The 72,089-nt window shown below is 40.3% G+C and overlaps 1 protein-coding gene across 1 annotated transcript; it reads left to right on the top strand.

Annotated features, from left to right (window-relative positions):
• Window positions 1-18,091: 18,091 nt before the first annotated feature.
• Window positions 18,092-63,076, top strand: NDNF (neuron derived neurotrophic factor). The gene is made up of 4 exons (XM_021008340.2): window positions 18,092-18,986; window positions 53,063-53,251; window positions 56,440-56,564; window positions 61,034-63,076. The coding sequence occupies exons 2-4, from the start codon at window positions 53,064-53,066 to the stop codon at window positions 62,428-62,430; spliced, it is 1,710 nt and encodes a 569-aa protein (XP_020863999.1). The 5' UTR covers window positions 18,092-18,986; window position 53,063; the 3' UTR covers window positions 62,431-63,076.
• Window positions 63,077-72,089: the final 9,013 nt, after the last annotated feature.

Genomic DNA, 72,089 nt, shown 5'->3' with positions numbered 1-72,089 from the left:
AGGAGGTGAGTTGAAATCCTACATCTAATACTTAGCTATGTGACCATGGGAAAGTCACTTGATCTCTAGGCTATCTCAGTACAACAGAGATAGCCTCTGAGATCCCTTCCAGCATTAAAGGGACTGAAATCTACATGAATGAGGTAACCCTCATCCCAGTGAGTGGTGAATCTATAAACCCTGAAAGACCCCATGGGTCTTTGAAGCATTGAAGTAAGATCCAGAATCCTAACTGTGGGCTTTTCTAAGCACAGAAGTGTGTATAACCATATAACCAACGTATACTCTGGTTTCCTCATCCATAAAATGGGAATGATGTGACAATCATTGCTACCTATCAAATTTACCCGAGTGTCTGGAAGATTAATGAAATATGTGAAAAATCCCAAGTTCTCCCAGGCCCTCAGATGAAAGGTCCACATTGGAGGCCAGGATATGGTTTTCATCAAAGGGAAATTTACTCATCCCACAACCCTTCCAGTGAGATTCTTAAACTCTGAAGTCCGCCAAAACACACATCCAAAAAGCTGCCATCTGGAAGGTGCTTTGTCCCTCCTTCCCAAACACCCCCATTTCAATTTTAATGGGCCCCAGCTAACTCTGTGAAATCCCTCAGTCAGCCTTATTCCTTGTTATTACTGCCATGAAGCTTCTTTATTGATTAGCCCGTTACCTTCATATAACTCTAAATTCCTTTTTGAATTCCTCTGAATGCCTTACAGTTCTGTTATGGTTTCTAAAGAAAATGATAGCACTTCCAAGATTCATGGAAAAATTTATCCCACTTCCCTGTTGCAACAAAAAGAATAAAGGGGGATGGCAGATCATGGATTTCAAGTTGGCAGGAACCTTAGAGATCATCTCATTGAACCCACTCATTTTACGGCTGGGGAAACTTCTCAGAGAGAAGAAAATTAGTTGCTTAAGGTCCATACCTCATAAGGAACAGAATCAATCTTCAAACCCAGGTCTTCAGATGACCAAATCCTGTTCTGTTCCTGATAGACAATGCTCTTTATTTAGATCAGCTTTGGGCTCCTCTTCGCTTTCTCCACCTCTGTAATCCCTGGCTCTAGGACATGTGAAAAAAGCTCCCTGGCTTTGGTGTCTGGAAGACTCAGGTTCAAATCCCATCTCAGATATTTATTTACTATCTGTGGGACCCTAAACAAGTCACCTAACCTATGTGACCTTTAATTTCCTCATCTGAAAAATGGGAATTATAACAGCTCCTCCCAGCTAGGGGTCACAGTGCTAGGCCTGGAATCAGAAAGTCCTCCATTCCCTGGGCAAGTCACTTAAACCTCTGTTTGCCTCAGTTTCCTCAACTGTCGAATAAGAATAGCACCTGCTTCTCAGGGTTACTATGAGAATCAAATATGGTATTTTTAAAGTGTTTAGCACAGTGCCTGGCAGCTAGTAGGCATTTGTTTTCCTCCTTCCCAGGGTTTTTGGAGCATCGAATGAGATCACGTGCTTCACAAATCTTAGAGCACAAAGCCAGCGTCAGTTATTCTAACTGTTATTATTGTCCGCATTTCCATTTATTGATCTTCAATAGCAGGCCAGGTGCCAGGGCACACCCCCAATGGGAACCCTGCTTGTGTTCTTTTGTTAATCTATGAGGACTGTCCCCAGTCCCTCTTTCTTGGGAAGTATTTTCTGTCAGAGCCACCTTCCAGACAAAACCTCTCTCCACCTCTGCTCTGAGGTGGCGGAAGTGCGTCTCTGCTTTAAATGAAACCTTTGTCACTGGAGACATTTTAATTAGTTGTTCTACCCATGGAGAGCCCTCAGATGGGGAAAAGTAACTTCCCCATTTGCTTCAGATGAACAGGAATTTAGGAGTTCTGAATCTTATTCCTTCAATTAATGCTGAAAAAAAAGAAAGCTAGTTTTTTTCCCTTCCTAATTCATGTGAGAAGAGCTATGCAAAAGATCAAGGTAGACTGAGAATGACACAATTTATTAATTCTTGGTCTGTGCTAAGCAGGAATCTGGAGCTTCAGAGCTCCCAGACAGAAATGAGATTGACAGAGAAGCAGCAGAGATGGGCCCCCTTCTAGCCTGACCTAATTCTTTGTTCGCTGTGAAGCCTCAGAAGAGTTTGCAAATACCAGCCCAGATGAAGGCAAGGGGGATGTCCCTGGGTTGTGCTGAGCCATTCAGATTAGTGTGAGAGAGAGAAGGGGACATCAAGAGAGTGGCTGGCACTGCTGTATCCAGGAAATGGTTGAGCGAGAAAGGAGTAACAGGGAGTTGAGACTATGCTCCTGTCTTTATTGGAAGCATGGGCTGAGGCAGGGCCATGGTTCTATAAAATGTCAACTCATCAAGAGCAGGAACCATTAGGTTTGTTTCTCTTAATAGCAGTCATTGGCACCTAGCAGAGTGCTTGGCACAGGGAAGAAAATAAATGCTTATTGAATTGATCCAAACATCTAGAGCCCTATCCACAAATGCTAAATTTCTCTTTGTCCATCTACCCCAAAATATCTTGGCACAGAAGAAAGAATTCTGGATTTGGAAACAGAGGACTTGGTTTTAAATCCTGTCTCTAGCACTCTGCCTAGATGTCCTGGGGCCAGTCATTGGACCTCTCTTTGTCTCAATTTCCCCATCCTAATCCTTTTCTAGGATGGGACCACCACCTATTTCTCCACTACCAGCTCTAATCACTAATTAACCACCACCAACGTAGGGTTAAGCCCCAAGGGATGGCAGTGTCCCCTGACTTGCTGGTCCCGTTTCCAGCCCAGCCCTCTGCAGCTATCCAGAGGTACTACCTAGCAACTGCTTCTGCAGGTTCTGAAGCCCCCTAAGCCTCAGCAACCATAGTTACTATAGACCCTAAAAAGAAACAGTTATGACTTGATGAGTGAAAATAACATTGAAGAAGACACACCCCCACCTATTTTGCCACTGCCCCCTTAGGACCATGGGACTCTCTCATATAATTTGTAGCTGAAATCTCCCATATGTGTTATTTACCCATGCTAGAGTATGTGTTTCTTGAGATCAGGAACTTTCTTGCTTTTCTATTTATATCCTGAGTGCTTAGTACAGTGCTTTGCACATGTTAAGCAGTTAACACATTTTTCACTCATTTATTTTTTGATTTATCCATCCATCCATTTATTCATTCATTCATTCATTCACTCATCTGTAAAATGAGGGGATTCGACTAGATAATGTCTAAGACCCATATATAGCTCTGAATGTAATATGATCTCATGATTCTTCCTAGCTTAAAAATTCTATAATTACATGAAAAATAGTTATCTTCCCCAAACTCAACATAAAATATTATTCCTTATTCAGGAACTACATGAGTGGTGACCAAGGGACTCTTCCATGAATGGGCAATCTATTTCTCTTCTTGACAGGCACGCTTTGATCAGGGGCTTTGATGAAGCCAAGTAAAACAGACTTAAATCTAGAGATTGGGTTCCAATCCAGGCTCTGCTCTTTACTGCTCTAACTCTGTGACCTTGGGCAAAACCCTTCCACTTTTCTGAACTTCATTTTCTGTGTCAATAAAATATAGATCCTAATATTCACACTCCCTACCTGTATGGGTGGTGGGCTATCAAATGTCCCTTCCGTTACACTGTCCTCACAGCTTAATTTTCAGTAATTCATTCACCAACTAAAGCAAAGGAGTACAGTCCAATCATAGTAAAAACAACTCACATTGATGTAGTAGTAGTTTGAGATTTACAGTGCAGCCAGAGAAGTAAGCTGCTCATTTGAAATGCCAGTGTTTTTAGACTCTTGGGAACAGAGGAGCATATGGGGCTAATTAGAATTAAGTCTGCCTCCCACCACTTGGGCTACTTTTTGGCATATCTCTCAGAAATGACACGTCAAGTCATTTCTCTATGCCTGTGGTCACTGGATCATCCAGTACTGGAGGCAGACAGGACCAGAGAGGCCAGCCATTGTAGCTTGTACCTGATGGGAATCCCTTTGGGACTCCACCCAGCAAGAGGTCATGCAGGTCTCCCTGAAGAGAGAGCCAGCTTCCTGAAGTCACCCAACCTCCTTGTTTAGAATTCTAGTTGTTGAGAAGCATTTCCTTGTACCCAGCCAAGGCTTGATTCTCTACTTTTTATCCATTGCCTCCTCATTCCAAGATCAATGTCTGGGTTCAACTATGCTCTTCCACTGATGATACACTATAAAGGAGTTCAGAGCTAACCTAACCCAATTCTCATCTTATAGAGGTGCAGATGACAATTCTTTCTATTGCTTCAGTGACTTCATTCTTTAATGAATGAACACATAATGCAGAAGATACTGTACCCACAGCCAGAAGGACTGGCCCAGTGGAAAGGACCCTAGACTTGGAGTCAGGAAGGCCTGAATTCACATTCTGTCTCAGACACTATTAGCTGTTTGGTCTTCAGCAAATTACTTAAATTCCCTGAGCCTCAGTTTTCCTATCTGTAAAATGAGGGATTTGGACTTGATGGCTTCTAAGATTGTTTCCATCACTAGATCTATGAGCCTATGAAATCCTTCACTTGGTAACTCCAAGAAGATCCTGCTCTTCTCTGTGCCTTCATTTCCTCACCTGTATAAGGCTCCCACCAAACTGCCTTGAACTCCATCTTTTCTCTTGCATCCCATAACTGTTATTTCTAATACTCTGAAGCACATCTATTCCAAGTTCCTTTAGTTTGCTGTAAATTCACTTCACTTTCCTTCACCAAGTGATACTTTCTGACTTTATAATCCTCCCTGCCTCAGCTTGCCAAATACTAATCTTGATATGAAAATAGCTCTTGAAACTGTTCCAAACTAATTGGAAGAGAGCTGACAAGTATTCCTGCTACCTGTAATACATATTCCTGACTAAATCTAACTATTGGTCTACATCCAGTTCATTGGTTTGCAAACTCTTTGAAGGCAAGGATTGCGTTATTTTTTGTGTCTGTACCTCAGTGCCTAGCATGGCATCCTGAACATAGTAGGGGTTTAATAAACATGTATGGAATTTACTTGAATGACCCCCTTTGCTTACATATAATATAAATACCTGTCCTATGCAGAGTGGCTTAGTAGATAGAGAGCAGCCTCAGGGCCAAGAAGACTTGGATTTGAGTTATATGTACTGGCTGTCAAGATATACACCGGTTGTGTGACCCTGGATGAGTCACTTAATCTCTAGGCAAGTCTTGATGATACTAAGTTGAAAGAAAAGTGCCAGCCCATACTGGTAGATGGAGTTTCTTTATTTGGGAGTTCCTTATGTCAATGAAATCAAAAGTTCAGTCTCTATCCCCCTTCATATATATGAGAGGCAGGATGGCTTTCTGGAGACAAAGGTGGCTAAAAAAAAAATCTGGGTTCAAGTCCCGTCTCTGACACATACTGGTTGTGAGACCTTGGGCTGCTCTAGTCGATGCTCTCTGTAAGAATCTAAGTCATAGAGAAGGCTCTGATTTGCATTGTTAGGGGAAGTTTCTCACCATAAGCTCACATGCCAATTAAATCACAATTGGTTTGAAAAATTATACATATGTATGTATGTCTTCTCCATACACATACTAGTAGGAAAGGTAAATCAGTTCAAGTCAACAACCAAATATTAAGCTCCTACCACATAGTGCTCAGCAGTGGGTACTCAAGGACAAAAGAGAGCACTGCCCTTGGTCCCCAGGTGCCCACAGTTTTCTGTTTTGTCTATCTGTTCTCCTTCCTTTTCTGTTCTTTATCTCCCCCCTCCCATCTCTACTCTCCTTGACAAGTAAATTCTCTGAAAGTTGGTCCCAAGTCACCTGTGAGTCACCTACTGCTTCTCTACTACCTCTTGTTCACTCTATCTTTCCTTCCTTTTCCTACTCTTTCATTTCTTTTTTTCTGCCTTGTCCTGGTCCACAGTTCCGGTCATTGGCCATCCCAATTTGACCTTCTCTCATCACTTTTTCTCTCTACATCCTGGACTATCTATCCTTGATTTGAATATGCCCTTCTATTCCTCCTCATTGCCTCCTTTCCCCCTGCTTCCTACTTTTTCTATCCTTTACCTCAGAACCTAGTTCTCTTTTCAAACTCCTCCAACATTCTCTCTTTCTCTTTCTCCTTAATACTCCCTAATTTCTCTCTTGTGGACTAAGCGGATCTCTTTTTGGTGATGACCTGTGTGGCTGTCTTTTCACAGTGACAAAAGTGGTGGGGGTGGTGAATGCTAAGCATTCATGTTGTGGTGAATTCAACCACTCCTGTTTCCATTCTCTGCTTTTTGCTAATAGAGACTATCTGATTGATAAGTACTTAATCAACCGCAGAGGACATAATATATATATTTGGTCACTAGATGGCACTCTGGCTACCTTTAAGCAACTTCTCACTACTTTTGCTCCCTTTCGAGCTTGCTCATGACTAAATTGCCTGAGGTTCCAGGGAGTTCTAGTGGCATGAATGAATGAATGAATGAATGAATGAATGAATGAATCAATGAAGCATTTGATAATCACTTATTTTGCACAAAGCATGATAACACCACTTCTTTAATGTTATTTAAACAAATAAAATCATGTCAGTTTCTGATGTTGTGACTGTGCCAAGGACTTTGAGATAAGAACTTCTGTTTCTGGGTCTTCAATAGATGTGGCTGCAGCACCTGCAGGAGTCGTCATCCAGCCGCATCTCTATAGAGGTTGCTTCCCAGGATGATGGTGGAGGGCAGTGAGTTTAAAACATGGTATGATCTACGATGTGATGTGATATGATATAATATAGCATGTGATATGACATATGGCATGTTAGGATATATTATGATATAATATGATATATGGTATGCATGATATATGGTATACATGATATCTGGTATGATATGATATATTTTGTTATACTATTACATCATGATATGATTGGGAATATATCCCAAACTACCAAAAATACAAGTTCCTTTTCTTCTCTAACTTGGTGAAAATTGCCAAAGGCTGGATTTGCTCTCTCGATAATTATCCCCACCCCAACCCTGCAGGATTCAACAATTTACTGCTAATGGCTATATGATTTATGACAAAGAAGCAGATAGCCTAGGAAATTCAAGCAAACAGTAAAACAAGGCTTTCAAATAATGAGTATCAGGAACTTAGCATCTTGGGTGTAGTTGCCCTTTTCTTCCACCCCCCTTCTCAGTTAGTCAGGGAGCTGGATGCCATGGGAAAAAAATTAGACAGGAAGCTATAGAGCAGTTTTCCTCAGCAAGCTCTAAAGAAACAGGGGAGAAAGAAACGGTCTAGTCAAGTCAATGTGAATTTATTAAATGCTTATTACATGCCAGGCACTATGCTAACTGTGGGAGATATAAACACAAAACAAAATGACAGCCCCTTCCTTCAAGGAGCTTACATCTTAACTGGGGGTGGGAGGAAACAACACATTAAAAGAGCTAAAAAACTGGGGGACGGGTGAAGAAAGAGTGAGAGATGACTGGTCTGGACACTTCCTCAAATTGGAGGTTTCAGGAGGAACTCAGCAATGGTGGTATGGAGCCAAAGGGGCACAGCAAACTTACAGGGTGAGAAGGAAGATGAGGGATGGTGGCAAAGTCCAAAGCTTCAGGAGGGAAGCCAGGAAAGGAGGGGGCCGGTAATTCCACTTGCTGCCACAGTGATGGCAGCTGCTAACTTTACTCTGATCTAATCTGTATTTCAGATTCATTCTCCTTCTCTTTCTGTTTCTTCCAGTCTGCTTTGAGTCCATGAATACCTTCATAGTGCAATTTCACTCCTTACTGTTCACCTTCACTGGAGAACAGAATAGTGACCCATAGGCCTTCTCCCCCTGCTTCCAGCCTGTTGGCATGAAGAAGTCTGACATTAAATTTAGAAGCTAACTTTTCTTTCCTTCTTTTTTATCCCAGTCTGTGAATAAAACCCTGGTAGGAAGTACTTCCAAGAGAAAAGGAAGTGGAAGCCAAGGTATCTGGGAAATGGATGCCTGCATAGACATGGAAGTTCTTGACACGTATTCTTAGCTTACTCCCCAGACTCTTAATAATCCCTTTACATGTTCATTCCTAATAGGTCTTGGATACTGGATTACATCACTTATTCATCACGTCTTATCCTTTGTGCCTTCCACCTTTTGCCCTAGTTAGACTGCAAACTCCTTGAGGAACTCCTTGGTAGCCTCACAGCAACTAGCAGAGTTGTTGTTTTTTAAGGCAAGCGATATGATCAGTTCTATCTTCCCAAAGACCATAACTGGGCCAACCAAAGGAGAAAATGCTTTGTGTACAAAAGCAGCAATTATAACATAGAGTGGGCTATGCTTAAGTCTTGGTTCTTTAGCAATAATACCGTTATCTTTATCTCTTTAAATACTTTTCGATGATAGCCTTAGTTACTTTCCTTATTCCTTTTGGAGACCAGATGCCATTAAAATTATTTACTGAACCTTTGCACATGGTAGACACACACTTAGTCACTGCTGCTTAATGGAAATACTTCTTCCCTATCACCTTGACAACTTCCTTTTATGTGTGGTTTTTCCCCATTAGAATGTAAGCTCCTTTAGGGTAGGGATTGCCTTTCTTGTTGCTTGTATTTGTATTCCTAGAAAGTAGCACAGTGACTGGCACATAATAAGTGCTCAATAAATGCTTGTTCACAGGGCTGATTGCCCAAAGACTTGACATCTATCTTCAGGTATTTGATGGGCTGTCACTTGGAAGACAAATAGTCTTTTCTGTTTGGCCCCAAGGGCAGAGCTAGTAATAATGCATGGAAATTGCAGGAGGATGATTTAGGCTTAGTCAAAGGAATAGCTAATTTCCTAGGTATCAGCACTGTTCAGAAGTGATACGGACTAATTCCTAACATAGTAAGCTCCCCATTCCTGGAGGTCTTCAAGCCAAGGCTGGATGGCTATTTATTCAGAATGTTATAAGGACATTCCTTTTCAGGGAAAGGTTGGACTCCATAGCCTGCCTCTGAGTCTTCTTACAACCCTGAGAGTCCATTATTCTGATTGATTAACTCTTCATCTGATTTCTGCCTTACACAAATACTCTACAATGTTTCTCTTGTGGCCCCTTGAACAACTCTTTTTCTTCCTGTCCCTGATCTTTTCCCACTCACTTTGAGCACGGAGGTTTGGCCTGCTATTCGTTGTGTGTTCACATATGCGTACCCACAAATTATATTTCTGAGACAGAGACAAAATGTGTGATTGTTTTGTATACATGATGGGCAATTGTTTAATGCTTCATCATTTTAATGCCCATCTTGAGTATTGTCTAGTCTGGTTCATGGTTCTTAGATTAGAAATTCCCAGATTGCAGTCAATGGGGCCTGTTAAATTGGCTTTCCTGGAGAAGAATGTGCAAATAAAAACATAATTATGTATGTATGTATGTATGTATGTATGTATATATATATACATATATATGTGAAATTATATATATACACACAATATGTATATTCTTGGTGACAATATAATGATGAAAAGAGTAGATCATTTCTTCTGCTTTGGATTTTAGGTACTGGCAGAAGTCAGAGGTTCTCTTGGTTTCTACTCAGATTAGCTCATAGGACCATAAAATAGCATTTAGAGCTAGAAGAGACTTTAGGAAGAATTAAGTTCAAACCCCTTATTTTACAGATAGGGAAAATGAGGTCTAGAAGAGGAGGTGACCTGACGTGGATAGTCAATAGGATGGACCTGTGAAACAATAGATTGAATTCAATTTTCCTTCTTGGGGAGTAGAAGTTCCTCCTGTCACTGGACATCTTCAAGCAGAAGATAGATGGCTGCTTGTCAGGTATTTTGTTATATGCATGACCTGGACCAAGCAAGACATTGGTCAATGACATTTTATCTTTCTGCACTTTCCCCCCTGATTTTTCACAATTCTGCATGGTTCCTTGATATACATAACCTTGACTTGGGTCAGACATCATATTATCTACAAATAATCAGCACTGAACACAGTGATTTGCACACAGTAGGTGCTCTATAATTGTGTTGAAGGAATGAAAAAATGAATGAATAGCTAACATCATAGAATCACTTCCAGGTCCAAAGGGATAGCACACTGAATCTACTAACTCTACCTAACAGGACCTTCTGTTCTGCACATATGCATGTAGTGTGCACTGGAGTGAATCCGAGGGGAACTTAGCCTCTAGTGGGAGGAACTAGGCTTCCTTTTCTTACACTCTTTGGCTTGTCACATCTTCCATCTCAGTATCCCACGTAAAAATTATTTAAGCTATAGGTTTTGGCTTATTTCTAGGGTTTCTCCAAAATGGGCAAAATAAAAAGGCACTTAATATGCAATATGAATCAAGGATGGAACAGGTATTTATTTCCTACACACAAAAAAAATGCTAAAAGATAGAAACAATTCAACCAGAACATTGACAGAATACCTTAAGATGACCTGTAATAACTGTTACATTCTCTATCCAGTTGATACTGAAACCATACCTATATAGAAAACAGTTTTCGGGATTGCTAATTAGTCATTTTACATGTCACCCTGAAGCTACATTGTCTTCCACACTGTCTAAGTGGTCTGACAAGACAGGCCACTCATGCTATTGTGCTCCTTCTGTTGGTGGTTGTCTTTTACTTTGGAGAAGCTTCCATTTCTACCTGTCCATTCTACCCCACGGATTCAATGGACTTTCAGAGCTCTCAGCCTTGTAAGGTCACCTCTGACACTTGATGCATTGATCTCAAAGCTCATGTTCAACCACCTACACAAGACAGAAAAAGCAGCCAGGGCTCAGGCCCGAGCTCACTTAGTGCAGTGTTCATTTAGATGCAGAGGACAGGTGTGGCCTCTACCCTTTCATTGATCAGAATAGTATAAGCAATAGAGGGAGTGGCAGATCTCTCCCTCTCTTTTAAGGGTCCACTGATTCATCAGTTCCATTGGCTCTGTACTCAAAAGGGGATCATGGAATCATTTCACTATGCCTATGACCTTTGGTACTGAGTCAAATGAATAGTCATTCAAGTGCTAAGCCAGCCCCCAGGAGAAAGAGCAATTCTAAGAATGCCCTCTGGAATGGATCTTATTATAAATGAGTGGAATTTTCTGTTCAGAATAAGGTCTTTTAAATGACCTCCTCCTTCAAAATCAGGATGAATTTTCCAGGGTCTGACATATTTACATAGGTGACTTTTTGGGGGGGTCTGGGCTATTCAGTGAATATTTCTTTATTGGGCCCTCAGTTATATAACATGACATCAAGATCTATTTTTTTTTCATATCCATTGTACTTTTCTCATCTTCTAAGCAAAGTAAAATTTTCCAGTTTCCAGTTCCATGTACCTAGAGTCCCATAGATTTTAATAGGGGTGACAAAGCAGAAAGTGTCTGAATAGCAGATAGATGTTATGTAGGATAATAAAAGACCATAGATTTAGAGCTAGAAAGCAAGCTAGCGGCCACTGAGTCCAATCTCTCACTTAACAGATGAGGAAACTGAGACCCAGAGAGGTTAAGTGATTTGTATGGTGTCTCATAGTGGGTAATTGTCTGAGGCAAGATTTAAATCAAGGTCTACTTGATTTCAAGCCCAGCACTCTGCCCACTATGCCACATTGTCTCTCATTAATAACATTAGTAACTATCTACGGACTTAAAAGAAATGTAAAGAGTTGCTAATAAAGAAATTAGGAAGATGAAAAGAAGGAAAATAAAAGAGCACCTTTGGAGAAATCTCTTTTTTTGGCTTCTATTATAGATGGACAAAACTCCAAAAATGAGAATTGAGAAGGATAAATAAACCTCAACTTGTATTTGTTTAAAAAATAAAACTTGCACAATCTCAACAAATATTCAGTGACACACTATGCCTACTAGAATAAAATGCCAATTTCTCACTGTGGCGTCTGAGGTCTTTCACAATCTTCTCGAACTTTCAAGTTCACCTTACTTTTCGTGAACTATTGTTCAAACTTCCAACTGAACTAGCCTGGAATAGGGTCTGTCACTCTACCTTCCAGTCCGAGCTAACTTATGTAATTAGAATCCACTCTCTCCTTCCTTGTCTTTACTCTCCTTCACAATTCACCTCAGATGCCATTTGCTTCATGAACCATTTCCTGATTTCTCCAATTGCTAATGCTCTCTTCCTCCCCAAGTTACATTCCATTTACTTACATATGTTATTTGCTATTCCTACAGTACAGGAGAATATTACCCTGGAGAATGAGGGCTGCTGATTTTGCTTGTTTGTTTTTCTATCCAAGAATCCAAGTTGCAAAATCTCATCTGCCATAGTTGAGGGAGCTCCCTATGCTAACAAAATCACAGATCCAGTCCTTAATCCCATCTCCAAGTGCTTAGCACATTCCCTTGTACACAGTAAGTGCTTAATAAATATTTGTCAAATAAGGGGGAAAACCTAGAAACATATACTTTCACCTTTAATGTATTAAGCAATCACCCACTTGCAGGAGACTCTATTTCATTAGGCATTAATTCTTCCAAATCATTTCAGTGTTTCCATCACAATTTATTATCCAGAAAATAGCTTAACCTTTTTAAATGACCCAAAATAATGTGATTCTTCTTTTCTCCACAGACATAATGAGAACTGAGCAGTTGTGCTTGGAAAGCAGAAGGGCCCCTGTTTCTCATTACCCTACCCATGCAGATTTGGGATTTTACAGTAAAGCAATTTGTCTTTGATCTGCTTTTATGATATAATCTGAGTTGTCACAGTGAAGTAAATACTAACACATTGTCTTTTCCCCCACCCTCCAAACACAATGTTTAAAAGCAAAGATGTGTCTTAGTCCACATCTATCCAATCCAATTCAGTACAATATTATAATGGTCAGAACTTGATAACACCCTTAACTGAGTTGGCAGCTGAAAAATAATGGTGGCATGTATCAAAAGAAGTCCTTTCTCAATTAAATTTCATTGAAAAATATTTCAAATAGACTACTAGTCTGTAAAAAACCCTACAGATTTAAATGGATGGGGAATTCAATAATGATTTCTTAAGATCCTACTATGTGCCAGGCATCGGGTTGTTAGGTCTGGATATCCAAAGATAAATGTAAAACAATCCCTGCCCATGAGGAACTTACATTCTCCTTGGGGCTGGGACAGGTGTGGAGAAGTATGTACAAGTAATTCAATATAGCTCATGGGTATTTATTGTTTGAAGGACTTTAAAGAAAAATCAAGACCTGGGGGTGAAAAAGACAGAACTTTAAAATAGTTCTTGTCTTCAAGGAAGGAAGTCCTTGAAACACAATTCTATCCAATCTTGTCTCTAGGAGAGATGACACTGGAGTTATCTCGGAATAATCCATGTCACCCCTATTTCTTAAGAATCTATGGAAGATAGGCAATAGACAATCATTTCAATAATCATCCATTTTCCTAAGCCAGTAATAGATGTTTGCCAGTAAAGGAAAGTGGAAATAATTTATCCAAAATGTGGGGACTCATTCCCTTATTTTTTTCCTCAGCTTTCATGTTCAGGAAAGAATCATCACAGCTTAGGGTTTTATAGCTCACCTAAATCATTGCTCTCTATAGGACATACTCTGGGCTTTTTGGCTAACATAGAGTTGAGGGGAGATTGCTTAGATTGTGACAACATGTTTGAAATTTTTTAACAATTGTGAAACTGGAATCAATGCCTCCGTGGCCTCTGATGTTTCAACACTAAGCTTCTAAAGACCTATGCAAAATTATGCTTTTTCTAGGTTTTGATAGATTGGTAAAAGTGTGACATCTTTCTCTTCTTTTGGAAGTCAGAACTGTTAAATTGTTAAAGTGCTAAATAATTGACTAAATCCATTTACTCTATTTCCACTGAAAAATGGTAGATTACAGCTTGTTAAACTGGCTCTTTTTCCTCCCCTCCCTGGCTTCCTATGTAAGTGGCTGGTGGTTGATCCTGATTAACTAAATTTACTTCAACAGATAGTAAGAAGCTACTGGGTGTAGTCACTGTGCTAAGATTGCAAGATGTAAAACCAAAGAAAAATAATAGCTTCTGCCCTGGAGAAGCTGCATTCCACTTGAGGGTATGCTTGTGTGCAAAAACTACTTAGACTAAGTAGTGGATGTATGCCTGTAAGCTTAAATATAATCTTAGCTATAGCTATAGGAAGTTACCAAAGAATATATTTTGGTTAAAATTTTTTCTGTCTTCCTGGAAGGAGAGAAGGAAAGAAGGAAGGAAGGAAAGAAGAAGGGAAAGAAGGAAAGAAGAGAGGAAAGAGTAGCCTTAAGGAAGCTTAACTCATTAGTATCTTAAACTGGGCCAAGAATGACTCAATTATTCTTCTTTGGCCCAGTGAAATCTGGATGCAAGTATCACCTAAACTTGATCCCCAGAACCAGCCAATCACAAAACTCTGGCTTTATCTCTTTTCTCTAAGGCAATTCAATTCAATTCAGCCAATGGATGTTAAGCACCCATGAAGTCGAAGTCCTTGTCACCAGAGAAATAAAGATAAAAAGTAAGACAGTTCCCGCCTTGAAGGAATTTATAATGGGAGGGTGTTGATAACATAACTAAGTTGTTGTTTAGTCTTTTTCAGTCATGCCCAACTCTTCATGACCTCATTTGGGATTTTCTCTGGCAAAGATATTGGAGTGGTTTGCCTTTTCTTTCTTCAGCTTATTTTACAGATGAGGAAACTGAGGCAAACAGAGGTAAGGAACTTGCCCAGGATCACACAGCCAGTGAGTGTCTGAGGCTGGATTTAAACTCAGGTCTTCCTGACTCCAGACCCAGTGCTTTAGCCACAGTGCCACCTACCTGCCCTAATATATAACTAAGTAAAGTGCCAAATAGACTATGATCACAGATATTGATTATAGAACATCAGAAGTAAAATGACCTCACTCACCTAACAGATGAGGCTATTGAGACACAGAGGAGTTTGGATTTGACTAATATCCATAGGTAGCAAGCAGCTGACACCCAGGTCTCCCGATCTTAATCCCAGGCTCTTTCCATTAAGTTATGCTACCCAGGCGAAAATCAAAGTGCTCTAGGGAAAGTTGTAGAAGGGGCCACTTTGGAGTCAGAATACCTGGGCCATCCTCCTGTCTCTGCTACTGATATGCCAGTGTGACCTTTGACAAGTCACTGGGCTTCATTTTCCTCTTCTGAAAAAAATAAAAGTTGTTAAAAACTTTTCACTGACAAGAAAACAAAACAAAATAAATAATTTGGATTAGGTAACCTCTAAAGTCCCTTCCAGCCTGGATCAATGATCCTATGACTTTACTTTTTTTAAGATATGGAAAGGAGTGGGGCAAATGGAACCTATATGTTGCAAGGCTTATAGCAATCATAGCATTCAAAAGCAGGGTGAAAGTTTCTGGATTCTCTAGTTCTGGTTCAATAGCCTGATCTTACAGGTCTTTAAAGAATCAAGGTTCCCAGCAGCCACACTGCATATTAACACAGGCCTTCTTATTTTAAACTCCTTACTCTTTCTTTTTCTGCCCACATTTATTTATTTTATTTTTAACTTATGGAATAAAGCAAGCATTTCCATGGAATTGTGAACTGATCCAATCATTTTGGAGAGCAATCTGGAACCGTGGCCAAAGAGTTGTGAAACTGCCTATACCCTTTGACCCAGCAGTACAACTAGTATGTCTATTTCCAAAGATGATTAGGAAAAAAGGAAAAGAACATATATGTTCTAAAATGTTGATAGCAGCTCTCTTTGTGGTGGCAAAGAACTAAAACTTGCTGTGATGCCCTTCAGTTGGGGAATGGATAAACAAGTTGTGGTATGTGATTGTGATGGAATACTGCTGTGCTATAAGAAATGATGAGCTCAGTGATCTTAGAATGGGAAGATTTGCATGAAATGATGAAGAGTAAAATGAGCAGAACCAAGAGAACACTGTATACATACAGTAACAGCAATATTGTTTTAGGAACAACTTTGAGCAATTAAGAAATTCTGACTGTTAGGAATACCCCCTTACTGTTTCTACCACATTGCACTGTTGCAGAAAGACTTAGAGATCACTCAGTCCAACTTCTGAAGTTTACACATCAGGAAACGATGTCTAAAAAGAACAACTGGTTTGATTAGAATCATACAGATACTTTTAAAGACCTATTCTTTTATATTACATTAAAAAAATTACATATAGCACAAATATTCACTTAGATGTAACCACTGAGCTTACAAATCTTACTAATGACTTTATCTTTGAGGAGAGGTGTAAACTGATAGAACATTCAAATTTATTTTTGAAATTGGGCTTAATTTACAAGGCGGAGAGCTTATTTGATTTGCAAAAGTATACACCTCAGGTTTTCTTTAGAACTCCACCAATGGGTCTAGTTCTCTGATAAAAACTCTCTGTGTTGCTTTGTATCTGCTTCTAGACTTGGGATTCAGAAGACCTGGGTTGGAATTGCTCCCGACTGGCTGGTGTGACTTTCTGAGCCTCAGCTTTTCTCATCCATCAAACAGGGAGGAATCTAAGCTGCATCACTTATCTCACAGAATAATTAATGGGATCAAAGGAAGCATAGGAACGACTATGGATTGTGAAGTTATAAGAGCATAGATTTAGAGCTGAAAGAGACTTTGAAAAGTCAGCTAGGCCAACGATGAGGATAATATCTCCAAGGTCACCCTCAAGAGAGAAAGCTGGGAATAGACCCCAGATTTCCTCATTCTCAATCCAGTGGTCCTTTTAATGCACCAGAACAATTCTTGGTGGTCTTTATCACATCTAGAAATTCAGTGACCCTTACAAATATTAGACAAATACACATGTAGTGACCACACAAAGTGAAGTACCTAGGTTGGAGCTAGACTAGAAAGCCATCTGGAGGCTTCACACCGGAATTCCTCCCTTGACAAGGCATGAGGTCAGAAAGGGCATGCTGACGATGTGGTAGAGATAAATCGGAAGGTTTTATCTCCTTTATTTTCAACATTTCACTTTCAAGGTTGAAAAGCTCCGTGTTAACAAACATGTCTCAGGCTCATGCACAGAAGGGAATCTCACTGCCTAGCTTGTCTAGAGATAGAGAGGGAGAGACAGAGGCAACTGGATGATACATTGGACCTCAGTAGAGTCAGGAAGACTTGAGTTCAAATATGGCCTCAAATACTTACAAGCTGTGTGACCCTGGCCAAGTCGCTTAAACTCTGCCTCTATTTCTTCATCTGTAAAATCAAAGTAATAACAGCACCTACCTCAGAGTTATTGTGAGAATCCCGTAATATTTGTAAAACATTTAGCATAGTGCCTAGGTTACTCTAGCACACAGTAGGCATCAGATAAATGCTTAATCCCTCCCCTCCCCCCACCCCAAAACATGAGAAACTTTTTACCAGTGCTCCAGCTTGGAGCACTTAGGTAACTTCTAGTGGGGGTGGGAGGTGAGGGAACTAATTAGCTCTCAGAGCCTCCTCACACTCTCTATTGCTTGTCTGATTTGGCCCAGGGTACTGCTTGCTCATTCCTAGAACTAGCTGTTGGTTGAGTCCTCCCTTCTGCCTCTGGCTCTCTCTGTGTCTTTCTGTCTTCCTGTTTCTGGCCCTGGTTCTATTGCTGTATTTCTCCCTCTCCATTTCTGAATCTATCTGTTGATCTCTCCACTTCTCTGTTTCTGCTTAATCTCTTTTTCAGTGTTTGTCTGCCTCTCTCATTCTGAGCTTTAGGATGAGTGAAAATTAGTTTAGGGTACTCACCCACTCCCCCTACTCCTGAATTAACTAACTCTCATTCACTTTTGGCAGTCTTAAACAGGGAGCTGGGAGCTAAAGAAGGAATCAGCTCGACTCTTCCTGGGCACATCCGAGTTTTGGGTGTGCTATGTCACTGTTCAGAGAGAGACAGGAGCAGAGAGGCAGAGACAAGACAGAGACAGAGAGACAGAAATAGAGAAAGAGACAGAGAGAAGAAGGAAAGACAGAGACAGACAGATACACAGAGATAGAAGAGAGAGAAACAGAGGGGGACAGAGAGAGAGAGAGAGAGAGAGAGAGAGAGAGAGAGAGAGAGAGTGCGCGCGCGCTCTCGGCCAGCAGGAGGGACAGCTTGGGGCGGGGGGGGGGGGAGGGCGGCCCAGGCTGAGGAGAGGGAGGGAGGGCGTCTCTGAGCTTCACTAGTGAGTGACATTCGGAGCGCACACACTCGCGCTCCACACTGAGCCGCCCAGGGGAAGAGGAGAGGAGAGGACCGAGGAGAGGGAGCACCCAGTCCCGCAGCTGCCGGTGCACCAGGGCATCAGACCGTCGGGAGCCCAGCTGGCCCAGCGCTTGTGTTCTGCGGGGCCCACGACCGTCCGTGTTTGTGAGTGTGCACCGTACGGTCACGAGCATCTGTCGGGAGGCGCTGGAGCCCAGGCTGCCTCCGCTGCCTCTGCCTCTGCTGCTTCTGCCGCTGCCTTGGCTGCCCCGGGCTCCACGCAGCCTGCCTCCTCCCGCGGGCTCTGCAGCCTCACTCTCTGGCCGGCTCTCTCCTCGCTCCCTTGAGCCCCAGGTGCCCGGGTCGGGGCAGTAGCGCCCGCTGCAAATAGCAGCCGACTGCCGCTTGCCTCTGCCGCTGCCTCTGCAGCCCCAGCTCCTGCTTTAGCCCCATCCAGCCTAGAGCCTCAGGCTCGACGCTCCGCAGGGTCTCCGGACGGCCCGGGGTGCCCCCGAGACATGTAAAGGGACCCGCAGCTGCCCAGGACCTTCGTCTGCGAAGCCAGCAGCAGCAGCGGCGACTGAAGGACCAGCGTCCTCCCTCCTGGGGGCCATCCGGGAGCCCCGGCCCAGAGGCGGTGGAAGTTTGCAGCGTCCTTGGCAAAGTTGGGACGCTGCTTCTGGGGAGGCTGCTGCTCCTATTAGAGCCCCAGCGGGACCCTGGGGGTCGGCCTGAGCGCTGGAGTTTGTCATCTAGGACGCACCGAAATAATCTGCACAATTTCAGAGAAGCACCTTACTTGGAGAAAAAATTGTTTCCTTCTATCTCAGGGCAAAAGCCCCCACAAACTAGACATTGAGAGGTAAGTACAAACCAGAGGGAAGCCTGCCGCATCCATCCCGAAGCCGTTAACACTCCGCTGGCGGACCAGACCAGACGCACAGACTCTTTCCTTCCCTCGGGGAGCGTCCCTCGACAGTTCGGGGAGTCTTTAGAGCTGTTGGGGTCCCATGGGTAGTGGGGGTCAGAAAAGTGAACTACTAGCGTGGGGTTGGTGCGTGTGGGGCCCACAGCCCTCCCTTGGCTGGGCCCACAGAGAAGCTGAGAAAAGGAAGGGGATGATTTGGGCATTCAAGGTGCAGTAGAAGGCAGAAGGTAGCCCCTAAGCTGGGTTGGGGTGGGGGGGGGCTGGGTTTGGTCTCTGGGAGGCGGAATCCCCTGGGGATGAACCCGGGGTGATTAGGAGCAGGGCACCGAGTTGAGAGAGGTAAAGGACGCCCCTCTGGGACCCTAAGGACAGGGAGGGTGCTGGTGCCTGCCGCAAAGGGCAGAGGGTGGGTGGCTCGGGACAGCTAGCTGCCACTTCCCTCCCCCTGTTTAGGCCGGCTTACTGTTTTACCAAATGAAACAAGTCACATTGATTAAAGGCACACTGCTTGGAAGGAGCAGTGCTCGGCTTTGGGGCTGTAAAGACACCAGCCAGACAGTCCCTTTTCTCCAGGAATTTGCACCCTTCTTCTCCCCCGCCCCAAGTGATGGAGACGTTGGCGAGGCAGGGTTCAAATCTGCCTTGAGGTGAGGTAGGAAAAGGTCATAGATTTAGAGCTGCAAATGACCTCAGATGTGACTGGGTCTAACTTCTTAATTTTAAGTATGAGGAAACTGAGGCTCAGAGACAGTACAGTGCCTTCTTCAGGGTCACACAATCAATAGGTGTCTGCAGTAGAAGTTGGGGGCTAGTCGCTGAGATACGCCCCAGGAGGGGAGGGATAAGCTGCCCAGGGGGTCTTCTCTAGGTGCCTAAGGCCCATGGTGGAGGCAGGAAAGGAGTACCTCTGAGGGGATCCCCCTTTCCTGCTCACGATCCTTCCTGCCTTCTTCAGCGGCCAGCCTATACAGGACAGGTACGCTGGGCAGCAATTACAGGATGATGTCAAGAGAAGACGGGGGGGGAGGGGAAAGGGGGGAATGGCAAGAGAAATCTACGTGCCAGTCTAGACTCCTTCTTTACATATTGCCCGAGCACGCAAGGGCAGGGCAGCAGGGCAGAACGTGACAGAAGACCCTGCCATTCCATTATAGGACCCTGCCGGGAAGGAGTCATCAGCTCCCGCAGTAGGGTGTTTAGGTAGTCAGATTTCCTGGTCCCTGCCCCTTCCTTTGCCCCATTGGCCCCTGCACTGTCTCTCGCTGCCCTTTATGTTTTCGGGTCCCCGGGAATCCCCGCCTCCAGTTATTCAGCCCTCTCAGACCCCAGCTGAGCTCCTGGAGAAACTCAGCAAAGAGACGCCCTGGGCGGAAGGCGGTAATTGCCTTTTCTCCCGAAACTGGGTATGAAAGTGTGGCCCGCGGCGTTCGCCTTCCCCCTCCCACTCCCTGGGAGAAGGAGGAGGAGGAGGAGGAGGAGGAGGAGGAGGAGGAGGAGGAGGAGGAGGAGGAGGAGGATGCCAGGGAATCAGACAGCCTCCTGCCTCCCCCACCACCCCCACTACCACTGAAGGGCTGCCCCGGAGCTCTCCTCCTCCTCCTCCTCCTCCTCCGACCAGGGGGCGCCCAGTCGCCATCCCAGGAACAGACCTCGGGGGTAGCTTGCCTAGTCTGCACTTCTTTTCTCGGTACTCTCAGACAACTTCGTGGGGCTCCAGGATGGCTTTACTTCTCTTCTTCGGCTTGCCCGACGTCACAGGAAAGGCTCTTTCTTCCCTCCAGCCTGTTCTGAAGCTTTCCTTCCGAAACACAGCACCACTTTTGAACTGTCTTCCTCATCCTTCTAGTCCTTCTCTTCCTCTCCCCTCTCCTCCCAGCCCTTTGACCTCCGCTTCTCCTCCTTCTCCCACCTAGAGCCTCAGAAAAAGCCTGGGAGGTTTCTGTGAGAAGAAAAGGCTCCTTACCTCCTCTCCCCACACCCTCCCCAGTCTGGTAGAGAAGAGAGTAAAGTTCTGATCCCAGGTGCGCTTAATGAGGATGGAAGGAGCAGGGTGGGGGAGAGAGACACACAGAGACAGGGACAGAAACAGAAGGCGTCAGAGACCGAGGCACAGAAGTATGAGAAAGAAAAAGACACTGAGAAATCTGTATGTGAGGATTCCCAGCATTTATTACTGATCATTATTTTTTAAAGTCGATCGGTTTGCTGCAAAGTTTTCTGAGTGATTTTTGTGAAAATACCTGGAAGGTATTACTTTCTGACACTTATTTTTCATGTGGGATTAATTAAACTCCGAGAAAAATATTATCATTTTACCAAAGTGAAAAATCCACACGATTTTGAATTCTGGGTGAGGCTTGTAGTTTTATAAACTGCTCTCATTTGCCCCAGTATCTCTCCTCAAAATTTAAAAACCGGGCAACATAATTAATTAGGGTTCTAATTCCCATTTTTAATCTAAATGTATTTGGAGTTATGTTAAAACGTCCCTTGAGTTAACCTTCAGTAGTGTTTTTCTCCTAGCTTTTAGGGGGCAAGAGGGTGGAGTAATTAGCCATAAATGACTCAGCAGCTAGACAAACGAATACTAATTCATATTTTTCTCAAAAAATACTTTCTATATCCATAGAAAGAAAAAAAAATCCCATATACGCTGCTGGCTCTCCCCCTCCGTAAGCCTAACTTCAGTGTCTGCCCTTAATCTGGACCACACTCTCTAAACATAGCAACTTACATACAGCCTGCTCTGGGATATTGTTTTCATTTTTATGTCAGATCTTTTTATTCACTAAACCTGGATGTCAAAGCAGCAGGCTAAGCATTGCAATAACACTCTGTTTTAATTAGTAACTATTATTAAAAGAAAGAAGAAGCTAGAAGGCTGTAATGGGCCCAAATTGCTTAGAATTATGTGTGGTTTAAATTATGCCTTTATTTCAGCAGAAATAAGGCAATGAATAGAAAACATCTTTTAATCACTTGCAGATAGAGCTTTTATCTCTTAAGAGAGTAACAAAATATATAATTGAAGAATCTCTATTGGTCTTAGAAGGCTTTTTTTTTTGGGGGGGGGAATCCCTCAGTTTATTTGTCCTGGACCTATTTAACATTCATGTGGGAAAGTATGGTGCTTTCCCAAAGCTGGGTAGTTTATTGTTATAGGCAAATGTAACTTTCTGGATAGCCAGAGTGGGTCAGTCATTCTAAGGCTAGTGTAAAACTTCATCAGCTGATTGAGGAACCTGGTGATTCAGCTTTTAGCTCCTTTCCTGCCCAGATTCATTTTGTGTGTTGGGAGGGGAGGGGAAGGAGTAAAGGGAAGAAGAATGGAGGAGGGCAGGAGGGTAGTGCTATTTTTAAAACTTTAATCAAGTGATGTTTGAAGAGCAGAGGATATAGGGGTGGATTTCTTCTCTTCCATATGTTCAGAGATTTACTTCATTAACAATTTCATGTCTAGAGAGCTAAATTGAACTTTAAATCTCTCTCTCTCTCCCTCTCTCTCTTTCTCCCCACCCCCACATATGGTGGGTGTCATTGTTCACAGTGTCCCAGAGAAAGAGGACTCAGAATAGATGAGAGGAAAACTCTGGCTACAATGTACTTGTGTGCAAATCCCCAAGTTTTCAGAGGGGCGTCAGGACTCCATCATACTCTCCCATGCTAGAAATATAGATGAATTTGAGAAGGTTAACTCTCCCAGTAGTTTTCCTTGAGAACTCACTAGGGGGTACCAAGGGACAAGATGTGGGCCTTGCACCATTAGGAGCTCCAACATCTTCCCTTCCCCCTTGTCAAGTTTTCTTGTAAGCAGCCGGCACCCTCCCTGGCAGCAGGTGAAAGTGTGAACTTTGCCAGAAGTGGATTGCCATCTGCTAGCTGCTAGGAAGAAGAGAAGAGTGAATGTTATTGGCCAATACTGTGTCAGAATTGAGAAATATTAACATCCCAACAATTTATATGGACCTGAGGCAGGGCCTAGAATACTCATTTTGGAATGTTTTGCTTTCTTTTCTTAATCTTATTTTTTTTTCCTTCATCTCAGGGCCTATAACCTTTTTTTTTTAAAGAAGGCTCAGAGGCCACCACAGATTATAATTAAATGAAATCTCTATAGGCTTTACAAAAATCTTTGCTTTGAAAACTCATATTCAACTTTCCACTCTCCCCTCCATGAAGTAAGCATTGCTTTCAAAACTGTACCAGTTTTTCAAAGTGAGTTCTACTTTGTTACTGCACAGTATAATCAAACACAGAATGACAGCCAGGATTCCGTATATTAATTGCCAATAAAGGGAAAACACCAAGCCCCTCCTACCTTTTCTTTTAAAAGTAATGGATGCCTCTCATGCCGTGATTCACAGGAGAGTACAACTGTTCTTATAAATTTGGAGTGGCTTCAGCAGTTTGTGGGATGAGGTCCATGAATTCAGTTACATTTCAAGTTAACAAAGACTGCCCTGGGTACATTTAGGCCTCCAGAAGCATACCTAGCATCTGCTACAATGCAATCCAGGCAGCTCAGTGCCAGGAGAAGTCAAAGCATCCATTGGGCCTTCATTCCCAAATGTACAGCCCAAAAAAGATATGACTGCCATTTTTCTTTCCTTCGTCTTAGTGTGAACAAAATAATTTACCAGAGCTGTAGTCTAGAAATCACAGAGGAATTTGTTCCAGATGACATCTGCAAAACGTGATGGAGGGAGTATATGTTTTAATTTTGCTGAACAAAACCCACAGCTTGTTTTAACATCTTAAAATATTAGAAGAAAAAACCTGAAGATGGGATAAAAGACAGACAGTACAATGTTTCGGTAGAGGAGTGTGTGTACATTTCATTGATGAGAGACAGTTTTAAGCAAATGGCTGGGCATTGAGTCCTGTTACAAGGTAACATTTACAAGTTAAACATTTCATTTGGGATTCCATGTAAGTCTTTCAGCTTTCTATTTCTAACAAGTGTGGCTCTGTTTGAGCAGTCCTTCAATCTTTTCCTGAACCTTTTCTGAAGTTTCTTTTTAATAATTCTGTAAATAAAGATTGGGTTAAACTCCTTAGTTTTCCTTTAGTTAAAACAAATATTCCTGTGGTCCATGCTGGGCATTATAGGGACTTCATAATGCATTTTTTGATGGTCCAAATCCTTATTTTCATTTCCTAAAATTAATATTTTCTTAAAGCAAGAACATAGATAATAGAATACCTAAAGATAAGCAACTGAAATCCTTGAAAATGTCTTGAAAAATCAGATAATTTGCTGCCTTTGGGTTGTATTTGTATTTTGTGTGTTTGCAAATTGGAGAACAAACAGAAAGACTTTTTAAGGATGGGGTGCTGTGGCATTTGGGAGAAACCTTGGCAAAAGACAACTTACAAGCTGACAAATGATAACTTAATTTTTCAGGAGACTTTCCTTCTAAGTTAGAAGAGAAGTAAGCTGATTCATGTCATCGCAAAATGAAGGAGATAAAGTTCACACCCACACACTACATTTGTTACTGGGTTCAAATCATTTTTTTCCTAGTGCTTATATCAGTAAAAGTGAGATTTGAGGAGACAGGGCTGAAAGGACAGAGTTACTTTTCCTCCTTGGTTTTATCCTTTTGTTTAAGAGGAAATTGAGCCTAGTGTTCATTCACCTCTGCCAGCTGTTGCCAAAGAACACATCTGCCATGATCTTCTGCTCTCTAAAGAGGTCATAAGAGAAAGGGAGGCAATACAAATGTGGTTTTCATAATTACTTCAAATAAATAACTGTTTAAGCAATGTTTATGCTTCTGAGAAAAAAGTATAAAAAGACACTGAGGGGTTGAATTGGCTCCTGGCGTTAGAAAGTTAGAGAGGAAGAGCTCTCTGCTCTTTGGAAATTGCCACCACATGAATCAGTGGGAGATTTGGAGACTTTTTTTGGCCCATGTTGACAAATGACCTGGGATTTAAAATGAACAGATCCAATGAACAGCAATAATGCATCTTTGTTGGAGGAAGTGTGATGTGGGTGGAGGAATCTGGTCATGACTCAGAAATGTATCTAGGACAGCAAAGAGGTGAATGAAAATACAAGGGATCTGACAGGTTTAGGTTCTCTCTCTCTCCACAGTAGCTGCTGGCAATGATGGCATTATCTTCAAGTTGAAGAAACAGTTCATGACACTTAGGTGATGGGTGGGGGTTGTTCCCCAGCCTAGCTCAGAATCTGGCCCTGCCGGGTGGTACCACCACATTATGCTCTTAGTTCTGATATCAAAAAGTATTTTCCATTTAAACTGATAGAATTATAGAATTCTATACCCTCCTCACATACACAAAAGTGGCAATAAAATATATTTAGCCCCACTTTAATAATTTTATTGGATAGTCTTCAAAAGACAAAATCACACTGGTATTTTGACACGTGGATATGCAAGTACTCATAGCAGTGTGATCCACTAGAAAGAGTGATTGAATGGAATCTGAGGACCTTGGTTCAAGTCCCAGCTCTGACACTTCCTATCTATGTGGACTTGGGTATGTCACTTACATTTTCCATGTCTCAGTTTCTTCACCTGTAAAATGGGGGAGGGGTCAGACCAGATGACCTCTTAGATACCTTGTAGCTATAGATCTGTAATCCTATGTCACATGTTACATATGTTCCCAGGTCACTCATGTGTTCAACAGTACATATTTGTTTGTATTCTAAGACATAAACCATTATGCATATGTGTATATATGTATATTCATGTGTACATATATGTCACATCCCTATATTGTCCATATGTCAACAGGAGTTAATCAGCGTTCAGGTTTTATATTCTAAATCAATTTCTGCTCATTCTCTTAGCAATTATAACAGTGGCCATTTATATGATGCTTTATAGTTTGCACAACTTTTCATATACTATCTTATTTTTTTGATCAGATTTTTTTCAAATCAAATTATTTGAAGTATAAATAAATCGGATAATTGAGGAGATAATTGTTTTCAGATTCAGTGACTAACCAACCAAGGTCAGATTCAGCAACCAAGCCAAAACACCCTTGGTGATGGGAGAAAGGGGGAGCAATCATTTAGCTCATTTAGTACAGTGCTTGGCACATAGTAGGAGCTTAATTAATACTCATCCTCCCTCTTCCCCTTCACATCTTTCCCCTTACCTGGTCTCTGTCCCAAATGAGAATATCAGTTGTACAGGTGACCTTCAAAAATCCATTCAAGGGGCATGCCATTGAAATATAGCATACTAATCATAAATAATAGTTTTTAGCTGGATAAAGATTTATTGTGTATAATTAACATTTTAAGACTAGAGTTGGTTTTTAACTTAGGATTCACTAACTTTGGGAGGAAGGAATGGTCTATGGACTTGGATGGGAAAAATGTAGATAAATGTTTCAAAATAACTGGTTTCCTTTGTAATTCTGTGTGTTTTATTTTATTTTATTTTTTGCATTTAACAGCATTTTTCAGAGGAGTGTCTAGCGAAAGAATAAGAACCTGTTAACAATAGCATTTTCACTGCACTTGAGGCTGATCCAAGGGGGTGGAATTTGAGAGGCCCCTCAAATTCTCTGCTCCCACTTTACCATTGGTGCCTGAAATGCACCCATCCCCCACCCCCTTTAGAATTTCATTCCATTGGGTTGACAAAATTTTTCAGACCTTAGGAGTTTACTTTGCAAATGAAAATGGAAAGGAGGACTAGTTGGTAGCTAGCTAAGAGTATAGCCCTGTTTATAAGAAGTCCGGGAAGAAGAGTAGACCTGAGCAAAATAATGAAGCAGGAGATACTTGTCTTTGCTACCCCTAGGCTCCCTTCTGAGGAGGCTTTCCCCACTCTCCACCATGGTATCAAATTCTCCCCCATCCCCTCGAGAGGCTGTATGCTCCCTCTTCTTTTATCAAAACCAGCTCTCTGCCCTTTATACTCTCATGTCAGCTGCTTCTTAATGCAGATCTAAGTCCCTGTGTTAGTTCTCCCAGGGGTATCGCCATTTTATGCCTTATCTCTAATTGTGGAGCAAAAGACTTATCCCTTGTAAAGGAATGTCCGGCCTCCTTAATTAGCACTGCATACGCAAACCCTCCTTGGGACTTGCATTGAAGCAGCCTGGGGCACCCAGCAGGGCCAGAATGGCAGTGAAAAGGGAACTCTGGGACAAATTTTACCTATTGTGTAACTTATTCAAGGGCCTTGTCTATTTATTGGTGTAAAACATCCCAAGGAGAGACAGCTCAGTGTGGTGAAAAAAGCTCTGGATGTGATGTCAGTCTACCTAGTTTAAATCTCCTCTCAGCCTCAGTTACTCCATTTGTTAAAGAGGGGCAGCGCCATTGGCATCCTTTATCTCAATCCGTCAGTCATCATTTTCTATGTCATTACCATGTGCCAGCCAATCACTATATTATGTCCTCAAAAGGGAAGTAGTTCTCACCCTCAAGGACCTTCCAGTCTATGGCCACTTCAAATGGGGTTATTTTGAGAATGCTTTTAAAATCCTCAGGATCTATGGACAACCTCATGAATGAGGTTTAATGAATGCGAATGAGAGTGATTCTTTCAGAAATCTGATTTTTAAAACTGCAACTGATTCACATTCCCTCGAATATATATTCTGGAAAGTTCAATCTAAGAAAGAGCCTAATTTTTTCAATGACTATCATGTCAATAAATCTCTGATTTTTGTATAAGCTCCCAAAGATGGGACATCATGACATTTAAAAACAAAACCAAACCAAAAAACAAATCAAAACAATCAGATGAGCAGAAATCCAGGAGAGCAATTTTAGGGCTTAAAAAAGGTAGTCCTAAACAATTCATTTGGATTCCTGCATTTCAGATTGGTCTTGATGTATGGGTCTCTGTGAACCTGATAACTTCATCGACAATTTGACAACTCAAGTTGACTTTCTTTTGTAACTAATTCTGAAACAGGAAAGCAAGGCCCCAGAGCTATTTACAGATGGGAATATTGATTTACAAAAGTGGTGATGATTTTGTCATTGAGCTAGATTCCCAACTGATAAAAGCTGAATTCTGGGCTTATGAGAAGCAAGGGAAGAACAGGAAAAAAAAATTAAGTCAGACCAATTATAAATGTTTCTAAGGGAAAATAAGCCTATCCTGAGATTTATTGCACAATGAGTTTCCTTGTGCTGAGACTGTTCACTCAGAGCTTCTTTTGGAACTGACTTTTTTCAGAGAGATGAAATATAGGTCACATATATGATCACATTAAGTCTCTGTGTGAAAAAAAAAGCCATCCAGATGTTTCCAGATATCTAGATGTTAGGCATTTTTTGGACAAAGCATGGATGACTAGTTTGAATTCTCATTTTTTGTCTTGGCATTTGATACTGTGTTAAAAGCAGTCTTCTTTTGGAGGCAGGGATACATTGGGGGGTTTGGCTATTTCTCAGAAGAGGAAGAAAATCCCCAAAGATTGAGATGTTTGCCTTTTGTGACTGCAGAAAGAACAAATCGAACCCCAAACTTGTCCTGGCTGACTTGTCAATAGGCCCTTTACAAGTGGGGTTCCACACTTTTGCACAGGTTGTGCTATGTGCTTGAGATGCAGTTTCTCCTCACTTCTGAATCATTGAATCCCAAGCTTCCTTTGAGGTTCACTTCATACGCCACTTTCTTTGGAATGCCTTTTCTGATCCCCTTCTTAGCATGAGAGTGTTAGTGACAGACTGTTGGTGAGAGATTCACCAAATGATTTTATATTTATCTGTTTTATTTTGTGGGGTTTTTTTTTGTCTCCTTTAGTAGAATATAAACTTTGAGAGGTCTGGGACTGGTTGTCATTGCTGTTCATTTTTCTCTTTGATATCACCAGTGTCAAGCATAGTTATCAGCAATTCTATAATTCTCATCTTCTTTTCTAATTCATCTGTATTTGCTAGTAGACACTGCCCTTTCTAATTTTTCAGTATTGTGACAGTATGAGGAAGCAGCTGTGTAGAGGCACCGTGTATAGAATGCTAGGCCGAGAATCTGGAAGGTCTGAGTTCAGATCAAGCCTCAGATACTTAGTGTATATGTAACCCTAGACATGTCACTTAACCTCTGCTCAGTTTTCTCAACTATAACATGGGATAATAATAGCACCTACCTCTCAGGTTGTTGTGAGAACAGATGAGATAATATTTAAAAAGGCTTAGCACAGTGCTTGGTCCCTAGGAGTTGCTGTGTAAATGCTCAGTTCCTTCCTTCCACTGTTATAGTACTGCTTTTTGCCCCATTGAATGACCAAATTATGTCTATTCCATTCTATTTTCTGATTTTCATAGAGTCTACTACTTGGGCAAAGTTTTCCATCTTATATTCCATCATATATATATATTTTGCTTAAGTATTCCAATTTCCTTTTCTCTTGCTTCCTTCTTCCATGCACTCTTGGAATTCTTATGACCACGCTAGTCTCCTTTTCTAAAGATCTAATTGTGCTTATTGTAGAAGTATTTTCTTCTGGGTAAACCTCTTGGTGTTCTTATAACTCATGAGACTTCTTCATTGTACTTGAGCTTCCATATTTTTAACTCAGTTCCTTGTCCTGTTGGATGCTGTGGGCAGGTCCTATTCCCTGGATGCTGCTAGCACTGCAGTGGTGATTGGAGTGGTTGGAACCAGGCTCTAACCTCTTCCAAAACTTTTGACTTCTGCCTACATCTCCTGGTGGCCCACTATGGGTGCTGGCTTTGGCCTTATCTCTGATTCTTTTCCCTCATGCATTAACCAGTTGGAGATATCAAGGAGACAGAGTAGGTCCCCTGTACTGTTGTGGCCTTCAGAAGCTATAGGAGGATGTTGGAGATCATGCTGGTCTCAGGTCTCCTGGCGGCCTGATGATACATGTTGGGTTGGCTCTGTCTCCTGCTGTGCCTCCAACAACATCCCTACTTTCAGAGCTTTCATAAGCCCCTCCTCAACATATATTATCTGGCTCCATATCCCCCCTACCCCAGTGATATCTTGAGGCCTGGCTCCAAACCTTCCTACAGGTCCACCAAGCTTGGACTCTGGTCCATCTAACTTCAGGCCCCGTTTACCCGAGATTGAGTTGGCTTTACCTCCCCCCTCCCCAGTGCATTCCCCATTTACAATGCCCATAAAATTCAGGCCTCATGTATCAGAGATGAAGATGACTTCATACCTTCCACCCCCTTCCCACAATGTACACACATGCGTATCCTCACTTAAAGTGCCCATAGGTTTCTAACCATCTTCTTCTGCACTACTGGACAGCATGGAAAAAAAAAAACTTGCTCTCCTTTTGTTATGTTTTATTGATTTTTTTTTCAATCTGGAACTCTTCTAAATAATTGTTGGAGTGAATATCAGGGGAGCTATGGCCCTCTAAGCCCATTACAATCTCCATCTTAGCCAGTGGTCCCCCAATATCCCTTCCAATCAGAACTCTCTATTGAGACCCTTTCCAACCTGGCTGGAAATGTGTTGCAATTTACCTTGTTGATTTGTGTGTCTCTGTTTTCTAGCTATGGCCCTCACTTTCCAAAAAGTATCATTTAAAAATATTGGGGAATTGATATTGCTGTAAATTCTACTTTTAGCTTGTGAAAAATAATGCCATGTCCTTAAAGTTCAAAAATATCACCAGTCTTCAAATGTATTTAGAAATCTCTTCTGGGTACAATCTGTGTCAGCCTCCTTAATCTCTTAATTGTTGGACTGGCTGATTCTTGTTGTTCTAGTGCATTAGAAAAAGCAGTGTAAAGATGTACAGGCAATCTGAACTCTTTGAAATGCACTCTGGTCCTAGTGTTTATCTCTATGGAGTTCAGCTGCAACTTTCATGTTTCCATTTTTGCAGGTGAGAAAAACCAGCATTTCAACGATTGCACTTTTAGTCGCTGTACACATTGACATTCTCTCAAATTCTAAGACAATATTTAGGGCCTTACATTTTAAAAACTCATCCAGTTCCTTTAATTCTTTGATTTCTGAATAAAGAAGTAGAATCAATGAGACCATTAAATGTGTTTTTCTACAATGTCCCTTTCCCTTCTTTAATAATTAATGTACTGGTATTTTTGTAGTTCATAATTTAAAAAAAAACCCAGCAACAGTGACATCTTTTCCCAGCAACAGACTCATTCAATTGGGTCTGAGTTCAAGCATTTACCTGTAAGATAGTAGTAGAGGAGACTTGGAATAAAGTTGTAAAAACATTTGACTGGAATATTTTATTTTTTTGCAAGAGTGGCAGTGGAGAGCTCCCTGAATGTGCTATTATATGAAAAGTGAGTGTTTCCGTGATATCTCTTTTTTAAGGTCAGATGTAAAAGGCAGCTAGATGTCAGACTTATGGTAAAAAATGTTATATGAAGCCTTCCCTTATGGACTTGGTAGGAACAGTGAATATGAATAATTGAGACCCCCCTTTCAAAAAAAGTTACACACAGTTATGTGAAACAGTTATGTGAGACTTAAAATTAGTATCCTCTCTAAAAGTTTTTTTTTAATTTTTTTTTTAAATACAAGATCTTAGATCTAGAAGTGGAAGAAATCCTAGAGGCTATATTGTCCAACTTTCTCTGAGTCAGTCAGTCAATAAACATTGAGTGCCTACTATGTGCCTGGCACTGTGCTAAGTGCTGGGAATACAAGGAAAGGCATAAGAAAGTCCCTGACCTCCAGGAGCTCACAGCGAAGTGGGGGAAAGATAACACAGAAAAAAAATTGGGGTTGAAAATTACTCAGTGAGGGAGCATGATGAAGTCCTGCAGCCAGCTTGGGAAAAGTTCAGAGCTGATGTCATCCTGCAGAATGATGAGTTTCTGGAGATGATAGAGTCCAAGAAAGCAGCCAGTGGGAAATTTTTACATAAGGAAACCAAGGCTGAGGGAGATTATGACTTGCTTAAAGTCATACAGATAATAAGCAAGATGGCATTTGAACCTTAATCCTCTGGTTGCAGCCATTTAAGTCTAGTCAATTGGTGTTTATGAAGCACTTACCGTGTGCCCAGCCTTGGGATAAACACTGAGAATACAAAGAATACCCCCCCCCAAAAAAAAGCCCACAATGCTCTCAATGACCTCACAGTCTAATGGGGGACACTACAAGTGAACAGCTTCACACATACAAAGGAAAATGTAGGCAGGATGAACTGGAGGTGATCTCAAGGGTAAGGCTCTAAGATTGAGGAGGAGCAGGAAAAGGACTTGCCCAAGGTATGACTTTAGCTGAGCTCTTAAAGGAAGCCAGTTTATTTTAAACTGGAAACAAACTGCTTTAAGTTGTTGTTTTAAACAAATGGTGATAAGTATTATTTACATTTTCAGACCTGGCATTGAAATAAGCTTGCTTTAGGTAATCTTCCAAAACAAATAAACAATTGGAAAACCTGGTATTGCTACTGAGATTTTAGTTATCATCACTGCTTTTTTTTTTAATATTAGAACAGTTTTCAAACTTTAACTTTAAATAAACCCGGCATGAAAACTGTGCAGTTTGATCTAAATATGTAGTCTCCTGAATCAACCTAAAATCATAAAAGGAAGTGGCTAGAACAGACTGCTTGGTCTCTAGACTTCTTGAATCTTTATATTTATTTATGCTTGTATTGCTAGAGTCCAGTGAAAATATAAAGAAGACAGAGTGGTTTTCATTTAGAATCCTTGATACTCATTGAAATGAAGATGTCCAGAACTGAACTTTCTCATGATTACTACTCTCTAAAAGAACAGGATAAAATCTACCTACTTAGTCTGCTGGGATAAGACATCATTATTGAATATTATTTTTATTTTTCATGATGCATTTTGAATAATTATATGATGGCAATATGGCTGTACTTACATATATTCAATAGAATCAAGTCCCCCTGAAACATCTGGTCTGGTCAGTCACCGAAGACATTATCTAGTATGTCGATGTGGAGATTTCCAGGTTGTCTTATTCTTATAATTTATTTAGATTGGCCATTTCATAAGAGACTGACCAAATCAATTTCATTATATACATACATAGTACATTATGATATTCTCCCCAAAACGTGACTTGGCAACCCTATCATATCAAAGTTGCTTACCATACAACTTATCAATAATTAGATACTTGTACCATACTTTCCCTTTATTTGAGTGACAGAATCCTAATGTTTGATTCCTGTTAATATCATGTCTTCTGTCATGATAGCATTGGTAAGGTCACTTACAAATGAAATTTCATATGATTTCTCTAAAATTGTGCTCAAGTATTTTTAATAAAATTACATTACAAATATCTACTTTTATAAGAAAAATATCAATGAATATCAAAAAATTGGAACTAGTGAAGAGAAAATTTCAGCTGAACTAGAAAGATGTTGACATTTTAAAATCTTTGGAATCCATTTGGAAATAGACATAAAATGGAGTTGTTCAACTTTTATTTCAAAAAGTATCAGAGATGTTTGTAGAGAGGCTTATGCATATATGTTAGGCACAAGTTGCAAAGCATAACTCAGACAGCTATCCAGGTTTCAGGAACGCTCTGCCTTCCCAAGTAATAGCAAACAGGCAATTTTCACATAATCATTTTCTCCTTGGAAGGCTCTGTATTGTATAATGACCAGAGCAACTTTCTTTTGACCTGAACGTTGACCAGCTGCAGCCTGCCCTCCCCTCCTCCTCTTTCTGTTTAGTTGTTGGTTTTGTATAAAACTCAATTTATCCTTTCCTTGGTTTGGAAGGAGGATTGGGAAAGCCCAGAACTGAATCCTTCCCTCCATGAACTGACAGGAATTTGTGACTTTGTGACTTCCCCATTTGCTGCTTCTGCGCCTGCATAATTTCATCCTGTTTATCCTTGAGCTAGTCACTGAAAAGGACAATACGGATTCCCATCTTCCAACTTTAAAAAAAGGAAATTCCCTTGCTGCAAACTTCAAGCATCTTTTTTCTCTACACAAATTATTAAAAATTAAAATTGAATGAGAATTGTAACCACCTAAACTTGCTAAATAAATATTTATATCTAAATTAATTAATTCCAGTGCATAAAAGATCATAGTCTTTCTTCCCTATAAGCCCCGATAAGTCCTCATTTGAATTCTTTGATCATTCATTCTTATGCAGGTTTCCTCTTATGGTTGTGAATAGTGAGTAATCTTTTCTTCTAGTTTTCCCACAACCTTGCATTATTTCATAAAGGTCTTTTCAGATTTCTTTGCATACCTCATGCCTCTCAATCTTAATTGTGTTATAGTACATTTCATTATTGTATCACAGCTTGTTTAACTTTTGCACAATTATTTGATATTTGGCTATTAAGAGCTTTTGTTTATAATATATATCAGCACTACACGAATCTTTGAACATAAAGAATTTAATTTTTTTCTGCTGAGGGAAGATTTTTTTGGTGAGAAAGGGGAAATATTTTTGACAATATCATGATGTCATAGGTCTAGAGTTGGAAGAAATCTCAGATATCATGTAGTTTAATGCCTCCTTTTATAAATGAGGAAATTGAGACCCAGATAGGTTAAGTTATTTGCCTAGGTCACAAAGGTAGTACTTTCAGGGAACGTTCCAACAGTGAAATTATTGGTTCAAATGATATGATTCTTCTTGAATGTTTACTGTATTGCCAGATTTCTGTCTAAAAAATTTGCAGTTGGAATGATGATGTTGATGAAAATTAACAAATGTTAGAGCCATTTTATGTTGTCAAAAGGCTTTAGCATATTATTTAGTTTTATCCTGAATAGCACTTTAATGTAAGGTCTGTTATTACCATCTCACAGAAGAATGGATGAGCAAGCCATCATGTTCAGGCTAACCTGGCAATAAGCCTCACCCTTGAATTTTGTTGCTTTCCACTGTGTTTGCCCTTTTGATGGGTTTTTGTGTTACCTCTAAGTTGTTTTAATTGGCTTTTTTTTTCGTATTGAATTGAGCGTTTTTGAAGTGATTGCTCACAATTTCTGTTGCCTCATTCTTGAATCATTCTGTAAGACAGAAATAATACTAGGGGTCTGAGCCAAATCTCCTTTGCCTTTATTTCAGCATGTATATTTGAAGAGTGAAAAACAGGGTGGAGTAATGTATAGAGCATTGGACCAGGAAGATCTGGGCTTGACTCTTACCTCAGCTGTGTGACCTTTCACAAATCATTTAACCTCTAGGTCTCAGATTCCTCAGCAAAAAAAAAAAAAAAGAAAGAAAAAAAAGGAAAAGGTGGTTGGTCTTAATGATCTCTAAGGGCCCTTTCAGCCCTACATCTGTGATGCTGTGATCCTTTAATCCCAAACTAGAGTCTCTCAATATGGAAATCCTAAAACTCCAGCCAAGTCAAAACCATGTTTGTCTAGTAGAGGATATGATTGACCTTAGATGGACCACATCAAGGTTATCACAGACAGGAGGAAGAACGCCCAATCGTTCCATCCCCAACAACCTGATGTCTTCTGGGAAAGCTGTTTTTGTTCAACCTCTAATGTAATAGGGACCTAACCTTTCACCTGGTCTACTGGACAAATAAACCCTGAATTTCCAGTAGGATCAAACTGAAATCTATCCCTCAGACATTCTGACTCTGGCTTATTCCCCATCTCACATCTTCCCATTCCTCTTTAACCAGGGTCACTTTGAAAAGCCCTTCTGGCCAGTGTTCCAAACAGAGATCATTTTGCTGTGTCTTCACAACTTGATCTTCAAGATACACATAACCTCAAGTGTTTAGGGGGAAAAAAAGAGGCACCTCAGTTAGCCCCCAATCAGTTGAAAAGCCTGAGACAAAACTCATCAATTTGATCCCATCCCATCTTAATACATCTTTATCTGATACTAAGAGGACTTATCAGAAGGCTCCTTACCCCAGAGATCTTGTTTCTTCAAAGGTTCAAATAGCATATGCCCAGATGGCACTTTGAACTTGTAACCTTCTGTTCTCTGGTTCTGGGAAAAGCAGAACATTCTCCCTTTGTACTTTGAGAATTTAGCAACATACCACTTTAAGCTCAGGGGAAAATCAGTTTGATTCTGAGACAATGTGAAATAGCATGCTGATGAGTTTTCTTTCTTTAATTTTTTTGCAAACTTAAGCATGCACACAAAGTATAATCCCATGTCTGAACCTTGCATTATACATGTCTAAATTCTAGTCCAGGCAAATCCAACAGGCATTGAAGAGTCTACTAAGCCCAAAACATTGTGCTGGATAGATGTTAAAAAAAACAGACAAAGCATTCCCTGTCCTCAAGGAGTAGACACTCTACTTGGGGCAAGGGGAGGAACATAGCTTATAAACAGATAAAAGTAAATACACTTTAGTCTCAGGAGGGAACAAAGACCTGTAAGTACAGGGAGCAGGGACAGATCTCTGGAGAAGGTAGAACATGAAACATGCCTTGAATAGAGCTGCAAAGTTAAAGAGACAGAGGAGAGGAAAGCCCTCTTTTCAGATCTGGTAGGGCAGGGGAAGGGCAGAATGTGCTAATATTTAGCAATAAGAGATGGCATACTGAGTACAGAGAATTTCAAAGTGGGACAACTAAGTGGGAATAAATAGTGTTTGTAAGGGAGTTATATGAGCAAAGCCCGGAAAGGTGGACTGGAGCCATATCATGAAGAGTTTTAAATGTGAAGTTTGCTATTTCATCCTAGAGATAATAGGGAGCTACAGGAGGTTGTGCAGTAATAGAATATCATTAGACATGTGCAATAGGAAGATCATTTTGTCCGCTGTGTGGATGGCAGACGGAAGAGGAGAGGAGGCAGAGTCTGGAAGTTCCTGGTGAGGCCGTTTCAACAATTCAGGGATCTTTTGATAATTTTCACCAGTGTTTAGTTCATCGCTTTTGTATGAGTATAAGCACTGTATAGAGTGCTTTAAGGTTTACAGAGCATCACAAAGGGAGTTGTACGCCGATTTATTAACTTCATTTTCTAGATGAGAAACAGGTCTAGCTAGGTTGTGACTTGCCTGTGGCCACACAGTAAATGTTGAAGCTGCTGTTCAAACCAAAGATTCCGAGTCCAGTGACCTTTCCAGTATGACAGTCCTTCTCATACAGAGCAAAGAAAATTGTATTTAGAGTGAGAAGATTGGGGTTAGACTCTCAGCTTCTCCACTTACCACCCTGGTCCTGTGACTTTGAGGTGGGTCACCTTCCTTGAACTTGTTTCTTCATCTGTAAAATGGGAATAATAGAAGTTTCTCTTAAGTTCAGTCACAGGGCTCTGATGAGGAAAAAGAAATGCTTTGTAAGTCATGGGAATGGGAAGGGTTACCATGATTTATGGTTAGGTTGCAGAAAGACCTGACATCTTTAGAGGAAAAACTAAAATATCACATTAGGTTATGCTGTGGATAGAGGACAGGGCTTGGAGTCAGGAAGACTCATCTTGCTGAATTCAAATCTGACCTCAGACAAAGACAAGCTGTGTGACCCTGAGAGTCACTTAACTCTGTCTCAGTTTCCTCAACTGTAAAATGAGCTGGAGAAGGAAATGGCAAACCACTATAGTATCTTTGTGAAGAAAACCCCTAACAGGGTCATAAAGAATTGGACACAACTTAAAAATGAGTGGACAACAACAACATTGTGTTAGACTTTGCATGAGGTCTAGTTGGAAAAGAAGGGAAAACTGAGAAACTGACTGGGAAGAATGCTACAGTACTGGGATCATAGGATTTAGAACTAGAAAGTGTCTCAGAGAGCATTGAATCTAACCAATCTCTCATTTTACACGTTACAATAAGTCAGCATCATGGAGGTGTAGTGTGCTACCAAAGTCCTCTGATTCCAACATCAGGGCTGTTGTCTTTGGTTTTTCTTCTGTAACATTCCATTGATTCCTAATATTTTCTGGGTGGAGGGTGGGACAGAGGCTGACAGAGGTAATGGCTACCTTATCTAACATTTTGCAAAAATGATGTAGGGGCTAGTTGGACTTTGACCAAATGATTCCTGGTAATGCTGTTAGCCAGGTGAAAATGGACTACACCCAGGGGGCTTTAAGTAGCCAAGATGCCAGCCCTGACCTGGTATAGGCTTAGGGTGTCCACCATTCAGTTGTTCTGGGCCTGAACACTCTCAAACTTGTTCAGTGTTACTCTGTCTTGACCCTTTACTTTCCCTCTCCCAGACCAGATAGCCAATCAGTTGCCCACTCTTGGCTTTCTTATTCTGCCATTTCTTGCATCAATTTCCTTGTATTTACTCTGAAGGCTAAGATCCTAGTTCAGGCTCCCATTACTCTATCTGGACTATTTCAGTGCCTAAAATTGGTCTCCTTGCCTCAAATCTCACCCAACTTCAATCCATTATTCACACTCCTACACAAGTGATTTTCCTGAAGTGCAGTCTAACCAAGTCACTCCCTATTTCAATTCAGTCCCAACTCAGACCTGTCTGGTGCTACTAGCTATGAACTGGAATAAAATTAGACATGTGTAGACCAAGTTACAGTTAACAGAAGCAGCCTTATGTAGCTAGAGCAGGGCAAGGCTATTTAACAAGGATACAGCATTCATTCACTTTGATGTTCCTTTCATTTGTCCTAAAAATCCCTTTCAAGATTCAATGGGTTCACCACGAATTTTCAGAAGCTGAATTTTGGGATTCTTCCAGGGAAGATCAGAAGAGATCTCCTACTTCTCCCTTTCCTTGAATAGCCCAGAAGGAATGGGATTAGTCATGGTGGCCATTAGGGCTTCTTTTGACGTTCCAAAAGTGCCGGCCCAGACTTTGTCATTGGGCTTTCTGGTGGGTTTTCTCTGTTAGGCACCATGTTGGTTTTTTTGGTTTGTTTTTTGGTTTTTTGTTGTTGTTTTGTTTTGTTTTGTTTTTGTTTTTTTGGATTCCCACATAGAACATTCAGTAGATAGCAAATTTGTATTGACTTATTCACAAGGTACTGAGAATGAGCAGCTAATCATACAAAACATAAGATAGAGAAAAGAACCTCACCTTCTACGGAAAGGCTGTATGGGGTAGGGGCTGAGGCTTTGTCCTCAGGTAGACCTGGGTACAAATCCCTATGAGATACTTTGTTACCCTGGGCAAGTCACTTAATCTCTGTGCCTGTTTCATCATCTGTAAAATGATTGAGCTGGACCTGATGTCCTCTAAGGTCCGTTCTAGCTCATAATCTATGCTCTTATAGGATGATGGGCTGGTGATGTGGTGATGCTAGGGAGGAAAGGAAGATGGCCTTTCTTTGAATTATTGGGGGGAAAGGAAGAAGGCTTCCAACCTTCTTGGACACTTGGGTAGACTGTCTGTGGAGGACTTTGGGGAAGAAATGAATACGAGTCACACAGAGTGGGCAGAAAGAACTCCCAAGTCAGAGACCACAAATCCATTTAAGTATTTGACTATTTTTGATCATAAGATATCTTGTGAACATGGCTTCCTTTGTCCCTACCAACCCAAGGATTTAGGGCTGAAGGGGACCTTAGAGATGGTCTAGTATCCTTATTCTTTAGAAGTCCAGAGAGGAGAAAAGACTTGTATGAGATCATATAGACATCAAGTAATGGAGCAGGTAGATATTAATTCCAGGCCCTCTCACTTCACATCAAGACCTTTTTACAATACCATAATGCTAGGCATTCACATAGCAAAATGTCTGGTATATAGTAAGTGCTTAATAAATGAGCTATCGTTTATCTATCTGTGTCAGTCTATCTCTGCCTACCTATCTATCTATCCATCCATCTATCTCTCTATTATCCATCTAGTTATTGTTTTTGATGTTTTTTTCTATCTTGATACTATTTAATTATGTTTTTACTCCTTCCTAAGAAAATATTTCCCCCTCTAAATTGCTTCTCAATTCCCAACCTTTTCTCATCTTCCAGGTGCATAGTTGACCTCCTTCCCATCTTATCTTACCTCTCTCCTGATCCTACCATCCACCATATTTGAAGTTGTCACACACACACACACACACACACACACACACACACACACACATTGGTTAAAGGTTCACAACATATGGTATGACTATAGAAGTGAGAAGGTGGGAGTATCTTTTGTCTCTGCTTTCAACAAAGCAAATCAAGTGAACAGATGTTTATTAAGCACCCACTATCTTCAGAAAATTGAGTTGAACCTATCCATAATGCTGTCCTAGCCCTTAAAGAGCTTACAGTCTAGTAGTGTGATTAGTTACCAACACAGTGACCATGTAACTTTGGTGCATGATAGATAAATGTGTTAGAGAATCAGAGAACACAGCTGCAGAAGGTTTCAGGGAGCAGGTTGTTTGCATCAGGAGAGACTTCCTGGAAGCAGTTCATTTTGTATCATGAACAAATCCCAACTAGTAACTCAAATGACTTCATGTTTCCTTCTTTTAGGAATATTATTGCTGGATTATTTAACTCAATTTTTATCAAATACAATTTTTGTCATATCATTTGTATCAGTAGATACTAAAAACTTCAGTAGTTTTATATTTCTTGGTGCATCAAATTAAAATTCCTATGTTAAATAATCAAAGCCCTCTATCAGTATTTTTAAAATAAATGTTTTGTTGTTACATTTTAATATCACTTATTTTCTAATCATTACCAAGTAGATGGTAGATTAAAAATAGACAGATAGATGGATAAATAAAAGATAAATTGATAGACAGAAAGCTAGAGCATTTATTCAGCACTTGCTATGTGCCAAACACTGTGGATTTACAGAGAAGCAAAGAAAAAAGGATCTGCCTTCCATGAGCTTACATTTTCACGGGGGAAGTCAACATATATAAAAGGAATCTGGAATAGGGTGAGGGATACTCAATGAGGAAGAACAAGGCTTGTGGTGAAAACGTAGAGGCATCCAGAAAGTGATACTTTTTCTTCTCATCCTTCCTTCCTTCCTTCCTTCCTTCCTTCCTTCCTTCCTTCCTTCCTTCCTTCCTTCCTTCCTTCCTTCCTTCCTTCCTTCTTTCCTTTTTCTCTTTCTTTCTTTTATTCTTTCCTTCCCATTTTCAGTGATGACTTTTGTTGATATTTTTTAAATGTTATCTTATTTCATTGGTATTTTTTTCTTTTTACATCACATTGATTTCCAAATATATTCCTTTCTCTCTCACTATCCCAGTGAACCATTCCTTGTAATTAAGATTTAAAAGGAAAAAGAAGAAGAAAAAAGCAATTCAGCTAAAGTAATCAACACAGTGACCTTTTCGTGTAGGCAATATTACACACCCAGAGCCCTCTCTTCTGCAGTGAATCTGGAGGGGTGCATTTTCTTAATTTTTTTCCAAGACCAAACTTAGTAATTATAATTATTAAGCATTCTATTTCATTTTGAGGTTATCGTTCTTTCCATTTCCATTGCTGTGGACTCAGGGCTGTAGAAGAACAAGCTCAAATGGGCTCACAACAGTCAATCATTAAATTTTCTATGTGAGCACTTACACTTTGGAAATCAGCAAATGCTACAAATCAGGACTTGATTCGTTGATTGTCTAGACTTAAGAAAGTGATGAAGAAAATGTTAGTGATACAGATTAAACCTAATGAATATGGTTTTCCTCTCAGAGAGTCAGTTGTTATGCACTTAGCAGCACATTTCTACTTGTTATCACTTTTTCTAGTTATGCTTACTTCACTTTGCATCAGATCATGTAATTCTTCTTATGTTTCTATGCATTAATTCTATTTACCGTTTTTTACAATTCAGTAATATCCCATTTTTACCTTTATGTATCACAATTTGTTTTTGCCACTTGTCTAATTCATGGGCATCCACTTTTTTTCTTTCTCTCTCAATTCTTTGCAACCAAAAATTACTTCTATGAATGTTTTGGTGAGTATTTCTTTCTGTCTTTAACCTCTGTGGGGTATATGCCTAGCAGTGGGACCTCTAAGCAAAAGGTATTAGCCTTTCATCAATTAAAAAAAGAAACAACAACATAATTCATTGCCATCCCCCAGAATCCTGGGACAATTTCTCAATGGTGTATTTAAAATATTTGTTATGTTACAGCCCCTTCAACTTGATGACTTCCATCTTTTCTTATATTTGTCAATTTCCTTGATGTGAGATGAAACCTCAGTTATTTTGATTTTCAGTTTTCCAGTTATTGGTAATTTTGAGTATTCTTTTATATAGTTGTGAATAATTTGCATTTCTGTAGAGAATTGTTTGTTCATATCCATTGGGAAATGGTTTGGGGGCTTATGTATGTTACTTTAATTTCCTATACATCTTTGATATCAGCCTGAATTAGAGATGTTTGATGCAATTATTTTCCCTTATTTCATCATTTCCCCTGTCTGACAATATCATCCCACACTTTTACTTTACCACTAGAGTCTCTGATGAGAGATAGTAAACATGATTCAGTATTCCTGTCAAGCCATGATAAGGCATTGCATTGATAACATTTTTGAAGTCTTTCACTCTCCTTTGGAAGTCTACTTAGACTTCTAGGTTAGTGATCATTAGTGGTATGATGAATGAACATAGCATCCAGAAAATCTCCTGATATTAAATTGAGACCAGGTTTGCATCTCAGCTCTAACATGGGAATTACAACATTTATTTGGGAGGTAACACAAAGTGGTAGAGAGCTGGCCTCAAAATGAAGAAAATCTGGAGCCCATTCTCAGTGCACCACACTGTACATTAGAGGATGGCAATGTGGGGCAGATGTCTGCTTCCTTTCCTGAAACTAGAAAATCTCAGAGTTGATAGGGAACTCCAGCCCAAACCTGAACAAGAATTTTCTCTTTAATCTATCTGAAAAGTGATTCTCCAATCCAGCCTTTGTTTGGAGGCCCTCAGTGGGGTCTTCCACTGGCTGGGATCAGTTTCTTGCTTAAATTCATAGAGTTTTCGCTTTGGCCATTTCTGTCATAGCTTATATTTGCATTAAAAATGGAGGTCAAGGGAAGGGAGGTTCTTGGACTTGAAACCAGGAAGAAATTAGTTCAGATCTTGACTCAGACATTTAATTAGCTATGTGATCCTTGGTAAACTACTTGACTCTTCTCAGTCTTGGTTTCTAAATTTGTAAAAATAACAATAACACTTACCTTCCAGGATTGTTGTTAAGATCACATGAGATAACATAGGTAATGTGCTTTGTAAATCTTAAAGTGGTATAATATACATATGTGTGTGTGTATATATACACATATGAAACCTAAAATAAAATAATAGTAATAGCAATAATGGTCATCATTATCACCACCACCACCATCATCACCATCAACAACAAAAAGAAACCACAGCAAAGGAAACAAACACAACTTGCTCAGCCACCAGAAAACTTCCTTATGGATTTAAATGATTTTATCCCATGAATTTGGCTCTTCTTACAAAGATTGCTCAGAACATCTTTGAAAATGAGAATGTCCTAGACTTCTTTTCTGAGAGGAGACATTGCAGTAGAATAGAAAGAGCAGGGAACTTTGAGTCAGAGGAAACTGTGTTCAAATCCCATCTCTCCTACTACTAACTAGCTCTGTGACCTTGGGCAAGTCATTCATCCTCCAGGGCTCATTTTTTTTTTCTTTGTAAAATGAAAGAAAGTCAAAGTATATGGTTAAATCATCTTGTACTGAAAGGGTAAGTGGGAGTGAGTAACAGAATGGAAACTACTCAAGTTTTAATTTGATATAGTTTTTCACTGTAATTCATTTTCCTTTAAGAATCAAAGTGGGAAGTAATTTGGGGAAAATGGTAAGCTGAAAAGGGGAAGGGAAGGAGGGAAATGGATATTGCAATTGAGTTGTATGGGAAGATCCCTCAATCTGCGGATTATTGGCATGGGGAATCCTAAAAGCCTTGAAGTGGGCAGGAGTATACCATGTCAGAAGTATTTAAGGAGGCTGGGCATGGTGGTGCACGCTGGTAATCCCTGCTGTGGGGGGAGAATGAGAGTAGTAGATCACTTTAGCTTGGGAGTTCTAAGCTGCAGTGGGTTACAACCACTGGGAGGTCTATATTAAGTCTGAGCCCTGGAAGTGGAGGGCCACTAGGCTTGCTAAGGAGGGGTGAATTTGCCCCAGGTCAGAAACAAATAGAAGTCAGAAATTTTGTGCAGATCATTATTAGTATCATGATGACCAGTTTGGGGATTAGCCTAGGAATGACTATTGAACTTCTGTCTTAGGCAAGACAGAAAGACCCAGCCTCCAAAAAATAAATAAATAATAAAATAGACACATATACACAATACATACATACATATACACACATACATATATATATTTAGGAAGTGACATGTGATGGTGGATTGCTATCTCAGTAGTGCAGAGGTGGCTTGAGTTCCAATTTGCCATGCCAATGGAAGCTAACGCATTCTTTACACATGGTTATCAAGCCAAGCACTCTGTGTCTTCCCAAGAGCCTAGTGGAAGACAGCATATCCTGTACGTATGCCAGACATGCTGTTTGGTTCTTCTCGATTTTCCTTTCAACTACAGAAAGGCATGGGAAATTTAATTTCAAAATTTCATTCTAACGGGATGTCATTTGGGAAGTTAGATGAATGACTAATAAACAAAATATTTTCATGTTTGTTTTTAATACAAACCCCAAACATTCAAAATTAATTCCTTGGAGTTGATATTTTGGAATGATCCTTTTTGACTCTAACTGCGTATTATTAAATCTTGAAATAATAGCAGAGCACTTAAACCAATTTGATCCTCATAACAACCCCATGATATATTATCATCCTCATTTTACTGATTAGAAAACTATGTCTTAGGGAGGCTATGTGAATTGCCTAGAAAACTGAGGCTCAGGGCATTTTAGAGAGTCATAGGTCCTAAACCCTGGAGGCAAGATTCAAATCCAGGGATTCTTCTCTCCTAGTCCAGTGAACCTTACTGTCTTTCTTTAGGGTGGGGAGGATTTAGATAGTGAAATTCTTAGGCTCTTCACTGGTCAGAGTAGGAAAGTGTCTGAATACACTTGTTCTTTGATCCATTGTTACAGATCAATTGTTGCAGATTTCTTATCAGATATGGAATGGAGAATTTAAAGAAAAAGAAATGCCCCAGAGCTTTAAAATACACATTGAAAAGACTTAAGTAGTTTTGAGATGCTCCTGGAAAGGAAGAGGACTAGAGAACCCAGTAATCTCTGTGACAGGCGATCCTTGGAATCAGCCTCAGTGAATTATAGGCAGGCAAGCACTCACTGTTCCCTGTAATTAAACATTCAATTTTATTTATTCCAGATGGATTTGCTTCAAGTAAATTCTGATTCCTCTATGCTACTTTTTTTTTCTCCTCCTGTCCCCCAAGGGACAGGAATGGGTCATGTCAAGTTAAATCAAGTCAATGAACCTTTATTAAATGCCTACTATGTGCCAGGCACTGTGAATTTTAGCTCAGTTTCTAGTCCTTCTAAATTGCAAATTGTTATGCAAGGAACCTGAATATTTTCCGAGGAGCAAATCATTAAGTGCTTATGCAATTCATCTTAATTGCATTTTCATATTTTCCTGTCAACCTTGCCCAGGAAGACCCTAGGCACATGGCTTTAGAGCTAGAGGTACATGAGAGGTCATCTAACCCAAAGCCCTCATTTAAAGATGAGGGAACTTAGAACCATGGAGATTGAGTGATTTTTCCAGTCACATAGGTAGCAAATAGCAGAAATGGAACCCCTTCTCTTCCTCCACTTTGCAAAATAAAACTCCTGTATGGAACTTGTTGCCATTTTTACATGTTATTTATATTTGACATTTTCACATATAATGTTTATATATTTATGCTTCTCCAAGAAATTAGCATGGCATTAGTTGGAAGAGGAAAAATGTTTGTTTGTTTTTTTAACAAGCTTGCATTGATTTTATTATTCAAAGGATGAAAAAGTCATAATTATTGGAGAGGGAAATTTGCATTACTGTAAATAAATTGAGAATGCCAAGGAGAGTCAGTGTTTTACTGATAATACATGTGCCATGAAACTTTGCTCTGATATGTTGGCATTTTTTGGAGGTGGCCCTCAGTTCTCCAAGATAACGCCAGTGGAGGGAAATTCTGGGTAGCTCTTACAGAGGATTTGAAGCAAAATGAAGCATTCGATTCCTGCTTTCAAGAAGCTTACATTCTATTGGGGACATTCAATCATTCACAGTTAAATAAATATAAAGTAGCACAAATAATTTGAAGAAGGAATGAATACCATTAACTTCAGTTCCAAGAAAGCAGAAGGGATCCCAGCTCAACAACAGGGGCCACAGTTCTCCCATAAATTCTCTAGCATTTTTCCCATTCAAGAACCCAGTCAGGTTAATCTGCATCATTTTGGAATCTGGAGGGGGGGGTGTGAAGAAAGGTCTCCAGAAGAAGGTAGTATCTGAGCTCTGCTTTATGGATGCTAAGAGGTGTCAGTGAGAAAGCTGGAGATCTGGTAATAGACCAGGTGTTGCTGTATATCTATCATTTGAGGACCAACCTAGCTAAGTTCAGAGATGTTCGTTCCCAAGTCAGATGGAGGTTGATAGATTTTTTTTTTTTGGCCATTCCAAATCTCTGCACCAGCAGCAGGAATATTCATGTGGATCATAGGTATCATCAATTTCTAACTTTAGATACTTTTGAGTCCAACCCTTTCATTTTAGAAATGAGTAAACTGAGGCCAGGGACATTAAATGATTTTCTCAAAATTGCAATTAGCAGGTAGCTTAGGCAGAACATGAATTTAGGTCATTCTGACCCCACTTCCAATGCTCTATCCGCCATAGTACTTTGTCTCTCAGATCCTTTAGGTAGAAGATGCTATGTCACATAGTGGATATGGTCCTAGACTTGTTGTCAGGTAGACCTGAGTTCAAATCCTGCCTCAGACACTTACTAGATGCATGACTCTGGGCAAATTACAACCTCCCTGGGCCTCAGTTTCCACCTTTGTCAAACAAAGGGTTGAAGTCAGTGGCTTCTAAGTCCTCTTTCAGTTGTAAATCTATGATCTTAGTATCCTATGGTTATGCAGTAATGTGATTGCACTTTTATACTGTAAATGAAATATTTTTCTTTTCTGTTTTTATATAAATTTTCATTTTTACCAAAAACTTAAACATCAACCCAGTATTCCATCATCTCTCATCTCTGTCTCTGCATTTGCTGTGCCCCTGTCCAGGCATGGCCTCCTTAACCTCTAGCTCTCATATTCTAGCTTCTGTCAAAGTTTAACATAAGCAACAGTTCTGACTGGAGGCATTCCCATGTTGCTCCTCTTCCCCTCCTCCTCTTTGTCCTGGGAAAGTGATTTTCCCAAGGTCACAAATAGTAGAACTATAATTCATCAGTTAGCTCCAAATTCAGTCCTCTTCTACTATACCACCATTTCCTTAATCTTGTATATTTTGGAAACAATAACAATTATTTTTTAAAAAATTGGATAAGATTTTCTAATAATAAATTGAAGCAGTAGCTTATAAAAAGCCAGCCTCAGAGTTAGGAAGACATGGCTTCCAATTACAGGTACAAACTGTATGGCCCTAGGCAAGTCATTTCACCCTGGGCTCACTGCATTATCATTGGTCCACCTTCCTTCCTCCTCACACATCTCTCTGGTGATATCTTTTCTGCTCCTTCTTCCATGTGGTTCTTTTTGGGTGATGTCTTGCAGCCTTTTCATGCCCACTACATGCCTTCTTCTGCTGCCCTGGCACTCTCTATTTTAAAATTTGTTCATTTTGAAATGCCAATGTCTCTCATAGCTATTGAGGAATCATAGGCATAAAGAGGTGGTGGATGTTTGTTCCATTGTATTTCAAAGTGATATTTTTTCCTGACTCCTTCTTTGGAGTAGAGGTATTGTACTTTGAACTTCCCTCATTTTGTAGCCACTTAGGTCTTGAGTAATATGCAGAATGCCTGGATTTCTCTAAATACTTTATAACTAAATACAGTATAACTTTGGCCAAATCCAGTGGTGCCCAAGTTGACTGCTGATACAAAATCAGCATCTTATTTACCTTCTGCTTCAAGACATTCAGTAAGCCATATCCTGCTGCCCTTACTTCCCCATGACACTGGTAGGGTTAGCTCCTCTTTTCCCTTTCCTCAAACTCACTGAAATATGAGTCTCATCATTCTTTTGTTTTATCTTCTTTAAATGTCATTGGTGGCCATTAGCATAATTCAACACATCCCCAGTCTGAGCTCAGTCCAACTCAATGGCAATTTGGTGGAGCGGAGGATAGAGTGCTGTGCCTGGAGTCAGGAAGACTTGAGTTTAAATCTGAGTTCAGATGTTTCCTAGCTGTGTGACCCTGAGCAAGTCACTTAACTTCTGTCTTAGTTTCTTTAACTGTAAAATGGGGATAATAATAGCACCTACACCCCAAGGTTGATGTGGTGCTCAAATGAGATAATACTGAATACAGTACTGAATACAGTGCCTAGCATGTTGTAAGTGGATAAATAAATGCTTATTTCCTTCCTTTCTGCAGGCAGCATTTATGTGCCTGGCACTGTGCTAGGTACTAGAGATACATAGATGAGAATGAAATAGCCCTACCCCTAAGGAGTTTGCCTTTAATCAAGGTTGGTGAAGTGGTGAGGGTCAGGAAGTGAAAGTACATGCACAAATAAGTTAAATAGAAAACAATGTCAAATTTCATCATGGGGATGGGAAGAGCACCTCTATTTGGGCTGTGGGAGGCATGATCATACTCCACGCACATTTACACAACTCAGTTTATCCCCTGGCTACCATCACCTGGTGTCTATTGATTGTTTATTCTTCTAGTATTCTGGTGGCTGTAGTGCCTAGTATTTTTATTTGTACTATGTATCATTCTTATACATACTATGCCTATAATATGTTGTTCCTAGTATTCTTCCTGTCTCTGGTGAATCCCGTGTGTCAGCCTCCTCTTACATCCTGATATCCTGAGCTGACATGCTTACAACACATTGTATTCCTGAAAGAAAGCTGATGAGGTTACTGTAAATACCACAGTGCAAAAGGCCCTTCCCATATTGCTTCCTTGGACATGAGCCAGACTCTGCCCAGGGTCTTCTCAGCCCAAGCTCTAGCCCATTTGTCTCCTTGGCTGACAAAATGGATCACGTAGAATGAGTTGGTAAGGAGTAAAGTCATTTAAGATGAAGTGATACTTGTGGTGTAGGTAAGCTATCCGTTTTCACTGTGTGCCAGCAGTAAACTTTTCTGAGATATACTTATGATATACTTAGGACTCTATCACCTTCCTTTTGGAAGTTTAGTTTTAAAAGGATCTAAATATAATTTCTAAAAAGGGGACAAGAGTTTTCAATGTCATAGATGAGAATGGGATTTTAACCCAGTTAGGGGCTCTATTCTTTTCATAATTTTCTATCTAAGCACTTCACTGGAGGCCATGTTACCATTCATTATAGATCACAGTGAGAAACACTAATTATTGGACCTCCCTGGAAATTGACCAGGGCTAGTCAGCTCAACCAGAAGTTATATTTGACATAGCTCTGCAACTTCTACCAGGGTGGTGATGGTGATGGTGGTGGTGGTGGTGGTGTGATACTTGTATCCATCATTGCTGGATTTCCCACTTTGCCCTCAGCACTCCCAGAAAAAGGGCAGAGGGAAAAGAAAAAAGGATTGAAAGTGAAATAACCTCTACTTGCCTTTTCCTCTTGATTAACTAAGAGGAAACTGAAAATCAAGAAGAGGAAAGGATATACCATTAGAGGGCACTTTTGCAATCCTAGAGAAGAGAACTCTACACTTTGCTTTGGGTTTGTTCTAAGAAGAAACGCTTTTAGATGGTTATTTGAAGTGTCTGGTACTTACACATAGTGACTGATAGCAGGGAAACATTTTCATTGTGTAGAAAAAAATGATTTAATTAAAGATACAGATTTGCTTCCAAAGATGATCAAAGCAAGGTTTTATTTTGAATAAAGTATATATAGGCAATGATTTGTATTTGAGGAGGAGTGTTTACAGTTTCACAGATATATTTTGTAAAAATAACAAATCAGCCTTTGATTTAATGAACTAATTATCCAATGTTGTAGAAGGGAGAAGGAAGTAAATTTTCTCAATAATATGTGAATTTCAAAAGATCACCTTTTTATATTTTTAATTGAAATTTGACATCATAAAATGCTTATTAGAATGGACACTAGAAAGGAAGAAAATAGTTATATTTTTAGAGACCACCAATGCAGAAAACGCTTTGAAATTAGCATTAAATGTGTAAAATGTAAACATATTAAGGCAAAGATCAAAACTGATCATCGGATTAGTTGGGAGAAAAACAGCAATATGACAAAGTTCAATCTTAATTGTTCAACTTTACCTTTTCAAGTAAGCTATGTAAAAAGAAATGGAAGCAGATAATAACAAAAACATAAATGTAGACTATGACCACTTCCCACAAAAGTTTAACTTATATAAAAAAATACAAGATTATACTTCTGGTGCTGGAGTAGATGTAAAAAAAAACCTTATAGTTCAATTCCCTCATTTTACACATGAGGAAAGAGGCTCAGAGAACTTTAAATGGCTTGTGCATGTCAGAGGCAGGATCTGAGATAATTTCTTCTTTACTATAGGTCCCAAATTCTCCTCACCACAGTCTCCATTACTTTCAAGTTTTGTTAGGTTCTGGTGATGACAAGAGCTGGGTTAAGGGATAAGACATCAACTCTTCCCTTGGGTAACCTCGGGTAAGGGTCACTCTCTGCTATCACATCTGTAAAGTAATGAAATTGCTAGGTGGACTAGTGAATTATGTGGACAGATTTCGGAGGGTCTGTAATTTTTTCTTTTTAATGATGACTATATTTTAGTATAATTGGTTTCCTTTGCAATCTCTTGTATTTTATGCATTTCGTGACATTCTGAGAAAGGGTCCTTGTGTTTCATCTGATTGCCTAAGGGGTCCAAAATACACCAAAAGGTTAGGAATACTTGAACTAGGAGATTCCAACGCACCCTCTGAACATTCTCTTCCTCTCTGATTTATTTAACAACAACAACAACTTGCCCTTCCGGGGAAAAGTAAAGTATCGTTCTTGGTAATTATAAAAGGAGAAGCAACTGAAATAAATATCCAATGAGAGTTGCTTCCTATCCCCCCCCACCCTGTTATTATTAGGCCTGAATAGCTCAGTAAAGTTCCTGTACCTGTCCATTCATGTAAAACAGTAGTACATTATTTAGATGCTTCTGACTCTTTGTGATCCCATTCGGAGTTTTCTTGGCAAAAATACTGGAGTGGTTTGCCATTTCCTTCTCCAGCTCATTTTTAGGTGAGGACACTGAGACAAACAGAATTAAGTGACTTGCCTAGGATCACACAGCTACTAAGTGTCTGAGGCCAGATTTGAACTCAGGGCTGCCTGACTCCAGGCTGGGTGTTTTGTCCACTGAGCTATCTACCTGCCATAGCACGTTGTAGAGGTCATGTAGCCTAAATCTCTTAATTTTACAAATTAACGAACTAAAGTCTGGAAAGCTGAAATTAGACTTTTTTGAAATGGTCACATAGGCAGAAAGTGGTAAGGCTGGAATTCAGAGTCAGGCACTCTGATGCCAAATCTAGTGTTCTTTTCACAATGCCATGGTAGTTAACGTAGAATAAAGGAACGAGAACTAGAATTCAAGTCAGGAGACACCTGGTTTGACGCAGACCCTGGTACCAATGAGCCATGTGGTTACAGAAAAGTCATTACTCAGAGCCTCAGTTTCCTCAACAATAAAACAAGGTGATTATTAGTGCTTGTACTGACTTCATAGAGCTGTTGGGAGGCTCATCTGTTCATACAATGATTGACCATGAATCCAGGGAATTTGCTCCCCTCCTCTGGCCAGAGGTGATGGATTCTGAATGATTTGAGATTGAGGCACTTTTTTTGGGAGGAGAGGGAGGAGCACATGGTCAATTTGAGAATTTGGTTTACTTAACTATCCATGTTTATAATTTTTTAAAATTTCTTTTTCAAGGGGGAGGCAGAGGAGGTGGAAAAGGAGAAAGGATTTTCATTGAAAAAGCAAATTTTAATTAAAACTAATTATCATAGAGCTCAGATCTTTAAGTTTTTATTTTAAAAATTAAATTTTATTTAAAAAATCAAATTGACCCAACTAATCAATTAAATGTACCCCTGGGCATTTACCTCAGTACAAAAGTCCCAACAATTAAAATATTAGCTTCTTTCAGCTGGAACAAGAATATACAGTAGTTTCTCTAAGAAATATTCCCCTGTTGGATTAATGAAGAACTGTTAATCAGAGGAGTGTTTGCCTTGGAGTCAGGAAGAACTGGGTTCAAATCCTGCCTCAGACCCTTCCTAGCAGTATGACCTTGAACGAATCACTTAACAAGTATTTGCCTCAGTTTCTTCATCTGTAAAATTGGGGAGGGTGGACAAATGATCTCCAAAGAGCCTTCCAGCTCTAAATCCGTGATCCAGTGAGACGTCATTGTGATTAAAGCCAGACTTTATGAATAACTTGGATAAAGGCAGAGAAGACACATTAAATTCGCTGAAGATGCAAAGCTAGGGAAGATGCACAATGAATGTACTGCCATGATCGGGGCTCAGCAATGATTTCAAAAGGCTTAAATGTTGGATGTCAGACTCAGGTCTTCCTCCATTGTTCTGTGGAAGTGATTCTGAAGCCCATAGGCGGCTGTGTTGGCAAAGGTACAAGATCAGTTACTTTTGGGGGCTCTGTGTGTATTCATCACGGATGGAAGGGAAATCCAAGGGCTCTGTCCATATTCTGGGATTTCAGGGACTCAATTCAGAAGGTCTCCCATCTCAGCATTTTGGAGTCTTCATGCTCTGCTCAGGGGCGCATCATTCAGACCTGTCCTTCTTTCTCTCTAGGGCAGCTGGGTGGCACAGTGGATAGAGTGCTAGACCTGGAGTTAGGAAAACCTGAGTTCAAATCCAGCCTCAGACACTTCCTAGCTGTGTGACCCTGGGCAAGTCACTAAACCCTGTTTGCCTCAGTTTCCTCATCTATAAAATGAGCTGGAAAAAGATATGGCAAACCACTCCAGGATCTTTGCTGAGAAAACCCAAATGGGGTGAAGAAGAGTCCGATCCGACTGAACAACAATTATTTCTCTCTCTTTGCAGGATGGTGCTGATTCATTGGGGTGTGCTCTGGCTGCTGTTACCCCTTGCTTCCTGGGCCCAGAAGTTACCCACTCGCGATGAAGAGCTGTTTCAGATGCAGATCCAGGATAAAGCGCAGTTTCATGATTCATCAATGTTACCAGATGGAGCTGAGATCAGCAGCTATCTCTTCAGAGACACATCAAAAAGGTACTGTCCCTGGGGTTTTCTCTGTCCTTTTATCTCCATAAAGCACCCATAGAACATTGCATTTGAGATTTGATCTAATAATAATAACAATAACAATGATAATAACTAGTGTTTGGGCTTTAAAATTTAAAAAGCCCCTTTCCATGCTGCTTCCTTCCATCCTCACAACAACCCTGGTGGCAGGGAGGTACTGTTAGAATCCTTATTTACAGATGAGGAAACTGAGGCAGACAGAGGTCTGGTGATGCCCAGAGTGACATAGCTAATTAATGTCTGAGGCAGGATTTGAACTCAGGTCTTCCTGACTGTAGGACCACTGCTCTGTCAACTGTGCTGCCTAATTGCCTTAGATTTGATGGACGTGAACTGCTTTTGCTTTCTTTGTATCATCAGAACTTAGCATAGTGCCTGGCACACAGTAAGCACGCAATAAAAGTGCTTGCTGTGTCATCTACCTATTTCTCATTTTATCTTTTCTATCTATAACTATCATTGATATCTATCTATGTATTTAATCACCTATCTATCCATCCAAACACTATTCATCTATCTAACTATAATTTATAGAAGTAACTCATATCTACAATTTACCAATATTTACATCTATAATTTGTCATCTATTCTACTTGTCGACTGACTGATTGAGGTAGCATAGTTGCGTGGTAGACTGGGCACTGGACTTAGAGTCAGGAATACCGGAGTTCTAATCCAGCTACTTGACCATAGGGAAATCATTTCTCTCTCAGCCTCAGTTTCTTCAACTGTAAAATGGGAATAATAATAAGATCTACCTCCTAGGATTATTTTGAGGCTCAAATAAGACATTTTAATAGTACTCTGCAAATTTTAAACTTATATAATGTTAGCTGTTGTTATCATTGATATATGATGCCTCTTTATTGAAAAAAGAAAAATGGTTCTTTCTTAGGAGCTCTGTAATGACATGTGATGAAATGTTTCAATTTATGTAGTGGTATGAGCTTAGACAGCAAGTTGTGAAAAGCTTGAGAGTTCTTTACCTCCCAGACAGAATTTATGGGTTCCTGGTCCAGGGTCCCACTGGGAAAAATCAGCTAAGAGGGCTACAGCTTCCTCATTTCCTCATTCTATTTTTTTTTTTAACATGAGGCTAGTCAAGTATAAAATAGATGGTCCAAGGGAGTGAGAGTTGTAGCAGTTTGTGATTTGGCCAAATGTGTACCTTTGTTCTACAGAGATCTCTCTTCTGAAATCCCTGAACCTCCTTTGCCAGTGCCTTAGCAGGTCATAAACTTGACCTTGAACCCTCAAAGGTCATTCTAGGATTCTGACAGTTCCAGTGAGCTAGAAAGACTCTGCGTCTTCAATGCTGAGTCCATTTCACCAATTTCTTTCTTAAATCTGCTTCTAGGCTGCAAGAAAAAACTCAATCCCATTGTTACTGTCTAGAGACTGCATTTTCATAGAGCTGATGGGTAATAGGGCTAAAGGTAGAGAGATGATGTGCCTTCTCCTATTTCTATGGAATTGGCATAAAATAAGGGTGGAATTGAAGGCTCTTCTTCCTCAGTTTTGCCATCTGTGAGCTGGGCATAAGAATCTGAGGCTCATAGCATAGCTTTTAAACTTTGAATGTTTTTAATTAATATGCATGTTTTCTCCTCCAAGTCTTCCTCAATTATAAAAGAAGAAAAGTCAAACCCATGTAACAATAATGCATAGTCATAGTCATAAAGAAGAATTCAATTTAACTTTCTTTGCTATAGGGAGAACAGTTTTATATTTTCAATAGTACCCATTATTGTCCTCTCTGACATATGGTGCCCCATGACGGCAGACAGGGTAGCAGCATAGATGTGGAACTGGAAGGAACTTGGACGTCACCGAATCCAGTATTTTGCAAGTATGGAAACTGAGGTACAGACAAGTCAAACAACTTGCCCAAAGTCACACATCTTGTATCAGAGGTGAAATTTGAATGCAGGCTTTCTTGCCTATAAGTTCAACACTCTATTCATTATACCAGTCTGCTCAAACTCTAATGCTGACTGCTGTGTGTCATTGAACAAAAGTCACACTTCACCTCCGGGGGGCTTATGTTCCTCATCTCTAACATGAAATGATTGGACTAGATAGCCTTTGAGGTCTCTTCCAGCTCTAAACATGGATGATTTAGGTGGGAGATGGGCTGCTATCTGCATCAGTGGAGGGAGCTTCCACACTGAGAAAATCACTCATTAAAAAAAATATTAAAAACAAAAAAACAGTGTTAACATATAATTGAGTTGCTTGTTGTTTTGAGTTGGGTTTGCCCTTTACCTTTTGCCAAAAGCGAACAGGAATTTGAGAACTGCATTGTTAGACTAACACTATTTTCTAATTGGGTAGCTATAAAAATTTTCAATTGCAGTGTTTTCTAATAATACCTTCAAGCTCACCGCCTTCATGGAGAAGAAACAGCCTAATATAATAAGGTGACATCTGCATAATACTTTAAAGTTCACAAAACTCTTTCCCTGCATCTCAATGTCATTCACCATCATACCCATCTTACAGATAAGTCAATGAGGCTCAGAGAGCTTGTGATGTGTCCATCATCCCCAGACCAAAATAGAGGTTGAATCTGAACCCGGATCCAGTGATCTCTCCACTGAACCATGCAGTCTCTGCTGAGCAGTACCTCTGATAATGAGTCCTGGACCTGGCTGAGCTCTTAACCCGGGATCAGTTTGCAAATACAAGACCTACTTTGTCTAAGTTACCAGTTATTTAGAGGTAGTCAAGCTTAGTGTGCCTGCTTTATTGGTTTATTGGCAGAAGCCAGGGAGGTTACTTCGAAGCTGAAGCTATCAATGTCATACTTGCTGCATCTGTAATCCCATCCAAGTGGTCATGACTGCCAAAGACAAGGTTGTAACCCATATACGCCTTCACATCCTAGGGACTCCCATCCATGGCCTGTCACAAATTTGCCAAAGGGGCTCCATCTAGTTTGATAAGGGCCTTCTTCACTCTCTTGATACTGAAGGGATGCCATTGGGAACATGGGCCGACCACCCATTATCTTCCACTTTCATTCCGTGGCAAAGTCTTACAGTGTATGTTCCTTGCAAATAGGGATGGTTTCATTCATTGTATTAGTATATAGTGCCTGTCAAATAGAAGGTGCTTAGTAAATGCTTATTAATTTATTTCTCCCTCTGCCCCAGGTATTTCTTTGTAGTTGAAGAAGACAACACCCCTCTATCTGTTACAGTAACACCATGTGATGCACCTTTGGAATGGAAGCTGAGCCTGCAAGAGCTGCCTGAGGAAGTCAGTGGAGAAAGCTCAGGTGAGGAAGAAGAGACATTCTGCTACTCTTCCTTCCCTGGATGGACCTTGAGCCACCAGCATCCCATTAAGAGGAAGGCAGTGCACTTGGCTCTCTGATAAAACATCAGCGACCACTGGATTTGGAAAATTCTGGTCAGCACTCCAGGGATAAAGAGGGACTTTCTGCTCTCTCTTTAAAATATATACACACACACACACACACACACACACACACACACACATACATATATACACACACAAGAATATATGTACATATATGTATATTAATATGCATATATGTGAGCATGCATATACATTACTTCAATCTCGGCCATTTCATAGGAGTCTTCGCATGCTTTTCTGAATCTGAAAGATGACAGGACTGTCTGTGTTGTCCATTGATAGCCTCTTTCTTTGTTTTCATCATTTTGTTTTTTAAAGCAGATTCCATTTTATTTTTCCAATGAACAAAATTTGATTTTCCCTCCTCCTTCCTTACCTCCCTTTTCTTCAAAAGAAAAAAAAAAGGAAACCAATCCCTTAAAACCAATATCTTTGATTGGATAAAATGCCCACTTAGGTCATGGCCCAAATTGAATGTTTCATTGGTTGCATTGAGCTCCGCGCTCCCTTCTGTCAGGAGGTAGGCAATGTTCTTCTTCATCTCTACTTAGTTCTCTGGAATCAAAGTTGGTCATGGTATTGATTAGGAGCAGAGTCTTTGTGAGGTTTCTATCTCTGCATGCCCAGGTGTGCTCAGTGCTCATTAGCTCATGAAGAGGCATTTCTTGAAATTGTAAAAGATTGAAATAGAATGGCTAGTGGGATGGAGTGACTCAGGGACAAAATGTGAGGTGACCTTCATTTGTCTGGAGGCAGCTGGGCTTTCTCTTCCTTAAGATCAGAGAAGTTCATATTATCTGAGTACCGGCTGATACCAAGCAAGTGTACGTGCCACCACATTTTGTCCTCTTCTATAGGTTTCGTAGGTTTCATGGATGTAGAAAGAATGTTGATTTCTTTCTGCTTTGGTGCTCATGCACGTGCCAGTGAGTGGCTTGATCCACTTATGGTAGAGTCTCTTGAGACAATAAGGGTTCCTAGTTAACTGCTATCCAGCAGCAAAGTGCCGCCTGTCCCTTGGGGCATAGGAGCAGCCTTGGCCTTACAGACCTTGGCTTCAGCCTTGCAAGCTCCTGCCTCGACTTTGGCTGTGACTTTGGCTACTGCCTTGCGGGCCTCTTCTTCTGCATCGAGCATATCTGGGTTGTTCCTCTTCCTCTAGGTCACTTATGCTTCTGTGAGAATTTACTGCTCCCTGCAACTACGGGAAGACTTTGTTTTGTTTCCATAATTTCTCATAGCACACATATATTCCATTATATTTGTGTACCACATTTTATTTAGACATTCTCCAATCTAGAAACATCAATCTTGTTTCTAATTCTTTGCAAACACAAAAAGTACTACTATGAATATTTTGGTATATTTGTTATTCAGCCATGTCCAACTCTTCATGGCCCCATTAGAGTTTTCTTGGCAAAGACACTAGAGTAGTTTGCCATTCCTTCTCTAGCTCATTTTACAGATGAGGAAACTGAGGCAAACAGTGTTAAGTAATTTGCTCAGGATCACACAGCTAGTCAGTGTCTGAGGCCAGATCTGAACTCAGGAAGATGAGTCTTCCTGACTCCAGGCCCAGCCCTCTATCACTGCAGCACTAGCTGCTCCTATTTTGGCATATGTGGGACCTTTAGGTCTTGTCTTTGCTCTCTTGGTAGCATATGCTTAGCAGTGAAATCCGTGGGTCATAATTTGACATTGTATTCACTTTGTTCACCCAATTCCAAGTGATGTTATGAATGTTTGGAACAACTTACAGATTCACAGCTCTTGCAGGATATTGTGATGTCTATCTTTCTGAAAGACAGGGACCATCTTCAATTGGTTATAGTCATCATTATCAGTTAGAAGTACTGCTTCTAACACGTGTTAGCTGTGGGACTCTTGGTAAATCACTTAATTTCTCATTGCTCTATTAATATATTTTCTAAGAACAAAAGTTGCAGTCAATGCCAAGCACCATGAGCAGAAGGCCTTCCTTCATCTTGTAGTTACCTTTGTCAATGAAACCATAGGTTCAATCTCTATCCTCCATTCCTTCATTAATTCTGTAAATTGGTTATACAAATTTATAAATGTGATATAGCCTAAAGATTAATACTATCAACTTATAGTATCCAGTTCTCCAGGGTGGGCAGTAGGTCGCCACAGATGAAGGGATTAGATTATTTCCTTCTCTGACCATGCAACTTTGCTACATATGACCCGACAAGGATGAGTGTGTGTGTGTGTGTGTGTGTGTGTGTGTGTGTATGCTGAGTCAACTACAAATTTATGATTTCTAATCTCAAATGGGCCCTCACTGCAACAGAGCAACTTTTCATCTTGTACCTAATTGATTTACTCCCCACCGCTGCAATGGCTGTTCTAAACCCTCTTGTTTTCTTCCAGTTTCCTAGAATACCTCTCCTACCCCTGTCAGAGCTAAGGACCACAACCCTACTTCCCTGTAAAAATTAAGGCCATTCTCCAAGAGGCCTCATCCCCTCCTCCTCATGTCCCATCCCTCCTACATCTTGCATCGCTTCTCCTTCGCTCTTGTCTCTGCTCACAAAGACAAAGCCGTCTCCATGCACATGTGATCCTCTTCCTTCTTATCCTCACCAATATATTGCTTTTTCTATCAATGCCCCTTCCCATCTTCAGTCTCTCTCCTGTCTACAAACACACCCATATTTATTCCATCCTTAAAAAACAAAACAAACAGCAACAAAAACACGGCCCTTACTTGATCCAGACATCCATGGAAACCAGCACACTACCCTATCTCCCCTTCTTGACAAAGCTGTCTCTACTTTCTCTCCTCTTAGTCTCTTTCAACCTCTTTGTTCTCTGGCCTCTGACCTTATTGTTTGGTTGAAATTACTCCGTCCAAGATAACCAGGGATCTCTTCATTACTGAACCCAATGGCTTTTTCCCAATCCTTGACCTTCTTGACCTCTCTGAGACATTTGACACTGTTTATTATTTTCTCATTCTGGATATCCTCTCTCCTCTGAGTTTTCATGACCTTTCTCCTGGTTCTCCTCCAATCTGTCTCACATCTCCTTATCAGTCTTATTTGCTGGCATATCACCTGCATCATACCCCAGAATTGACCACTTATCTAGGAGGAAAATCTGATTCATGTACAAGTTTATCCTCTGAGCTCCCTTTGAAATCAGAGATTCTATGGTTTGAATTTTGTCTTCAAATCTAATCCATAGACATTTCATGAACTAAGTGATTGCTTAATAAATAGTATTGACATAGCAACTTGACTCTTACATAGTTTATTTCATTTGATCCTGTGAGGTAGGTGCTATGATTTCCCCCCATTTTACAGATGAGGAAAGTGAGGCTGAGTGAGAACAAATAACTTCCAAGGGTCAAACAGCTAAGTAAGTGTTGTAGAGAGAATTTAAACTTAGGTTTTCTTAGCTCCAAGTCCAGTGATCTATTTACTGTGCCATCTAGCTGCTCTCTCTCTCTCTCTCTCTCTCTCTCTCTCTCTCTCTCTCTCTCTCTCTCTCTCTCTCACACACACACACACACACACACACACACACACACACACACACACACACTTATCATTTGGGACAGCTAGGTGGTACAGTGGATAGAACACTGGGCTTGGAATCAGGAAGACCCATACTCATGAGCTCAAATCTGGCCTCAGACTCTTTCTATTTGTGTGACCTGGGCAAAGTCACTTAACCCTGTTTGCCTCAGTTAATCATCTGTAAAAATGAGCTGGAGAAGGAAATGGCCAACCCCTTCAGTATCTCTGCCAAGAAAAGCCCAAAATGGGGTCATGAAGAGTCAGGCATGACTGAAAAATAACATCTATCTATCAATCATCTGTCTTAATAAATAAATTGATTTTCGTTACAAAACAAGGCATGATCAACCTGCAGCTTCCAGCCTGTGCTCCTTGGCTTCCATTAGCTCCTCCTGGAGCCTTTCCCACAGAAGTTGATGCATATATTAAGCATCTGTGTAAAAACATTCTGAAATCCCAGGCTGTCCAAAAAAAGGCTGTGGGCCAGATTTGGCCTGAGAGTTATAGTTTGCCAATGTTTGCAAACAAATCATTAGAGTTTAGAACTGGAAAGGAGTGGTAAGGATCATTTTGTCCAATTCCCTTCATTTTGAAGAGCAGTGAATTGAGTCAAATAAAATCAAGTGACTTGGTCAAAGTCACTCAGGCCCTGCATGCCAGAGCTGGGGTCTAAACCCAAGTTCATTGTGCTAGGCTTCAGCTATTTTTTTCTTTTCATATATTTGCCTTCCTATTAGCTGCCAAATAGGGACAATTCATGTTGTCCAGTAAGAGGCATGAGCCAACCTGCCTTTTAAAATATGTCTCTGCTTGTCTTTTCTAGGTGATCCCGAGCCACTTGAGCAGCAGAAGCAGCAGATAATTCATGAGGATAGCACCGAGTTATTCTCCTACAAAGGAAATGACGTGGAATCTTTTTTGTCTTCAAGTTCGCCATCTGGCTTGTACCAATTGGAGCTTCTTTCCACTGAGAAGGATACCCATTTTAAAGTCTATGCCACCACTACACCAGAGTCTGACCAGCCCTACCCTGAGTTGCCCTATGACCCACGAGTGGATGTTACGTCTCTGGGGCACACCACGGTGACTTTGGTGTGGAAACCCAGCCCCACGGCCTCGCTGCTGAAACAGCCCATTCAGTATTGTGTAGTCATCAACAGAGAGCACAACTTCAAGAGTCTCTGTGCCGTAGAGGCCAAGATGACTGCTGACGACGCCTTTATGATGGCGCCCAAGCCTGGCCTGGACTTCAGCCCCTTTGACTTTGCCCACTTTGGATTTCCTTCAGAAAATGGTCCTGGCAGAGAGCGGGGCTTCTCAGGCAAGCCGGTTCCCAAAATGGGGCGGCATGTCTATTCCAAGGCCAAGGTGGACATTCAGAAGATCTGCATTGGGAACAAGAATATCTATACAGTGTCTGACCTGAAACCGGACACGCAGTATTATTTTGATGTGTTTGTGGTCAAAGTGCCCAGCAACACAAGCACTGCGTACATCGGCACCTTTGCCAGAACCAAAGAGGAAGCCAGGCAGAAGACAGTGGACCTCAAAGATGGGAAAGTCACTGACGTGTTCCTGAAGAGAAAGGGCACCAAGTTTCTCCGGTTTGCTCCTGTCTCGTCCCATCAGAAAGTCGCCTTCTTTGTCCACTCCTGCCTGGACATGATTCAGATCCAGGTCAGGCGAGACGGGAAGCTTCTTTTGTCCCAGAATGTGGAAGGCGTCCATCAGTTTCAGCTTCGGGGGAAACCGAAAGCCAAGTATCTCCTTAAGCTGAAGGGCAACAAGAAGGGGGCCTCCATGCTGAAGATCCTGGCGACCACACGGCTCCATAAGCAGTCATTCCCCTCCCTTCCTGAAGACACAAGAATAAAGGCCTTCGACAAGCTTCGCACATGTTCTTCAGCCACAGTGGCCTGGTTGGGCACCCAGGACAGAAACAAGTTTTGCATCTATAGAAAGGAAGTGGACGCTAACTACAATGAAAACCAGAAGAAAAGAGAACAGAACCAGTGCCTAGGGCCAGAAACGAGAAAGAAATCAGAGAAGGTCCTCTGTAAGTATTTCCACAGCCAAAACTTACAGAAGGCAGTGACCACTGAAACGATTAAAGGCCTCCAACCTGGCCGATCTTACCTTATTGATGTTTATGTCATTGGGCACGGAGGGCACTCAGTGAAATATCTGAGTAAAGTTGTGAAAACAAGGAAATTCTGCTAGTGACTTGGCATCAAGAAATAAACTTTAGGGAAGTCAAGGGGAACAGTATCCTACTTTATGTGTAAACAATTGACTATCACACAGCTGAGGGAAGTTGTGGCCTGCATTTGTGCTGTGTAAGAAAAGATATCAACTTGTATATTTATGTTTACCTATGCCATTGTCATATGGGACTGGGCCAGGCGCTCCTGGATGGCATCTGGAAGATGTATTACTGGGTGGTCCAGCTCCTCACTGGACTCTTGGTTTACATCAACAGCTGCAGGAAACATGGAAAGAATCTCCTGCCATCCTTTGCTTTCACACTGCATGAACTGCTTCTAAGTTATCTTATTACTTCAAACCCTGAAAAATGTCATTCTCTAGATGCATACACACACACAAATGCAAATGCTCTCTGTAGATCCTAGGTTGTCTGTAAATTATTTTATAAAGTCTTGTTTTAAATGTTGGTGTTTTTATGATTGCAAACTATTAAATTCTTGCCATGTCTAATTACCAACCTAATATCAGCCTGTACTCTGGTAGCTTTCATCACAATTCCAAATTCCTGTCTGGTTGGGTTCGATGTTTAAATGCTGTACCATGTACAAAGCTGACATATCTTATATTCCTGTACATAAAATTAAAAATCTTAGATTATGTATTCCTCCTTCTCTCATTGTATTCTAGGCAGGAGAAACAGCCTCCTGGTGAAATGAAATTTCTACTCTGGCCCTTTCTGTAATGTGTCACCTAAAACAGCTTTTCCTTTTGGTTGAACAGGCATGTTAAGTCTCCCTCAGTTATGGATGCATTAACGAAAGTTGTTAAGATGTGTAATTTGACATTGAACAGAAGCCAGCTGCTGTGGAAGTTGAGAACTCTTCTAAATAATTGTTAAAAGGACCAGACCTGCCCACCAGACATGGTAGCTCAACAAACATTAAACAAATATTGCTCAGGGCTTAGAATGGATCCTATCCTAAACATCTGTCTTTAAGGACAACGTATGGGTGTTCAAAGGTGTTTCCATTGGCTTAATTAAAGATTAGCAAAATGATTATTTTGATTTCTGGATAAAATAGTTCTGTCACTTCCAACTGAACCTGTGCTAAATAATGAGAAAATTGCAGTAATCATTATTACTTTTGTTTTTAAATGACATTTTACTGTAATTCTGGAGTGACTTTTTAGAAGCTAGATTAGGATGTGGGCAATATTTAGGCCCTTGTAATAGAAAAAGAAAATTCTGGAATCACACAGTTGATCCCACATATAAGGAATCCTAAATAGCATAGAGAAAAAAAGTCATTAGACTGGGAGTTAATAATGGCTAACATTAATATGGGGCATTCATTTGGAGCGGCTAGGTGGCACAGTGGATAAAGCCCTGGGCCCAGACTCAAAAAAGACTCATCTTCCTGAGTTCAAATCTGGCCTCAGACACTAGCTGTGTGACCCTGTGGAAGTCAGTTAACTTTGTTTGCCTCAGTTTCCTCAGCTGTAAAATGATCTGCTGAAGGAAATGGCAAACTACCCAAGTATCTTTGCCAAGGAAACCTCAAATGAGGTCATGAAGAGTTGCACATACTGAAAAAACAACTGAACGACACAGCATTAGTCTAGCACTTCAAGGTTTGAAAAGCACTTTGCAAATATTATTTCATTTGATCTTCACAACAACCTTGGGAAGTGAGGGCTATTGTTATCTCGATTTTACAGATGAGGAAAGTGAAGTTAGGAAGTGACTTACCCAGGTTCACACAGCTAGGAAGTTTCTAAAGCTGGATTTGAATGCAGTTGTTTCTAATTCCTGGTCCCATGTTCTCTCTGCTGTGCCACCTAGCTGCCTGGGTTCCAGCCTCAGCTCTGGCATTAGTTAGCTGTGTGATCTTAAACAAGTCTTTTCAATCTCTGGGACTCAAATTCCTTCTCTGTAAAATGAAGTAGTTATACTCGATAATTTTTAAGGTCTCTCCCAGCTGTAATATTGCTTGATTCTAAATGCTGAATTACGGTCATCTCTTTGAATGATTATCTTTAATCATATAATCACTCCCCCAGCCTTATATTTTCCCTGTCGTAGAGTATCTTATAGTACAGGTAGGATGGTAGAGTGAATATTTTATGGTACCTTCAGGTGCCGTATTATATGGCAGAGTGAGAATCTCACAGTACAGTCAGGTCTGGTTCCCAACCTACATACACTATGATGGGAGAGATAACAAACTGGAGATAGCTGACTGTTGGTGCTTGCCCAAGATCAGAAAACAAAACAACAACAACAAAAAAAACCCCCCATCATCAATGTCATTCATCACTTTCACTCAAAGGAAGCAAAGTAGTGTAGAAGAGTGGGAAAGACCTTGGCCTTCACAATCAAAAACATTGATTTTGAATCTGACCTCTGTTATGTATTAGCTATGAAACTTTGATTGATGCAGTGAAGGAACCATCTGTTAAAGCCCTACTATGTGCAAAACATTTTTTTATAGGAATGAAGAGGGAAAAAATGGCCCTTTTTTTTCTGAAGAGGCTTCACTGAAGGTTGGAGGTTAGGAAGCTGGAAAGGATAGACATCTATATAGATAAGTACAAAGTAATTCATTGTAATTCCAAGAGGAAAAGAGCACTTAAAAACTGGGGAGATGAAGAAATGTCTTGTGTTGGAGATGGTGCCTGTACTAGGCTTTGAAGGAAGTTCTACAAGGTGGAGGTGAGCAGGGAGGGCACTGACTGTTCCTAAACATGGAGGTAGGAAATGGAATGTCATGTCCAAGAATAGGGATTAGGTTAGTCTGACTGAAAATGGAAAGAGTGTGAAGAGTAGGAATGTATTGTAAGACTTGGGCGGTATTTGGGAGCCATGTCAGATTAAAGGTTTTTAATTTAATTTTTTATTCTAATAGGAGGACATTGAAAACTTTTGAGTAAGGAAACGATGGAGTCAAATATATCTTTTAGTAACATCTATTTCTTCACTTCAGATTCCTTCCTTCACTATAATATCAGGGCAATAGTAATGGAACTCTCTAAAGTCTCACAAAATTATTATGAACTAAATAACTTTCAAAAAGTCATTGAACATTGTCTGAAACAGCAGTGACTTTCTAGAGACTTTGTGTACAAATCTGGTCATATTTCCCAAAAGGAAATAAAACAACTCTAAAAAGATGGCTTTTCTTAAAGATAGGCCATGGAAAACAACAACAAAATGAAAAATTAGGAGTGTTTGATGGATTTAATAAGTAAATAGGACCTGAGTTCTCTGGCTTTGACACTGACTACTTGAGTGATGTTGGGTAAGTCCCTTAACCTCTCTGGGCCTCAGTTTCCTCATCTATTAAAAGGGGATTGGTTTGAAAGCTAAGATCTGATGAGGTAGCATCGACCCTCTCACCACATGAGTGAATGTTCCCTTAGTGAAAGGAACACTAGATTTCAAGTCAAATGAGTTGTTAATAATTCCTGCTGCTCTCTTACTTACTAGTGAACAATTCATTCCACCTCTCTATGTCTCATTTTCTAGGTTTGTTTCATTTCTAAAGTCCCTTTCAGCTCCCCAAAATCCTGTCTTCTTCATCCTATGACACCAAATGGAACTGAACCTAAATTGGTGAATTGATGAAACTTGATAAAACTATCAAAGTTGGTCTTCAGATAATGCTTGACTATGCATCTCATTTTTAGAGGTGCTTAGCACAGGGTCTGGAGGCAGGAAGACCCATTTTCCTGAGTTCAAATCTGACCTCAGACAATTACCAGTTATGTGATCCTGGGCAAGTCCCTTTAACCCTCTTTGCCTCAGTTTCCTCATCTATAAAATGAACTGAAGAAGGAAATGGCAAACCACTCCAGTATCTTCGCCAAGAAAACCCCACATGGGGTCATGAAGAGTTGGACACGTCTGAAATAACTGAACAACAATCTATACCAAAAGTCCATGAAACGTCTGCTGATGGCATATCTCATAATGAGACTAAGAGAGCCATGACTGGTTTCACTTTAATGAGCTTTATTCTAGTGAAGAGTTTGAAGTACTTGATGCCCTTGGAAATGGATTTATTAAATTGGAATGCTATTGGGGCAGAGTTACTAAAGTGGATAAACACAGAAGAAATTATTTGGGAACGATTAATTGTAATGCCTTAATCCTTTTATTGTCTTCCTATCACATGCTGAAGTTCAGTGGAAAGAGAATTGACTTCAGAATCAGATGACTTGAACTTAAATCCTAATTCTGGAACTCTGTATCACTGGGCAAGTTACTTAATTGTTCTAAGCAGAGTTTCTTTACTTGTAAAATGTGAGAATCAGATTAGATGATCCCAAAGAACCCTTCCAATTCCAGATCTATGGCCCAAGCTCTCCTACCTTGCCCCAGGAGCCTTTTCTAGGTATAATAAACTTTTGGAGAATCAGGCCTCTTTTTTCCCAATCTGAACTTTTGGCCATATCATCTCCTGGGAAAAGAATAACCTCTTGCCCGATGAGTTCTAGCCCATGCTCTACTACTAACTAGTCCTGAGAAGCCCAAGAAGTACAGTGATATGCCCAAGGTCATTTTTCTCCCTTGTAAAATGAAAGCATTGGCCATGATGATCATGGTCCCTTCTAGTTTCCAAATTCTAGAATTCTAAATCCTAGGAGCATAAAAATGCAGAAGCCTTGATTCTAGCTAATTACCCTACATGTAGATAATTTAGCTCTAAGACTTTTCTCAGAAACAAGCCATTTTTTTCCATCAAAGTGAGATTCTGAACTTTACATTGGCTATAATATTGTTGTATAGAGACATACTTTAGCAATAATAATGATGATGATAAGAGTTCACATGTACAAAATCACTTAAGGCTTGCAAAATATTTTCCATACCATATATCATTTGATCTTCATATCAACTCTGAGAGATAGATGCTACTACTGAATGAATGAATGAATGATGGAAGGATGGATGGATGGATGGATGAATGAATGAATGGGAAAAAGAATACATAAAAAAACATTTATTAAGCACTTACTACACTCTTAACACCATTCTAAGTGCTTTAATTACAAAAGTAAAAGAAATCTGCCTTCAAGTAGTTTACATTTTAATGGGAGAAACAACACATAAAGAAGAGTAGTGCTCAGGGAAGAACATTTTGTTGTGGAAAGAAAGGATGGCAAATGAGGCCAAAGGGTTTGGCACAGGAACGATGACAGAGTTATTCATATGGTTCATGGTTCCAGAACTGGGTGCTGTTCATCTTTCATTTTGATGAGGACCAATGACATTATGGGGTGATGTCTTGACTTGCTCATGAATTGGATTTAAGTGAGGCAGAGTTGCACAAAGTCCTCAGTCTCACTCTTTCTCCCAGAGTCATTGAAGTCCGGCGGCAAGACAAAAGTCAGGACAGATGGGGATGGCCCAGGATGCAGTGGATGACCTTAGCATCTTTGATGCCTGGCCAAGATCTAAGCACTCCACAGTGCCTGCTTCAGCCTCCTTCTTCATAGCCATTGGAACAAATAGTTCTCATCTGTCCATTCCACCTAAGGGAAAGTCTTCATATGTTTGAAGTAGACTTCCTTCTAAGTTAATGAGAGGTCTGAGGCCTTTTGGTTAACCTCATTTTGATTAAGCCCATATGCTGAGACTGTTTTACCAGGGTGTGGCCCCTGTGCACGCTACAGCTTTTTGGAGCCACAGGTGAGAGTTGGTGGCAGGTGGACACCAAAGGTGGATGAGCAGCCCTCATGCCAGAGGTGCTAGTACTCCCTGAACACTCCACACATCATTTAGTGGATAGGATGTTTGTGTCTCAGTGCTTTTTGTCTGTATGTCTAGTGGCCATATTTTGCATAGACACATCTCGTAACTGAAAATTCTAGCTTTTTGGCAATTAATCAATGGAAGCAAATTATTTTGACAGAGCTCATTAATATTTTAGTTAACATTTCTTTTCCTATTTGTTTCCTATTTGCTTCACCACTTACAAAGACTGAGCTTCATTGACTTCACTAATGACATCCTCATTGCCTTGCTCCATACTCACTACACCTCTTACCTCAAACTGAATCCATAAATCTATACTAAACATTAAGTTGATTTAATTCACATTTGTTACCCAAAGAACAGTCTAACTAAGTGTGAAAAACCTCATTACAGAGTCATAGAATCTCAGAGTTAGAAGTGACCTAAGAGACTATCTAAATCTAATATTCAACTTAGAATCTCTTTTACAATATCCCCACCAAATGATCGTCCAACCATTGTCTGAAGACTACTAGTGAAGGGAGAACTGGGTGTGGAAGTCCCAGAGTGCTGGCAAAACATCTAGAAAGTGGGAGGCAAAGACCAGACAGTTATAAGTAGAGTGCTTTTCCTGAAATAGTGGCCCATTGATAGCTCCACTTTACAGATGAAGAAACTGAGGCTAAGAAAGTTTAAGTGACTTATTCAGGGTCATGAAGCTAATGAGTGTCTGAGGGGAAGATTCAAACCCAGGTCTTCCAGTACTTTACGAGTACTTTATTCAGCCAACCTGAGGATGAGCCTTTCCAAATGGAATTCCCTGCTTCTTGGATAACATTTGGACTATCCCTGGGTCTGAACTCAAAGCCTTTCCCACTGGGTTGGACTAGATAGAATTTGACAGAACCATAACTATGGTTAAATGCCAGAAGAAGACTTCTTTAGAGTTTTATAAATACCTCATGGATAAACCTAAGTGATATTTTATGAATCTATTGACTTTCTTTTTTTTTTCAAATTCTTTGAAAATTAGGGGCGGCTAGGTGGCCGAGTGGATAGAGCACCGGCCCTGAAGTCAGGAGTACCTGAGTTCAAATCTGTCCTCAGACCAAATACTTGACACTTACTAGCTGTGTGACCCTGGGCAAGTCACTTAACCCCAACTGCCTAAAAAAACAAAAAAAAATCAAATTCTTCAAAAATTAATAATGTGTTGATAATGAGAAAAAAATGACTATCAAGTCTATATCTAATTTACTACTGTGCAATGAGATTTTAGAAATCCTTTGGTCAGCTGGAGTAAAGCCAGAAAAGGAAGTGGCATTCTAATTTCTCCTTAGTTTAGAATTGAAATGCAAGATGGACAATAGAAAAGTGACAACTAAGATATACTAGGTCTTGATATGACTGGCCTTAGAATCCCAAATTAGCTCTTAGCAGGGCTAGTAATCTAATTATTTGTGGGGGTTGACATTTATATTCCAGCTTCCCTTAAGCATTCCTTTAAAACAAAAAGACTATATTTCATATGATTTAATATTTCAAGCAAATATTTTAAAATTTCTTTCAATTTCCTTACAAATATTCATTTTACTGATAAACTACTAAAGCCTCCCACTTCTATGTTGGTTTCCAACTCAAATTATAAAAAGTCAGTTCAGTAAAGTAGCAGGATACAAAATTATCCCACCAAAAATTATTAATCTTTCTGTATATTATCAAGAAAATAACAAAGAGCTATTCATCACTTTCTTACAATAATTAGCTTGTTTTAAGCCTGAGACAATGTAATGGCCCCTAGGGTTCACATGCCTTCCTCCTTTGAGGCTTCACGTTTATTTTAGATTAAAAGCTATGAGTTCACTCATTAAAGGCAGTGAGGTGGTACAGTGGATAGAATGCTGAGCCTGGAATCAGGAAGACTTTAGTTCAAACTCTGCCTCAGACACTTACTAGTTATATGACTTCGGGCAAGTCATTTAATCTCTATTAGCCTCAGTTTTCTCAACTGTAAAGTAGAGATAATAATAGCACCTACTGTTATTGGGAGGATCAAATGGTATAATATTTGTATAGCATTTAGCACAGTGACAGACACATAGTAGGCACTATATAAAGACATTATTATTATTGTTATTATTATTATTATTATTATTATTATTATTATTATTATTATTATTATATTAACTGCTGAGTCAACATTGTTAGGAAAACACCTATCACGTAGGAAGAAGCTGGATTCACTTTCTCTATTTGCATTTATATTTATTTCTAAGCAGTCCCTGTCATCTTTGTAGTTGAGGCAAAAGTCAGATCACTGGAAATATTTGGGTAACAAAACAACAGACTATGTTATAACGTCTGAGAATAGACAGACACCAGGAGGGGAGGTTGGGGAAAGAGCAGATCTTTTCTCAGGACTTCACTCACTTCTTAAGTGTGTGGACACCCGGGTGGCATCAGTCTGAGTTTCCCACTCTAAGATATCTAGAACCAATGTTTCTCCTTCATATCTCCCTTCCTTTTACTCTTGACTTCTCTTTCTCTTTTCTCTGGTTACTCCTGGGCTACCGAATTTTTCTGGCTCAGTATAACCCCAACATAATATCATTATATTATTATATTACTTTTCCTCTCAGCTTCCAGACAAGCAGAACCTTGGTCTAGTTCTGAAATAGCGAGCCCCCCCCCTTTAAATATATATTTCTCAGGGCACAAATAAGTCTCTGAAACAATGACTTTGATCCATTCAAGAAAATGTACAGATCCTGCTTACAACCAGCTCTGATGGATTAATTCAATAAAGAAGTATTTTTACTTTAAGTGGGATGGGATAATTAATGGAGTAACACCACACTAGATAACAAAAGAAAGTTTATTCAAAATTGCTATGAAGCGTTTAAAATATATGAGAGTTCATTTAACAGGACATATAAAGGAATTGTTTAAATAGTCATAAAAAGTTGTTTATGCAAACAAAAACAAACGATTGGGGAGGAATTAATTATACTTGCATTCTACTTCAGCTTCCAATAAAGGGAGACAATGCTTCCTGTTTCTTTAAGGAGAAAACCCTTTTCCCTTCTTTCTTTCTCACTCTGTCACTGTTAACTATGCCAAATTAAGACTGATGGTAATTGACCTTTCTTTATATCAGTGGGAATAGATGTGAAGGCATTGTATGGGGAATGAACAATTGGGGCATCAGAAGAGGATATTTGGACAAATGGTGGAGAGTTGTTCACCCACAAAGGATGGAGGAAAAAGGGAAAAAATTAGGTGAGGTACCTGGTATGTTTGACTCAGGAGCCTGGTCCAACATCGGCTGCTTCCTCTACCACATTACATGGCTCGCATCTTTGCTGGCATCTCTTCTTGGGCTCCAAGACAGCTGGTACTGAGGCACAGGTGTGGGTCATTATCCAGATCCCTGTTTGAATGATCTAGGATGCAGATCTTGCCCCAGCATGGTTACTGCAGCTTTCCCTTTGTCTCACCTCCCAGCGATAAGAAATGGATTCTTTTTCTTTGTTGCCTCTACAACAAAAGGTTTAATATCAGGTTCCTATGAAGTCTGGGTGAAAAAACAAAAATCTGCTCAGCTACCATAGCTACTTGCTGCACTTCATGGCCCCATGGCAATGTTGTGAGGCAGAGCTATACAAATATTGACCACTGGATTTTTTTTTCTTTGCAATTCCATAGTGAAAGCATAAATTACATCTAAACACCCCATGAAATTATTAGTACATTATGTACAGAAAATATTGTATGAGAGTTTTGGATACCAAAGCAAACAAAAAAATAGGTTATTCTCCTGTGCTGGGATTATCAGAAGAACAAGAAGTTCTGTTCTGAATGTCTCTGAAGAGTGACAAAGTGCTCTGATATATTCTCCTTCATAAATCATCTGTTTTGAAAATCTCTTGGTGACTCT

This window comes from Phascolarctos cinereus, unplaced genomic scaffold, assembly GCF_003287225.1.
Source record: "Phascolarctos cinereus isolate Bilbo 61053 unplaced genomic scaffold, phaCin_HiC Scaffold_9;HRSCAF=440, whole genome shotgun sequence".
NCBI lineage: Eukaryota > Metazoa > Chordata > Mammalia > Diprotodontia > Phascolarctidae > Phascolarctos > Phascolarctos cinereus.
Note: the sequence above shows the minus strand (reverse complement) of the source record. Positions and strands in the feature narration are given on the sequence as shown.

Excerpts from the sequence above, each read along its gene's own strand:
- NDNF (XM_021008340.2), top strand. The coding sequence starts at position 53,064 with ATGGTGCTGATTCATTGGGGTGTGCTCTGGCTGCTGTTACCCCTTGCT. Across the intron at positions 53,252-56,439 it reads TTCAGAGACACATCAAAAAG|GTATTTCTTTGTAGTTGAAG; the intron begins GTACTGTCCCTG and ends CCTCTGCCCCAG. Across the intron at positions 56,565-61,033 it reads AGTCAGTGGAGAAAGCTCAG|GTGATCCCGAGCCACTTGAG; the intron begins GTGAGGAAGAAG and ends TGTCTTTTCTAG.